Here is a 60,948-nt window from a genome sequence, read left to right on the forward strand (position 1 = left end):
GGCTGTGCAGACAGTGTGGGAGCGGAGGAGCGGCAGAATGAGCTGAGGGCGATGGTGGGCTGGGGGGCCAGGGCCGGGCCTGTGGCGAGGCAGAAAGTGAATCAGAACCAAATTTGTAAAGAAGTCAATGGCCTGTAATGATGTTTGATTTTCCTGTGGGTGCGGGCTGGCCGGGATTCGCTGGCCTGCTCTGCGTGGGGAGTCAGAGCCCCGCACAAGAGCCAGGGCTCGGCCGGGGACAAGGACCAGGGCCAGAACCAGGACCAGGGCTCAGCCCGGGACAAGGACCAGGGCCCGGCCTAGGAAAGGTCAAAAACCAGGGCCCGGCCCGGGATAAGGACCAGGGGAGCTCGGCTTGTTCCGGGACCAAGACCAGGATCAGGGCTCGGCCTAGGACCAGGACCCAGAAGAGACCCAAGCTCAGAGGGAGAAAACGGGGCAGGCGAAAATGGACCCGGTTGGCTCCGGGGCCCGGACCGGGCTGCCCGAGCAGTAGGCCGGAGGGACGCAGGACAGGCCTCCTCCGGCCCCACCGGGGTCCAGGGTCGCCTGGCCTGGTACCACCCTGTGCGGGAGCCTTCTGGGGAGGTGGGGCACAGGGGGCTACCTGCCAGAGCACTCGTGCCTGGGGGTTGGTGGGTGGGTGTGATGCATGTACCACCTGGGAGGGTCCCCGCACCCTTTTACCCCCGCCTTCTTTTTAAATGGTATTGGTTAAGCGTTTACTATGTGCTAGGCACTATAATAATAATGGTATTTGTTAATAATAACAATAATAATGGTAATTAAGTACTTACTATGTACTGTACTACTACTAATAATAACAATGGTATTTGTTAATAGTAGTAATCATAATTATGGTATTTCTTAAGCGCTTACCATGTGCCAAGCACCGTTCCAAGAGCCGGGATAGATACGAGGTAATCAGGTTGTCCCACGTGGGGCCCACAGTCTCAATCCCCATTTTACAGATGAGGGAATGAGGCCCAGAGAAGTGAAGTGATTTTGTCCAGGGTCACCCAGCAGACAAGTGGCAGAGTCAGGATTAGAACCCATGACATCTGACTCCCAAGCCTGGGCTCCTGCCACTAGGCCAGGCTGCTTCTCGTTACTAAGCGCGGGGCTGGGAGGGGACGGGGCAGCGGTCGCTTCTGGACCTGAGAACAGCGTCTTGGTGAGGTGGCTTTGGCACCCTTTACGGTATTGATTATTGGATATTGATGAAGCTGCTGGCACGGCCACAACCCTTGGGCAGGGCAGGGCAAGGCAGAAGCCAAGGAGCCCAGGCCTCACCCCCCACAGCCAATCCCAGGAACCTGGCCTCAACTCCCAACTCCAACTGCAGCCGGGGGATCTCGCCCGGAAGACAGGACGCCAGGGGCCAGGCCGCCGCTACCACCAATTGGCCAAGGAGGGGGCAGGGGCGCATAGTAAGTTCCCCCGGCCCTTCTCCACCAGTCTCAGACAGGAGTTCCCTTCCCCGGACCTGGGCAGCCCTTCCTGGGAACCAGATTCCCAGAGGGAGAAAGGCAGGGGCAGAGCTACCCCAGGAGGACCCCACGTCACGTAGAGACTGAGACTGACCTTACTAGCATGTAATAATGATAGCATTTATTAAGCGCTTACTATGTGCAAAGCACTGTTCTAAGCACTGGGGAGGTTACAAGGTGACCAGGTTGTCCCCCTGGGGGCTCAAAGTCTTAATCCCCATTTTACAGATGAGGTAACTGAGGCCCAGAGAAGTTAAGTTGACTTGCCCACAGTCACACAGCTGACAATAGGCAGGGCCAGGATTTGAACCCATGACCTATGACTCCAAAGCCCGTGCTCTTTCCACTGAGCCATGTGTCTACTCCAGCATTTAGCACAGTACTTGGCATATAGTAAGCATTTCCATAATAATCGCCCCCACTCAGTTCCCAGAGGCTAAATTTCCACACCTTGTAGGGTCTCTCTAAGCCCCCCTCATCCATTCATTCATTCAATCGTATTTATTGAGTGCTTACTGTGTGCAGAGCACTGTACTAAGCGCTTGGGAAGTACAAGTTGGCAACATATAGAGACGGTCCCCACCCAACAATGGGCTCACAGTCTAGCCCTCTCCCTCCATTTCATCTCCCTGCAGGGGTCATTCATTCAATCATATTTATTGAGCGCTTACAGTGTGCAGAGCACTGTAGTAAGTGCTTGGAAAGTACAATTCAGCAATAGAGACAATCCCTGCCCACCCCGGGTTTACGGTCTCAGCGGTAAGCCCTGAGACAGGGAAAGACCATCTACGTACTCTTCCAGGTGCTCACTCGCGGGGCCGTGAGCAAGGCAGAAGGAACAGCGAAGCAAAATCAAACTTCAGGCAGAACCTGGGACCCCAATGCATTCCAGGTGGGAGGGTCATCCACCTCTGCGCAAAGCACTGTCCCAGATCCCAGGCGGGGACTCTCTCCAGTAGACCACACTCCTTTCAAATTCATTTTGACCACTCTGTAAATATATTTGTGTCCCCTGCCCCCCATTAGAGGGGTAGCCCCATGTGATTAGGGAGCGTCCCTTAATTCTGTACTTTCCAAGCACTTAGTACAGTGCGTTGCACAAAGTAATAATAATAATAATTATGGTATTTGTTAAGCAGTTGCTACGTACCAGGCTCAGTACTCAGCGCTGGGGTGGATACAAGCAAATCGGGTTGAACACGGTCCCTTGTCCCACTTGGGGCTCATGGTCTCAATCTCCATTTTACAGATGAGGTAACTGAGGCCCAGAGAAGTAAAGTGACTTGCCAAGGTCACACAGCAGACAAGGGGCAGAGCCTGGATTAGGATCCATGACCTTCTGACTCCAAGGCCTGTGCTCTATCCACTTTGCCAGGCCGCTTCTCTAAGTGGGTGCTTATTTCTACTACTCCCGCTACTACTACTACTAGTGACAATCATTCATTCAATTGTATTTACTGAGCGCTTACTATGTGCAGAGCACTGTACTAAGCACTTGGGAAGTACAAGTTGGCAGCATATAGAGACGGTCCCTACCCAACAACGGAGTGGCCTGGGAGCTAGGGGCTGAACAAAATCAGATTCCTGGTAAGGAATCTAGCTCTCTTCCTCCCTTCAAGGCCCTACTGAGAGCTCACCTCCTCCAGGAGGCCTTCCCAGACTGAGCCCCTTCCTTCCTCTCCCCCTCGTCCCCCTCTCCATCCCCCCATCTTACCTCCTTCCCTTCCCCACAGCACCTGTATATATGTATATATGTTTGTACATATTTATTTCTCTATTTATTTATTTATTTATTTTACTTGTACATATCTATTCTATTTTCTTGGTATGTTTGGTTTTGTTCTCTGTCTCCCCCTTTTAGACTGTGAGCCCACTACTGGGTAGGGACTGTCTCTATATGTTGCCAACTTGTACTTCCCAAGTGGTTAGTACAGTGCTCTGCACACAGTAAGCGCTCAATAAATATGATTGATGATGATGATGCCAAGTAAAAACTTCCCTCCCTCTATTGTCTGTTGCCCAGGGCCGGTTGGTTCAGGGTTCCCAAGGCAGATGAGGAGGGAGAGGCTCGACTCCGAGGCCCAGGAGACACCCTCCTGGGTGTCCTGGGACCCCACCCTCCTATTTTCTTTATTCCCCCTTACCCCTTTCCTGGTCCCTCCAGGACCAGCTGGTCAAGAACACTTCCCAGAAATGAATATTTAACGAGTTTTAAGTCATTCGAGCTATAATCATCATCTTTTAGGATTTAGCAAAGCCCTCCCTTTCTCCCTGCGGCCGTCGTGGCCCATGACCCCAGCCTCCAGCTCCATCATCATCAATCATATTTATTGAGCACTCACTGTGTGCAGAGCACTGTACTAAGCGCTTGGGAAGTACAAGTTGGCAACATATAGAGACAGTCCCTACCCAACAGTGGGCTCACAGCCTAAAAGGGGGAGACAGAGAACAAAACCAAACATACTAACAAAATAAAATAAATGGAATAGATATGTACAAGTAAAATAGAGTAACAAATATGCACAAACATATATACATATACTTTTAGACTGTGAGCCCACTGTTGGGTAGGGACTGTCTCTATATGTTGCCAATTTGTACTTCCCAAGCGCTTAGTACAGTGCTCCGCACATAGTAAGTGCTCAATAAATACGATTGATGATGTTGATGATGATATACAGGTGCTGTGGGGAAGGGAAGGAGGTAAGATGGGGGGATGGAGAGGGGGACGAGGGGGAGAGGAAGGAAGGGGCTCAGTCTGGGAAGGCCTCCTGGAGGAGGTGAGCGCTCAGTAGGGCCTTACATTTATTAAGCGCTTACTATGTGCAAAGCACTGTTCTAAGCACTGGGGAGGTTACAAAGTGATCAGGTTGTCCCACAGAGGGCTCACAGTCTTAATCCCCATTTTACAGACGACATAACTGAGGCCCAGAGAAGTGAAGTGACTTGCCCAAAGTCACACAGCTGACAGTTGGCAGAGCCGGCATTTGAACCCATGACCTCTGACTCCAAAGCCCAGTGAGCCACGCTGCTCCATCCCTCCCCTACCCCAGCACAGGTTCTCCATGGGCGCAGCACAGCAGAAATGGGAAAGAAAAATCCACCATCTGAGTTCTCTGTCTCCACTGCCTAGCTGTCTGCAGCCCCTGCTCGCCATCCAGACACAAATCAGCTCTTCTCTTGCTCCCGCCCCAGGGCGCTCCTCCACTGGAGAGGTGTTTAGCTGTGTTATGTGTGTGTGGGGGGGGGGCACCTTCTGCCAGAAAGAGGCAGGGGAAGAATAAAAGAAGGAGAGAGTGCGTGTTGTAACACGTTGCAGCATATTTGTAAACATCGTTAATCAAGGATTAGCAGATGGTGATGTTAATTGCACCTGTGGAAGCAACAAGACCTCAAGGTTGATTACATTCCCCGCACCGGAGAATCTCTGAGACCTGGTGCTGGGGGTGGGTTGTTTGGGATGAGGGGAAGGAGTGGGAAGCAGCGTGGCTTAGTGGAAAGAGCACGCACTTGGGAGTCCGAGGTTGTGGGTTTTAATCCCTGCTCCGCCACTTAAACTGTGTGACTGTGGGCAAGTCACTTCACTTCTCTGTGCTTCAGTTCCCTTACCTGAAAAATGGGGATTAAGACTGTGAGCCCCACGTGGGACAACCTGATCACCTTGGATCTACCCCAGCGCTTAGAACACTGCTTGGCACATAGTAAGCGCTTAACAAATACCATTATTATTATCTTCTAGACTGTAAACTCGGTGTGGGCAGGGATTGCCTCTGTTGCCGATTTGTACTTTCCAAACGCTTAATACAGTGCTCTGCACACAGTAAGCACTCAATAAATACGACTGAATGAATGAAGGAGGCATTCCCTGCCCAGGTAGTTGGGGACAGGTTTTGGGGTTCAAGGCCAAATTCCCCTCAAACAAGGGACGGAGAGCTAGAGTACCACCCCCTCCCTCCTGGTTCAAGGCAAGCCAGCCAAAATGGAAACAGCGGGTGAGAAGTGGCTAGAGCCCGGGGCTGGGAGTCAGAAATTTTAATCCTGGCTCCACCACTTGTCTGCTCTGTGACCTTGGGCAAGCCATTTCACCTCTCTGAGCCTCAGTTCCCTCATCTGTAAAATGGAGATGACGAACAGCACATGACAGACATGCTTACCCTCCTCCCAATTTCTCTGGACTGCTAGTAGTAATTTACTGTGTATCTTAAATGCATGTGAACCAAAACCAGATTCCCTTAGCCATTAGGCAGGGGGGATGTGAGGTGCTTTGGTCTGACTCTTAGCATCAAGGGCTGAAGAGCAGCAGCCTGTGCCACACACTCTGCACCCCACTCCAGCCCCAGGCGCTGGACGGGGAGAGGCTCTTTGGCCTGGACCCCATCCCCTCAAAACAAAAACCCAACAGAAGGTCCGACATTCACTTTAATGTTTAGAGCACGCATAGGTCGAAGTGTCTACCCCATGACAGAGAGCTGTTGTGCCCTTAAAATCCCACAGTTCCAGTAAATCGGCAGACGCCACTCGAAGTCCAACCACGGTGAGGGAGAGGAGACGGGGGGCAGTTGACATAAGGGAGGATCTGCTGGGACTGTATTGTAATCAGCGGTGAAAACTTCCGTCTACAGCATGCTGCGAGGTAGACGGGCCCAGAACAAATTCTGAAAAATACGTGGCAAACGTGGCCCGCAAAGACCACAGTGGCTACCGAAGTGGCTTCCCCTGATCACCACCTGTTGGCCCATGGTGCTCTGGCACGAGAGCAGCACTAGGCTTCGGTCCCTTGGATCATCAAAGCGCTCTGCACCGAGACTGAAGGTTTGCCCTTTGCAGTACGCTGCACCGCTGCCCACCTACTCATTCACAGTGCCCGCTAATCCAGGGGGGAACACCACCGGCAGGGATGACGGAGTGCAAGCGCCCCCGCCCACACCACTGGCAAGTCCTTCGAGCGGCTTCTCAATCCAGCGACTTCCATCTTCGTGGCTGGACCGAAGCCCATCCGTCGTCTCCGTCACTGACCTTCACATTCCCCCACACGCCCGGACGAGGAACCCCCTGCTTCCCCTTGGAATCCGGGCTCCAAAGTTCTCGGTGGCTCCGTCGGCTCTTCCCCAGCCCCATGAAGCAGCCGTCACTGGCTTTTCCTTTGACTGCAGATGGAGTGGAGGATGACACCTGTGTAGACAGGAGCCTCGATGACGGAGGCAGAAGCAACAGGGAGGGGAAGAGGGGGAGGGGATGGGAGGAAAGACGAAGGGGGCCGAAGGGAGGGGGTGGAACAGGAGTATTACCAGCTGCCACTGAGACGTTCAAAGATTCAATCCCGGAGGTTATCTTCCACCCAGGAGAGATGTTCAGCAGAACCTGGCAGGCGTCCTTGACTTCTGCGGATAGCCCTGAGCCTTCGTTGCCTGCCGGACAAAGGCCGAGAGAGGGGTCAGCGGCTCCCAGACAGCGACTCTGGTCCTAGAGGGTTTCCACCTCCCGTCAAGGGGTGTTTTCCATTTTGGAGCCTCAAGCTGGTGGAAGGGGAGCAGTCGGGGGTGGGTCCTTGGGGGCGGGGGGGACCCCACCATCACCTACCTACCACCAGAACGGTGGGCCGGTCCCAGCGGAAGTCCAGGCAACTGAGCACGGGGCTCCTGGACTCCGAGCAATCCACTGTGCCGGCCACCATCCACCCCTGCGCCGCTTTTGCCTAAGGAGGAAGGAGAACAGGATTCCTGGTTTCCCGAAAGCGTATTCCACCTAGGAGGAGCTGGGGTGAGGGCAGGGGAGAGAGAAACGCCAAGGAAGACGTTGACCCAGCCGATCAATCAATCGTTTCTGAGCGCTTGCCGGGTGCAGAGAGCTGTATGAAGCGCTTGGGAGAGTTGTGTACTCACGTTCTCTGCCCACAACATTCATTCATTCATTCAATCGTATTTATTGAGCACTTACGGTGTGCAGAGCACTGTACTAAGCGCTTGGGAAGTACAAGCTGGCAACATATAGAGACGGTCCCTACCCAACAACGGGCTCACAGACAACAACAAACTGTGAGCACAAAGACTGAGCGACACGGCCCTCGCACCGTGAGGTTGATCCAGTCAATCCATCAATCGTTTTTGAGGGTTTACTGTGTGCAGAGCACTGTACTGTGTGCGATAACATTTATTCAATTGTATTTATGGAGTGCTTACTGGGTGCAGAGCACTGTTCTGAGTGCTTGGGAGAGTACAACATGACATTCATTCATTCGATCGTATTTATTGAGTGCGTACTGTGTGCAGAACACTGTACTAACGCTTGGGAGAGTACACTATAACATTCATCCGATCGTATTTATTGAGCGCTTACTCTGTGCAAAGCACTGTAGTAAGCACTTGGGAGAGTACCATATAACATTCATTCATTCGATCGTATTTATTGAGCGCTGTGTGCAAAGCACTGTAGTAAGCACTTGGGAGAGTACCATATAACATTCATTCATTCGATCGTATTTATTGAGCGCTTACTGAGTGCAGAAAACTGTACTAAGCACTGGGGAGAGTACAATGTAACATTCATTCAATCAATCGTATTTATTGAGTGCTCACTGTGTGCAAAGCACTGTACTAAGCACTTGGGAGAGTACCCTATAACATTCATTCATTCGATCGTCTTTATTGAGCACTTACTGTGTGCAGAACACTGTATTAGGAGCTTGGGAGAGTACAATATAACATTCATTCATTCAATCGTATCTATTGAGCGCTTACTGTGTGCAAAGCATTGTACTAAGCGCTTGGAAGAGTACATTATAACATTCATTCAATCGTATTTACTGAGCACTTACTGTGTGCAAACCATTGTACTAAGCGCTTGGAAGGGTACAAAACAACAAGAACCAGCTTTTAGACTGTGAGCCCACTGTTGGGTAGGGACCGTCTCTATATGTTGCCAACTTGTACTTCCCAAGCGCTCAGTACAGTGCTCTACAGTAAGCGCTTAATAAATACGATTGATTGATTGATTGATTGATAGACGGGTTCCATGGCTGAGACCGAGTGACGGCGGCTCTCCACGGAGGATTCCTGCTGCTCACAGCCTTGGAGGCCAAAGGGCTGGAAGGCTGGAGGTGTTTATTTGTGGTCGGGGAGATATTTGGTAGCCCCCTCCACGGCCCACCCCACGCCCAGCCCGTCCTCCTGGCTGGGCCCTGCCCCACAGCAGACCGAGACGGCCCCTTCATGCCCCGTGAGGGAAACGCGGCCAAATCTGGAAGAGGCGGACGGCCCTGGAGATTATGAAAAAGAAACTGAAAGAGGCTCCGCAGCATTTTCAATCGAAAATGTCAAGAGGCCAGAAACTTTGCCCAAAGGTAGACGTTCCATCTACTCCTTCACCCGGACAGTCTTTTGGATATCAAGTAAATGAAGATGGCACCATCTTAAGACAGTTCCCACCACCCAGCGATAAAACGCTGGGTCCTGCCTACTACAAACCCCTGTTGGATGGTCCGTACTCTACCAGGAAATACAGGGGCGTCTATTTCGGCCATCTGACGGGAAGGCGCAATGCGATTCATAGAGAAGGCCCGGGGCCGGGGGACTACGACCTAATGCAGGAAGGTACGGTACATTACGAGAACGTCAACGTCAAGAAGGAAGAGAAGACGAAAAGTGGCCCTTTCCTGCCCCGGTATTATGAAGTAATAGCCCTGCAAGAAGAAAAGAAGGAATGAAATAAGGAGGTATCTGCCAAGGACCCATCTGGACAGGCACAGTTAAATCCGTTGGAAAACTGAAAGGAATTTCTAAGCACATCTTGAAGGGGAACGCTACGGCCTGGTGGAGAGACCACTGGCTTCGGAGCCAGGACCTGTTGCTCTATTTATTTATTTTATTTGTACGTATTTATTCTATTTATTTTATTTTGTGAATATGTTTTGTTTTATTGTCTGTCTCCCCCTTCTAGACTGTGAGCCCGCTGCTGGGTAGGGACCGTCTCTCTTTGTTGCCAACTCGGACTTCCCAAGCGCTTAGCACAGTGCTCTGCACACAGTAAGCGCTCAATAAATACGATTGCATGGAATGAATGGGGTGCGTTGGCTCCGGACGTCTTGACCTTCAGGGATTGGGCGCTCCCCGCCTCCCGGCTCCCCTGCCAGCCGCAGCTCACCTTCAGCAATCCCGGGAGGTCGTCGGCCCCGTACACCTGCAGGACCTCCAGGGCTCCGGCGCTGGCCTTGCTCACCACGGGGGACAGTGGGCAGCTGCAGGGACCACAGCAGGGATGAGTTTGGCACACAACACAGTCACTCGTTCATTCAATTGCATTTATTGAGCGCTTACGGTGGGCAGAGAGCACTGTGCGAAGCGCTTGGGAAGTACAACTCGGCAGCAGGCAATCCCTACCCAACAACGGGCTCACAGTCTAGAAGCAGCGTGGCTCTATTTATTTATTTATTTTACTTGTCCATATCTATTCTATTTATTTTATTTTGTGAGTGTGTTTGGTTTTGTTCTCTGTCTCCCCCTTTTAGACTGGGAGCCCACTGTTGGGTAGGGACTGTCTCTAGATGTTGCCAACTGTACTCCTTCTAAAATGACTATCTTTTGAAATCCATCTAAAGAACATATACTCTTTGGTATAACTTGTCATTTTTCCCAAGAAGCAGGCAAGGAAGGGAGAAGGGGTAAAATGTAGAGGTCAGGTAGAAAAGAGCAGCAGCGTGGCTCAGTGGAAAGAGCCCGGGCTTTGGAGTCAGAGGTCGTGGGTTCAAATTCCGGCTCCGCCAACTGTCAGCTGTGTGACTTTGGGCAAGTCACCTCACTTCTCTCTGCCTCAGTTACCTCATCTGTAAAATGGGGATTAAGATTGTGAGCCCCATGTGGGGCAACCTATCACCTTGTATCCCCCCAGCGCTTAGAACAGTGCTTTGCACATAGTAAGAGCTTAACAAATACCATTATTATTATTACTATTATTATTCCCAAGCGCTTAGTACAGTGCTCTGCACACAGTAAGCGCTCAATAAATACGATTGATTGGCTGATTGATTGATTTGGAGTCAGTGGTCATGGGTTCAAATCCCACCTCCGCCAATGGTTAGCTGTGTGACTTTGGGCAAGTCACTTCACTGGGCCTCAGTTACCTCATCTGTCAAATGGGGATTGACTGTTAGCCCCCTGTGGGACAACCTGATCACCTTGTAACCTCCCCAGTGCTGAGAACAGTGCCTTGCACGTAGTAAGCGCTTAATGAATGGCATTATTATTATTATTATTAGAAGGGGGAGATAGACAACAAAGCAAGTAGGCAGGTATCAATACCATCAGAATAAATAGAATTACAGCCAACTTGTACATATGTTGCCGACCTGTACTTCCCAAGTGCTTAGTACAGTGCTCTGCGCACAGTAAGCGCTCAATAAATACGACTGAATGAATGAATACACCCCCCACACACACACATTTCTCCATTTGGCCCTTTGAATAAACTCGGGATCAAAGCAGGGCAGGCCCCGGGGGGCAGACACGATTCTCAACACTCCAAACCAGATGGTGATGGAGGACAGGCTGCGAGTCAGAAGGACCTGGGTTCTAATCCCGACTCTGCCACGTGTCTAATGCGTGACCCTGGGCAAGTCACTTCACTTCTTTGGGTCTCAGTTCCCTCATCTGTCAAATGGGGATGAAGACGGGGAGCCCCATGTGGCCCCTGGACCACGTCTAATCCGATTAGCTTGTACCTACCCCAGGGCTTAGGACAGTGCCTGGCACATGGCAAGCGCTTAAAGAATACCATCAATTTTTATTCTTTTAAAAAAGCAAAAACTCCAGATCTGACAGTGGACAGAGGACGGAAGCATGGCATAGTGGAAAGAGCCCGATTCTGGGAGTCAAGACCTGGGTTCTAATCTAGAGAGGCAGAGGCTCAACGGAAATTGGAGTCAGAGGTCATGGGTTCGAATCCCAGCTCCGCCAATTGTCAGCTGTGTGACTTTGGGCAAGTCACAACTTCTCTGGGCCTCAGTTCCCTCATCTGTAAAATGGGGATTAAGACTGTGAGCCCCGCATGGGACAACCTGATCACCATGTAACCTCCCCAGCGCTTAGAAAAGTGCTTTGCACATAGTAAGCCCTTAATAAATACCATTAAAAAAAAAAAATCCCGGCTCTGCCACGTGTCTACTGTGTGACCTTAGGTAAGTCACTTCTCTCCTCTGGGCCTCAGTTCCCTCATCTGTCAAATGGCCCATGTGGGCCAGGAACTGGGGAAGCAGCATGGCTCAGTGGAAAGAGCATGGGCTTTGAATAAATGTCATTATTAATTATTATTATTATTTGCCTGCATCCCCGCTTTGCTTGGGGAAACAGCGTGGCTTAGTGGAAAGAGCCCCAACTTGGGAGTCGGAGGTCGTGGGTTCTAATCCCGCTCCGCCCCTTGTCGGCTGTGTGACTTTGGGCAAGTCGCTTCGCTTCTCTGGGCCTCAGTTCCCTCATCTTCAAATGGGGATAGGGACTGTGCCCCACTCGATTGGCCTGCATCCACCCCAGCGCTTAGTATAGTGCCTGGCACCCAGTAAGGGCTTGACAAACCACGTTTATTAGTATTATTATTTCTTAAATAATAATGATGGTATTTGTTAAGCGCTTCCTATGTGCAAAGCACTGTTGTAAGCACTGGCGGGATACAAGGTGATCAGGTTGTCCCACGTGGGGCTCACAGTCTTCATCCTCATTTTACAGATGAGGGAACTGAGGCACAGAGAATAATAATAATAATAATGTTGGTTTTTGTTAAATGCTTACTATGTGCCAAGCACCGTTCTAAGCACTGCGGGGGACACAAGGTGATCAGGTTGTCCCACGTGGGGCTCACAGTCTTCATCCTCATTTTACAGATGAGGGAACTGAAGCCCAGAGAATAATAATAATAATAATAATAATAACAATGTTGGTATTTGTTAAACACTTACTATGTGCTAAGCACTGTTCTAAGCTGGGGGGGGGGGGGGGAGAAATACAAGGTAATCAAGGTTGTCGCATGAGGGGCTCCCAGTCTTCATCCCCATTTTCCAGATGAGGGAACTGAGGCCCAGAGAATTAATTAATGATGGCATTTATTAAGCGCTTAATATGTACAAAGCACCGTTCTAAGCGCTGGGAAGGTTACAAGGTAATCAGCTTGTCCCACGAGGGGCTCACAGTCTTAATTCCCATTTTACAGATGAGGGAACTGAGGCCCAGAGAAGTGAAGTGACTCACCCAAAGTCACCCAGCTGACAGTCGGCAGAGCCGGGATTTGAACCCATGCACTCTGACTCCAAAGCCCGGGCTCTTCCATTGAGCGACATGACTCGCCCCAAAGTCACCCAGCTGACAATTGGCGGGGGCTGGGATTTGAACCCATGACCTCAGAGTCCCAAACCCGGGCTCCTTCCCCCGAGCCAGGCCGCTTCTGCTTCTCTAGAGAAGCAGCATGGCTCAGTGCAAAGAGCCGAGGCTTTGGAGTCAGAGGTCATGGGTTCGAATCCCAGCTCCACCACATGTCTGCTGTATGACCTTGGGCGAGTCACTTAACTTCTCTGATCCTCAGTTCTCTCATCTGTAAACTGGGGATTAAGACTATGAGCCCCAAGTGGGACAACTTGATCACCTTGTATCCCTCCCCAGCGCTTAGAACAGTGCTCTGCACATAGTAAGCGCTTAACAAATGCCATTACTATTATTATTATCCGTATCCCTCATGGGTCTCACAGTCTTAATCCCCATTTTACAGATGAGGGAACTGAGGGAATTTTACATTTACATTTTACAGATGAGGGAACTAGTTACGCTAGTTAGATAGTTCCCCCTCCTTCCTCTCTCCATTCCCTCCGCCTTACCTTTCATTCATTCATTCAATCGTATTTATTGAATGAATTTATTGAATGAATTACCTCCTTCCCTTCCCCACAGCACCCGTATAGATGTGCATATGTTTGTACATATTTATTACTCTATTTATTTATTTTCCTTGTACCTATCTATTCCATGTATTTTATTTTGTTAATATGTTTGGTTGTCCGTCTCCCTCTTCTAGACTCCCTCTTCTAGACTCTGTTGGGTAGGGACCGTCTCTATCTGTTGCCAACTTGGGACTTCCCAATCAATCAATCAATCAATCAATCATACTTATTGAGCACTTTCTGTGTGCAGAGCACTGTACTAAGCGCTTGGGAAGCCCAAATTGGCAACATATAGAGACAGTCCCTACCCAACAGTGGGCTCACAGTCTAAAAGGGGGAGACAGAGAACAAAACCACACATACTAACAAAATAAAATAAATAGAATAGATATGTACAATTAAAATAAAGAGTAATAAATATGTACAAACATATATACATATATACATATATATTCCCAAGCGCTTTGGCAACATATAGAGACAGTCCCTACCCAACAGTGGGCTCACAGTCTCAAAGGGGGAGACAGAGAACAAAACCACACATACTAACAAAATAAAATAAATAGAATAGATATGTACAATTAAAATAAAGAAATAGAGTAAGAACTATGTACAAACATATATACATGTGTGTGTGTATATATATATATATATATATATATATATATATATATATATAAACATATATACATATATATTCCCAAGCACTTTGGCAACATATAGAGACAGTCCCTACCCAACAGCGGGCTCACAGTCTAAAAGGGGGAGACAGAGAACAAAACCAAGCATACTAACAAAATAAAATAAATAGAACAGATATGTACAATTAAAATAAATAAATAGAGTAATAAATATGTACAAACATATATAAACATATATACATATATACATATATATTCCCAAGCGCTTTGGCAACATCTAGAGACAGTCCGTCCCCAACAGTGGGCTCACAGTCTAAAAGGGGGAGACAGAGAACAAAACCACACATACTAACAAAATAAGATAAATAGAATAGATATGTACAATTAAAATAGAGTAATAAATATGTACAAACATATATACATATATATTCCCAAGTGCTTTGGCAACATCTAGAGACAGTCCCTCCCCAACAGTGGGCTCACAGTCTGAAAAGGGGGAGACAGAGAACAAAACCAAACATCCTAACAAAATAAGATAAATAGAATAGATATGTACAATTAAAATAAATAAATAAATAAATAGAGTAATATGTACAAATATATAAACATATATACATATATATTCCCAAGCGCTTTGGCAACATCTAGAGACAGTCCCTCCCCAACAGTGGGCTCACAGTCTAAAAGGGGGAGACAGAGAACAAAACCAAACGTACTAACAAAATAAAATAAATAGGATAGATATGTACAATTAAAATAAATAGAGTAATAAATACGTACAAACATATATACATATATATTCCCAAGCGCTTTGGCAACATCTAGAGACAGTCCCTCCCCAACCAAACATCCTAACAAAATAAAATAAATAGAATGGATATGTACAATTAAAATAAATAGAGTAATAAATATGTACAAACATATATAAACATATATACATATATATTCCCAAGGGATTTGGCAACATATAGAGACAGCCCTCGTCCCCCTCTCCATCCCCCCCATCTTACCGCCTTCCCTTCCCCACAGCACCTGTATATATGGATATATGTTTGTACAGATTTATTACTCTATTTATTTATCTTACTTGTCCATATCTATTCTATTTATTTTATTTTGTTAGCACGTTTGGTTTTTGTTTTCTGTCTCCCCCTTTCAGACTGTGAGCCCACTGTTGGGTAGGGACTGTCTCTATATGTTGCCAAAGCGCTTGGGAATATATATGTATATATGTATATATGTTTGCACATATTTATTACTCTATTTCTTTATTTTAATTGTACATATCTATTCTATTTATTTTATTTTGTTAGTATGTGTGGTTTTGTTCTCTGTCTCCCCCTTTTAGACTGTGAGCCCACTGTTGGGTAGGGACTGTCTCTATATGTTGCCAATTTGGGCTTCCCAAGCGCTTAGTACAGTGCTCTGCACACAGAAAGTGCTCAATAAGTACGATTGATTGATTGATTGATTGATTGATTGGGAAGTCCCAAGTTGGCAACAGATAGAGACGGTCCCTACCCAACAGAGTCTAGAAGAGGGAGTCTAGAAGAGGGAGACGGACAACCAAACATATTAACAAAATAAAATACATGGAATAGATAGGTACGATTAAAATAAAGAAATAGAGTAATAAATATGTACAAACATATATACATATGTTTATATATATACATATATAAGCATTTATACATATATATTCCCAAGTGCTTTGGCAACATATAGAGACAGTCCCTCCCCAACAGTGGGCTCACAGTCTAAAAGGGGGAGACAGAGAACAAAACCAAACATACTAACAAAATAAATAGAATAGATATGTACAATTAAAATAAAGAAACAGAGTAATAAATATGTACAAACACATATAAACATATATACATATATATTCCCAAGCGCTTTGGCAACATATAGAGACAGTCCCTACCCAACAGTGGGCTCACAGTCTAAAAGGGGGAGACAGAGAACAAAACCAAACGTACTAACAAAATAAAATAAATAGAACAGATATGTACAATTAAAATAAATAGAGTAATAAATATGTACAAACATATATAAACATATATACATATATATTCCCAAGGGCTTTGGCAACATATAGAGACAGCCCTCGTCCCCCTCTCCATCCCCCCCATCTTACCTCCTTCCCTTCCCCACAGCACCTGGATATATGGATATATGTTTGTACAGATTTATTACTCTATTAATTTATCTTACTTGTCCATATCTATTCTATTTATTTTATTTTGTTAGCACGTTTGGTTTTGTTCTCCGTCTCCCCCTTTTAGACTGTGAGCCCACTGTTGGGTAGGGACCGTCTCTAGATGTTGCCAACTTGTACTTCCCAAGCGCTTAGCACGGTGCTCTGCACCCAGTAAGCGCTCAATACATACGATTGATGATGATGATGCTATTCCCAAGCGCTCAGTCCAGCGCTCTGCACCCAGTAAGCGCTCAATAAATACGAATGATCGATTGATCGATTGTGATTGTGTCAGGGGGGGGCACCTTACCTGTTGGTCAGGCTGGTGATGACTTCATCCACGCCGAAGAAGTGGGCGGTGCGGAGGAGGGCCCCGAGGTTCCTGGGGTCCTGGATCCTGTCGAGGAGCAGGCAGAGGCGCTGCCCCCGTCTTCCCTTTTCGCCGTCGTCGCCCTCCCCTTGCCCGCCGTGTCGTGCCCAGCTGCCGGGCCTTAGGGGCGTCACCTCCAGGCAGACCCCCTGGTGCCCGCGGTGCCCGCACAGCCCGTCCAGGACCCTGCGCGGGACAGTCCGCAGCGGGACCCCCCGCGCCTCGGCCAGCCGGGCCAGCCCCGGCCGGGGGGCGTTGAGGAACAGGCGGGTGGCGGCCCTGCGGGCTGCCAGCAGTGCCAGGGAGCACGGTGCCACCCCGAACAGGGCCTCCGTGCCCGCCGCCAGCCGCTCCCGCTCCCGCCCCCGGGGCGCGTCGTCCTCCAGCAGCCGGCGCAGCTCGGCGCCCCCCGGCCGGACCTCCGGCTCCCGTGCCCGCTGCCAGGGCGGCACCCACCGCCGGCCACCGCCGGGCACGGAGGGGGCCTTGCCGGCGGACAGCCAGCGACGGGGGGCAACCCGGCCCCCGCCCCCGAGGGCCGCCAGCCCGGTGCTCTGCCACCCGACGGGCACCGGGAGGAGGCCCCAGGACCAACCCTGCCACGTGGAGGGCAGCGTCCCGCGCGCCAGGTTGGCAGCGCCCCCTGTTGGCAGTGCCCCCTGTTGGCAGTGCCCCTGCTTGGCAGCGTCGTCTGTTGCCAGCGCCCCCTGTTGGCAGTGCCCCCGGTTGGCAGCGCCCTCCCCTCTGTTGGCAGCGCCCCCTGTTGGCAGTGCCCCTTGTTGGCAGCGCCCCCTGTTGGCAGTGCCCCTTATTGGCAGCGCCCCCTATTGGCAGCGCCCTCTGTTGGCAGCGCGCCCTCTTGGCAGCGCCCCCTGTTGGCAGCACCGTCTCTTGGCAGCACCGTCTGTTGCCAGCGCCCCCGGTTGGCAGCGCCCTCTGTTGGCAGCGCCCCCTCTTGGCAGTGCCCCCTGTTAACAGCGCCCCCTGTTGGCAGCGCCCCCTCTTGGCAGTGCCCCCTGTTGGCAGCGAGCCCTCTTGGCAGTGCCCCCTGTTGTTGGCAGCGCCCCCTGTTGGCAGCGCCCCCTGTTGGCAGCGCCCTCTGTTAGCAGCGAGCCCTCTTGGCAGTGCCCCCTGTTATTGGCAGCGCCCCCTGTTGCCAGTGCCCCTTGTTGGCAGCGCCCCCTCTTGGCAGCGCCCCCTTGTTGGCAGCGCCCTCTGTTGGCAGCACCCCCCCTTGGCAGTGCCCCCGGTTGGCGGCGCCCCCTGTTGGCAGCACCCCCCGTTGGCGGTGCCCCCTGTTGCCAGCGCCCTTGGGACCCACGTGCGCCGCCCGGCGCCCCCGCCGCGCCGCCACCATAGAGGCGCCGGAAGTGCTCGGCACGAGCGCCGCGCCCAGCCCGCCCGGCGGCCCTGCAGCGACACCTGCCGGCAGGGAGGGAGCGGGCAGCTCCGGCACGGGGCACTGGAGGGACCCGGGCGAGGCACGAGGGTGGGCGCCTCCCTTTCATTCCTTCATTAAGAATAATAATAATGATAATAATCACGGCATTTGTTAATTGCTTACTATGTGCCAAGCACTGCTCTAAGCGCTGGGGGGACACAAGGTCATCAGGTTGTCCCACATAATAGTGATGATGGCATTTATTAAGCTTTTACTATGAATCAATCAATCGTATTTATTGAGCGCTTACTGTGTGCAGAGCACTGTACTAAGCGCTTGGGAAGCCCAAGTTGGCAACATCTAGAGACAGTCCCTACCCAACAGTGGGCTCACAGTCTAGAAGGGGGAGACAGAGAATTAAACCAAACATACTAATAAAATAAAATAAATAGAATAGATATGTACAAGTAAGATAAATAAATAAATAGAGTAATAGATTTGTACAAACATATATACATATATAAAGGTGCTGTGGGGAAGAGAAGGAGGTAAGATGGGGGGATGGAGAGGGGGATGACTACTAATAATACTGCTGGTATTTGTTAAGCGCTTACTATGTGCCAAGCACTGTTCTAAGCACTGGGGTAGATACAAGGTAATCAGGTTGTCCTACGTGGGGCTCTCAGTCTTCATCCCAGCTCTGCCGATTGTCAGCTGTGTGACTTTGGGCAAGTCACTTCACTTCTCTGGGCCTCAGTTACCTCCTCTGTAAAATGGGGATTAAGACTGTGAGCCCCTCGTGGGGCAACCTGATCGGCTTGTAACCTCCCCAGCGCTTAGAACAGTGCCTTGCACATAGTAAGCGCTTAATAAATGCCATAATTATTATTATTATTATCCCCATTTTACAGATGAGGGAACTGAGGCCCAGAGAAGTTAAGTGACTTGCCCAAGGTCACACAGCTGACAAGTGGCAGAGGCGGGACTAGAACCCACGACCTCTGACTCCCAAGCCCGTGCTCTTTCCACTAAGCCACGCTGCTTCACTGTGTGCAAAGCACTGTTCTAAGCGTTGGGGAGGTTACAAGGTGATCAGTTTGTCCCACGTGGGGCTCACAGTCTCTTCAGCCCCATTTTTCAGATGAGGTAACTGAGGCACAGAGAAGTTACTTGACTTGCCCAAAGTCACACAGCTGACAATTGGCGGAGCTGGGATTTGAACCCTCGACCTCTGACGCCCAAGCCCGTGCTCTTTCCACTGAGCCATGCTGCTTCATGGGTTCTAATCCCGGCTCCGCCACTTGTCTGCTGTGCGACCTTGGGCAAATCATTTCACTTCTCTGGACCTCAGTTACCTCATCTCTAAAATGGGGATTGAGACTCTGAGCCCCACGTGGGACAAGGGACTGTGTCCAACCCAATTTCCTTGTTTCCACCCCAGTGCTCAGTACAGTGTCTGGCCCATATTCTCTAAATTTAGAGAATATGGGCCAGATTCTCTCTTCATTAGAGAAGCAGCGTGGCTCTGTGGAAAGAGCCCGGGCTTGGGAGTCAGAGGTCATGGGTTTGAATCCCGGCTCTGCCACATGTCTGCTGTGTGACCTTGGGCAAGTCACTTAACGTCTCTGCGCCTCAGTTCCCTCATCTGTAAATCAATCAATCAATCAATCATATTTATTGAGCGCTCACTGTGTGAAGAGCACTGTACTAAGCGCTTGGGAAGTCCAAGTTGGCAACATATAGAGACAGTCCCTACCCAACAGTGGGCTCACAGTCTAAAAGGGGGAGACGGAGAACAAAACCAAACATACTAACAAAATAAAATAAATAGAATAGATATGTACAGGTAAAATAAAATGGGGATTAAGACTGTGAGCCCCACGTGGGACAACCTGATCACCTTGTATCCCCCCCAGTGCTTAGAACAGTGCTTTGCACATAGTAAGTGCTTAACAAATGTCATCATTACATATTGATTATTATTATTTTTATTAGAGGCCCCAAGGCCCGCATCAACAGGCCTCTCCCAGCCTCAGCCCTGGCAGACAAAAGCTGAGGAGTCTCAATTTGGATTTTTTGGGTTTTAAATTGTCAGGGGGGGGCGAGAGGAAACGAGCCACTGACCTGGACCCCCATAACTTAGCCTCCCCCCCCCCACCGGTCCTTCATTCCTTCATTAAGAATAATAATATATATACATATATATATATATATATGTTTGTACATATTTATTACTCTATTTATTTATTTATTTTACTTGAACATAGCTTTTCTATTTATTTTATTTTGTTAGTATGTTTGGTTTTGTTCTCTGTCTCCCCCTTTTAGACTATGAGCCCACTGTTGGGTAGGGGCTGTCTCTAGATGTTGCCAATTTGTACTTCCCAAGCGCTCAGTACAGTGCTCTGCACATAGTAAGCGCTCAATAAATACCATTGATGATGATGATGAATAATAATAATCACGGCATTTGTTAAGCGCTTACTATGTGCCAAGCACCGCTCTAAGCGCTGGGGGGGGGGGGGGTACAACGTCGTCAGGTTGTCCCACATAATAATAATAATGATGATGATGGCATTTATTAAGCTTTTACTATCAATCAATCGTATTTATTGAGCGCTTACTGTGTGCAGAGCACTGGACTAAGCGCCTCTGCCAGTCCAAGGGGTCCTGGCGATGGGCTGAAGAGTCCACCCCGGGGGCAGGGGGTCTGTCCCGAGGGGGGCCAGGGAGGGATCCGTCCCCCAAAGTCCAGCACCTGCTCTGTGGGCCGCGTCTGGACGTCGTCGCCGATCCGGGAGGAGAGCCATCGTCGTCCTGTTGGGGACAGGCAACTTCCAGGCCTCGGGCTGGGCGGTCAACTTGGGGACCATCAGCTCAGGGGGTCCGTGCTTGGGGTGGGGGACGGGCCAAGCGGCCAGTTGGTCGGCCCCCACCCCGACTCCAGAGCTTCACCCAGCCTGGGGCCTGCTAAGTCAGCCAGTCAATCATATTCATTCAATCAATCAATCAATCAATTGTATTTATTGAGCGCTTACTGTGTGCAGAGCGCTGGACTAAGCGCTTGGGAAGTACAAGTCGGCAACACATAGAGACGGTCCCGACCCAACAGCGGGCTCACGGTCTAGAAGGGGGAGACAACAAAACCAAACATGCTAACAAAATAAAATTTATTGAGCGCTTACTGTGTGCGGAGCACTGTACTAAGCACTTGGGAAGTACAAGTGGGAAATATGTAGATTTGACATCCAGATGAGAAGCAGGGTGGCTCAGCTGGAAAGAGCCCGGGCTTTGGAGTCAGAGGTCAGGGGTTCAAATCCCGGCTCTGCCGACTGTCCGCTGTGTGACTGTGGGCAAGTCACTTCTCTGGGCCTCAGTTCCCTCATCTGGAAAATGGGGATGAAAACTGCGAGCCCCCAGTGGGACAACCTGGTCACCTTGTAAGCTCCCCAGCGCTTAGAACAGTGCTTTGCACATAGTAAGTGCTTAACAAATACCATTATTATTATTATTATTATTATTATCATTATATAGAGACGGTCCCTACCCAACAACGAGCTCACGGTCTAGATAGCTTTATCTCCAAGTAGATAAAGCAACATTTACTGCATGCAGCGCTGTACTGAGCGCTTGGGAGAATACAATAGAACAATATAACAGACACTTTTCCTGCCCACAACGAGTTTACAGTCTAAGCATTCTCTCACTCAATCATATTTATTGAGTGCTTACTGCCTGCAGAGCACTGTATTAAGCACTTGGGAGAGTACAATGGAACAATATTATGGGCATCTTCCCTGCCCACAAGGAGCTTAGAGTCTTCCCTGCCCACAAGGAGCTTAGAGTCTAAGCGTCCTCACACTCAATCAATCAACTGTATTTACTGAGTGATTACTGTGTGCAGGGCACTGTACTAAGCATTTGGGAGAGTACAACAGCGTGGTTCAGTGGAAAGAGCCCGGGCTTGGGAGTCAGAGCTCATGGGTTCTAGTCCCGGCTCCGCCACTTGTCTGCTGTGTGACACTGGGCAAGTCACTTTACTTCTCTGAGCCTCAGTTCCCTCATCTGTAAAACGGGGATTAAGACTGTGAGCCCCACGTAGGACAACTTGATCACCTTGTATCACCCCCAGCGCTTAGAACAATGCTTTGCACATAGTAAGTGCTTAATAAATGCCATTATTATTATTATTATATACATATTACTATATATGTTGCCAACTTGTACTTTCCAAGAGCTTAGTCCAGTGCTCTGCACACAGTAAGCGCTCAATAAATACGATTGAATGAATGAATTAATATTATTATTACTGTGAGCCCCCCGTGGGACAATCTGATCACCTTGTAACCTCCCCAGCGCTTAGAACAGTGCTTTGCACATAGTAAGCGCTTAATAAATGCCATCATTATTATTATTATTATTACAACACAATAGTCTAACGGACAGATTCCCTGCCCACAACGAATGGAGCTCCGTTCCCCAGAACCATTTCCAGCTCCCTCTCAGCTCCTCCTAATAAGAGGGTTTTGGGGGAGGAGGAGAAAGTGGCAAGGGCTTGGGGTGAGGACAAGAATGTGTTTGTTTACTGTTACATTGTACTCTCCCAAGCGTTTAGTACAGTGCTTTGCACACAGTAGCCTATAGAAACTTTGCACACAGTAGCTTACAGCCCCTCTAGTCTATAAGCACATTTTGGGCAGTTAATGTGTCTGTTTATTGTATCATACTCTCCCAAGTGCTTAGTACAGTGCTCTGCACACAGTAAGCGCTCAATAAATAAGCTCGAGTGTATCGTACTCTTCCTAGTGCTTAGTACAGTGCTGTGCACACAGTAAGCACGCAATAAATTAGCTCGAGTGTACCGTACTCTCCCAAGTGCTTAGTACAGTGCTCTGCACACAGTAAGTCCTCAATAAATAAACTCGAGTGTACCGTACTCTTCCAAATGCTTAGTACAGTGCTCTGCACACAGTAAGCGCTCAATAAATTTGCTCGAGTGTAACGTACTCTCCAAAATGCTTAGTATAGTGCTCTGCAATCAATCAGTCGTATTTATTGAGCGCTTATTGTGTGCAGAACACTGTACTAAGTGCCTGGAAAGTACAAGTTGGCAACATATAGAGACAGTCCCTACCCAACAGCAGGCTCACAGTCTAAAAGGGGGAGACAGAGAACAAAACCAAACATTCTAACAAAATAAAATAAATAGAATAGATATGTACAAGTAAAATAGAGTAATAATAGAGTAATAATAAATAAATAGTAAGCGCTCAATAAATAAGCTCGTGTACCGTACTCTTCCAAATGCTTAGTACAGTGCTCTGCACACAGTAAGCGTGCAATAAATTAGCTCGAGTGTACCGTACTCTCCCAAATGCTTAGTACAGTGCTGTGCACACAGTAAGCACTCAATAAATAAGCTCGAGTGTATCATACTCTTCCAAATGCTTAATACAGTGCTCTGCACACAGTAAGCGTGCAATAAATTAGCTCGAGTGTACCGTACTCTCCCAAATGCTTAATACAATGCTCTGCACACAGTAAGCGCTCAATAAATTAGCTCAAGTGTACCGTACCCTCCCAAATGCTTAGTACAATGCTCTGCACACAGTAAGCACTCAATAAATTAGCTCGAGTGTACCGTACCCTCCCAAATGCTTAGTACAGTGCTCTGCATACAGTAAGCATGCAATAAATTAGCTTGAGTGTACCGTACTCTCCCAAATGCTTACTACAGTGCTCTGCACACAGTAAGCGCTCAATAAATTAGCTCAAGTGTACCGTACCCTTCCAAATGCTTACTACAGTGCTCTGCACACAGTAAGCGCTCAATAAATTAGCTCGAGTGTAACGTACTCTCCAAAATGCTTAGTACAGTGCTCTGCACACAGTAAGCGCCTTCCCAGACTGAGCCCCCTCCTTCCTCTCCCCCTCTTCCCCCTTTCCATCCCCCTCACCTGTGGGAAGTACAAATTGGCAACATATAGTGACGGTCCCTACCCAACAACAGGCTCATGGGCTCATTCGATCGTATTTATTGAGCGCTTACTGTGTGCAGAGCACTGTACTAAGCACTTGGGAACCCATAGCCTTCTGACTCTCAGGCCCGTGCTCTAGTCAGTAGGCCATGCTGCTTCTCTCCTGGGACTACCCCTGTGCTATATTCTCACAGTGACCAGGGTGATAGATGGAACCTGGTCCAATTTATTTATTTCACTTGTACATATCTGCTCTATTTATTTTATTTTGTTAATATGTTTGGTTTTGTTCTCTGTCTCCCCCTTCTAGACTGTGAGCCTACTGTTGGGTAGGGACCGTCTCTATATGTTGCCAGCTTGTACTTCCCAAGCGCTTAGTCCAGTGCTCTGCACACAGTAAGCGCTCAATAAATACGATTGATTGATTGATTGATCAGGCCCCACACCTCCATAGGGGCCACCCTCTGCAACCCTAGGGATGACTCTCCACATCCCCAGGGGTCACTCTCCACGACCCCAGGGGTCACTAAGCACTTTGCCCGTAGTAAGCGCTCAATGAATACGACTGAATAAATGTGACCGAATGAATCCCCCTCCATACTGGCAGGGATAACCCTCCAAACCCCCAGGGATGATGATGATGATGATGGCATTTGTTAAGCGCTTACTATGTGCAAAGCACTGTTCTAAGCGCTCGGGGGGATACAAGGTGATCAGGTTGTCCCACATGGGGCTCACAGTCTTCATCCCCATTTTACAGATGAGGTAACTGAGGCTGTGAGAAGTTAAGTGACTTACCCAAGGTCACACAGCAGGATCACTTTCATGGCACGGAAGGTGATCTCTGGGGTCGGCCACTATGCCTCCGGGGGTCACTCCCACCCCCAGAGATCACCTTCCATGCCCCAAGGAATCACCCTCCACACCATCAGGGGACACTCTCCACGCCCTCAGGGGTCACCCTCTACGCCCCCAGGGATCACCTCCCACACTGTCAGGGGTCACTCTCCATGTGTGCAGTGCCTGGCACAGAGAAAGTGTTTAACAAAAACCATAGTTATTATTACTATTATCACTCTCCACACCATCAGGGACCACCCTCTACACCCTCAGGAGGTCACCCTGCACTCCCCAGGGGTCACCCCCATACTGTCAGGGGGTCACCCTCCATGCCCCCAGGGATCATTTTCCATGCACCCAAGGCATCGCTCTCCACACTGTCAAGGATCATCCTCCACTCTCCACATTGTCAGGGGTCCCTCTCCATATCTCCAGGGTCCAGTGCTTAGTACAGTCCCTGGCACAAAATGCTTAACAAATACCATTATTATTATTATTATCACTCTCCACACCATCAGGGGGTCACCCTTCACTCTCTCAGGGATCACCCTCTACAGCCTCAGGAGGTCACCCTCCATGCCCCCAGGGATCACTTTCCACGCACCCAAGGGATCACTCGCCACACTGTCAGGGGTCCTTCTCCATACCTCCAGGCTCCAGCACTTAGTACAGTCCCTGGTACATAGTAAGTGCTTAACAAATACCATAATTATTATTATTATAATTATCACTCTCCACACCCTCAGGGATCCCCCTCTAAACCCTCAGGGGGTCACTTTCCATGCCCCCAGGGGTCACCCCCACACTGTCAGGGGGCCACCCTCCTCACCTTCCAGGGGTCACCGTCTACCCCCTCCGAGTCCTGTTTCCAGGCCCCCAAGGGTCTCCCCCGACACGGTCAGGGCTCCACTGTCCACCCGGAGGCTGCTGCCCGGGGCCGGAGGAGCCAGGGCTGCCCCCCACCCGGCTCTGCCCCCCACCCGGCTCTGCCCTGCGCCCCGGCCTTGGGCACAGCCCACCGCCTTCAGGCCCGGAGGGCCACGGCCGCTCCGATGCCCCCCATCCCCTGCCCGCTGCGGCTCGGCCCGGTTGGGGCCCGGTCGGGTCTGGGGGTGCCTGGGGGGTCGGTCTGGCCGTCGGTCCCCGCCACCGGCCGCCCCAATCCTGGCCACTACAACCTCTGCCCTGGGACTGCCGACAGGGGCCGGTTCCCGCCTCCTCCTCCTCCCTTCTCTCCCTCACTTCCCTCACCTTTCTTCCCTCCTTCTCTCCCTTGCTTCCCTCACCTTTCTTCCCTCCTTCTCTCCCTTGCTTCCCTCACCTTGCTTCCCTCCTTCTCTCCCTTGCTTCCCTCCCTCCCTCCATCCCTTCTTCTCTTTTTCCCTCCCTCCACCTTTCTTCCCTGCGTCCCTCCTCCTCTCCCTTTTTTCCCTCTGTCCCTCTTTCTCTGCCGCCTTCCTTGTCTTCCCTTCTCTCCTGCCTTCCTTCCTTCCCTCTTCTCCCTTTTTTCCGTCCCTCCTTCCTCCTCTCCCTTTCTTCCCTGCGTCCCTCCTCCTCTCCCTTTTTTCCTGTCCCTCCTTCTCCGCCGCCTTGTCTTCCCTTCTCTCCTGCCTCCCTTCCTTCCCTCCTCTCCCTTTCTTCCCTCTCTCCTTCCTCCTCTCCCTTTTTTCCCCTCTGTCGCTCCTTCTCTGCCGCCTTCCTTGTCTTCCCTTCTCTCCTGCCTTCCTTCCTTCTCTCCTCTCCCTTTCTTCCTTCCCTCCTTCTCTCCCTTTCTTCCCTCCTTCCCTCCCTCCTTCCTCCTCTTTCTTCCCTGCGTCCCTCCTCCTCTCCCGCCTTCCTTGTCTTCCCTTCTCTCCTGCCTTCCTTCCTTCCCTCCCTCCTCCTCTCCCTTTCTTCCCTGCGTCCCTCTTCCTCTCCCGCCTTCCTTGTCTTCCCTTCTCTCCTGCCTTCCTTCCCTCCCTCCCTCCTTCCTCCTCTCCCTTTCTTCCCTCCCTCCTCTCCCCTTCTTCCCTCCCTCCCTCTCACCCTTTCTTCTCTTCCCCTTCCCTTCCTCCTGTGCTCTATCCACTAGGCAACTTCTCTTCCCTGCTTCTCTTCCCTCTAACTTAAGACTGTGAGCCCCACGCGTCTGACCTGATTATCCTGTATCTCCCCTAGTACCTACTGGTGGTTAAATATAGTAAGTGCTCAGAGAAGCAGCACCTGCTAAGCACTTAAAAAATACCATTCAAAAAAAAAAAAAAAAGGAAGTATGGTTTTGGGAGAAGCAGCTTGGCCTAGTGGATAGAGCACAGACCTTGAAGTCAGGGTTCTAATCCTGGGGCAAGTCACTCAACTTCTCTATGACTCATCTGAAAAATGGAGATTAAGACTGTGAGCCCTTTGTGTGACAGAGATTACGTCCCACCTGATTATCTTGTATATACCCCACTGTGCCTGGCACATAGTAAGCATTTAATAAATACCATTTAAAAAAAAAAGGTGAGTTGAGTGATGGTCTGCCAGATATGAAGGTGGAACAATAATTTCTGGGGCTCTTGGTCCCTGGGCCAGAGAGAAATCAGGCTGGAGGTGAGGAGTTGTGCTTTTTTCTGTGGGATCACCATGTCACCTCGATTCCACTCCCTGCTCTTAATATGGTGACACTGGAAGAAGGAGGTAGGCTGGGCTCAGTCACTACTTAGGCCAGTGGAAGGCTATAGGCTGGCACTCAAAGAGTTACTTCAGCAGTTACCCTGCTCTTTGGGAAATCTTAAGATACAACCCTAAAGCTTCCAGTGTCCAGAAACCTGGTTGTGGGTAGGGAATGTGTCTGTTTATTGCTGTATCGTACATTTCCAAGCGCTTAGTACACTGCTCTGCATACAGTCAGCGCTCAATAAAAATGATTGAATGAAGGAATGATTTCTTTCTGTGGCCCTTGGACTTCCCTTGGCTGTTCTGGTTAATGTCCAATCAATCAATCAATCGTATTTGAGTGCTTACTGTGTGCAGAGCACTGTCCTAAGCCCTTGGGAAGTCCAAGTTGGCAACATATAGAGACGGTCCCTACCCAACAGTGGGCTCACAGTCTAAAAGGGGGAGACAGAGAACAAAACCAAACATAATAACAAAATAAAATAAATAGAATAGATATGTACAAGTAAAATAAATAAATAGCATAATAAATATGTTTTCATATATACATATATACAGGTCCAGTGATAAGGACGGGCACTAAGCGCCACCCAGTGGCCTGTAGGAAAAAGAATTGTGGGATTTGTTAAGCGCTTACTATGTGCCAGGCACTGTTCTAAGCGCTAGGGTAGATACAAGGTAATCAGGTTGGTCACTGTCCCTGTCCCTCATGGGGCTCGCAGTCTTCATCCCCATTTTCCAGATGAGGTAATGAGGCCCAGAGAAGTTAACTGACTTGCCCAAGGTCACACAGCAGACATGTGGCAGAGCTGGAATTAGAACCCATGACCTCTGATTTCCAGGCCCGTGCTCCTTGCACTAGGTCACGTTCCTTCTCTAGAGGCTAAGTCTTGCTATCCTCTGGCCAGATCTTGGCCGACCTAAGCCAATTCATCCCCTGCTGGGCCCAAGCAGAGAAAGAACCAATCAATCAATCAATTGTATTTATTTTTTTAATGGTATTCGTTAAGCGCTTACTATGTGCAAGGCACTGTTCTAAGCGCTGGGGAGATACAAGGTGATCAGGTTGTCCCACGGGGGGCTCACAGTCTTATTCCCCATTTTACAGATGAGGGAACTGAGGCACAGAGAAGTTAAGTGACCTGCCCAAAGTCACACAGCTGACAATTTGGGGAGTCAGGATTTGAACCCATGACCTCTGACTCCAAAGCTTGGGCTCTTTCCACTGAGCCACGTGAGCGCTTACTGTGTGCAGAGCACTGTACTAAGCACTTGGGAAGTCCAAGTTGGCAACATATAGAGACAGTCCCTACCCAACAGTGGGCTCACAGTCTAGAAGGGGGAGACAGAGAACAAAACCAAACATACTAACAAAATAAATAGGATATGTACAAGATAGAGTAATAAATATGTACAAACATATATCCATATATACAGGTGCTGTGGGGAAGGGAAGGAGGTAAGATGGGGGGATGGAGACGGGGACGAGGGGGAAACCAGGTACCTGGTTTCAGGTCAAACTCCCTGTGTCCGGTTCTCATCCGTCAAACTCACTCCCACTTCATAGTCAACAGACCACAGCTCTCCCCACCTTCAACCATCTTTTAAAATCACATCTCCTCAAGAAGGCCTTCCCTGATTCATCTCATGTCTTTTGAAGGGTTAACTCCTAGACTCTGGAAAATTCCCAGGCAATGGGTTTCCCACAAACCTCCAATTTAGATAAAGTTTCTCTTTTGAAAGCAACCGCTGAAACCCCAGAAGCTAGAGACCAAGTCTGTATCAAACTCCCTCATCCACCAATCAATCAATCAATCGTATTTATTGAGCGCTTACTGTGTGCAGAGCACTGTACTAAGCGCTTGGGAAGTACAAGTCGGCAACACATAGAGACAGTCCCTACCCAACAGTGGGCTCACAGGCTAAAAGGGGGAGACAGAACAAAACCAAACATACTAACAAAATAAAATAAATAGAATAGATATGTACAAGTAAAATAGGGTAATAAATATGTACAAACATATATACAGGTGCAGTGGGGAAGGGAAGGAGGTAAGATGGGGGGATGGAGAAGGGGACGAGGGGGAGAGGAAGGAAGGGGCTCAGTCTGGGAAGGCCTCCTGGGGGAGGTGAGGCCAACACTTCTGGCCTACAGCACACCAATCCCATAGTTCGAAAGGGTCAGTTTCCAAAGAGAAAAACTGAATTCTCCCAAGCCCCGGGTTCTGTGGAGAAATTGGACTTCCAGAGAGACTCCTAAATGAGAAAACTGGGTTCAGAGCACATGTCTACCCTGTCTTACCTCAGGCCCCACCCAGGCTCATTTACTTCTCTTGGCACACGTCAGACCAGCTTCCCCAGTGCACCCTGGCCCGGCTCAGGGTGGGGCCAACTTTGCCAGGATGCCCATGGCCAAAGGAGGTGTGGTTTCCCCCTTGGGTGGAAACTCAAGAACTCCTCGGAAGCAAGAGAAACCTACCGCGACAGCAAAGCGAAACCGCAGTGCGTGGGAGTGGTCGAGAAGAACTGAGGCGGAAATGGACTGGGGCGATGGGGTTCAGCAAAGGAGAGGGGAAGAGAGGTTCTCCCTCAGCACCTTGGAAGCTGTAGAATAAATTCAAATGAAAATAAGTCAAGAATGACATTCGTTTCACCTCCACCCAAACTGAGAACCAATATTTGAAAATGCCCAGCCGGGTGAGAGTGCTGCTACCAACCATAAGACCTTAATATTGTTGGCCTTTCAACCCACCTGACGATCTAAGTAGACAAAAATCTCTTCCCCTGGTATCACGTGGGTGGTGTGGCACCGGTCCCGTGTTGTCTGCTGAGTTGTGAGGACAATGTTCAAGCAAAAACCAAGTGTGACTGTTCACTCTGGTGGCCCCGCTTTAATTTTTAAACAGAAATCTCTGGCAGGAAAACACTATTCCAGACCTCACTGCTTCCTCCAGTACTAACCTGGCCAACCTGTCCACAGCATCACTGTAATGCCCTGCTGATTTAAGGGAACAGGGCCAATCACATGTTTATACAGCTCTCCTTGTGCTTTGCTGCCTCAAAGCATTTTTTTTTGTGGGGGACTTATTTGAACCACGAGGCAACCCGAAACTGGGAGTTTCCCAATTTTGTTTTCGTTCACGAGTTAACACGAGCGCTTGAATTCAAGAAGGCTTGTGTTGTGGCAGTCTCATAAGGAGAAAGGTGTTGAGTACTAGCCGTATAATAGCAATAGTGACTGAAGGCTGCAGCGATGTCATGTCACTGGCTAGATAAAGGGGTGCCGCTGAAGTCAACTGTGCTTTCACGCCATCCGGCCCCAGGGAAATCCAGATGGGAATATTTGATTTCTGCCACTTCTCTCCATTTTCACACATTTCTACCTGCAGGGAAGAGGTCTGGCCTTCAAAGTCTCACCTGCCAACGCCAGCGGCATTTTCCAAGATAGACGAGGGGAGATCCACTGCCTTTGGATAAAAGCAAAACCAGGTACACCGACTTGTACTATGCGTATTAATAAATATTCTTTATTCTTAAATTTTGCACATTGCGCTTTAACATATTACATCCAGACATTTTGCAGGTGGATGTCTACTTTGTAAAATCTTATATTCAGCTCGTCATTTCTGTACAGAATTATAAGTACAACATTACTTTCTGCCACTAAGTTGCTTTTTAAGTCTCACAGTAAGAGAAACATTTAATGAAAGGAGATGGCTTAAATTATAAGGCAGGCTTGCCCGGCTACTCAACTAAACATACAAGCCTGAAGAAAGAACAAATTAATGAAGTTACCGCCACCAACGTCCCCCAGAACAAAAAATGAAAAGAATCACATTGGTTTAAGATAAAATTCTGCCATGTTGCTAAATTAGGAGTTTTGGAAAGAGAAGGCGCAGTAGTCATCTTGAGTGTTTCAATGAAAGACGGAGCTAGTTTATTATTTTAGTTTGCTCCAGCTGTTGTCAGCCAGCTACTACAAAGGGGCCTCTTGTGATCGTTTAAGCGGCAGTATTTATTAAACTTCTCCTTCAGATGCTGTCGGTACTGTGCTCTATTGCTGTAGAAAGACTGATTGTTGGCCATAAATGACTGTATTTCATCTTGCGAGATAAAGATTTCCTCATCTGAAGTGCATTCAGACTCATCCTGCAAATAAAAGAAATTGTGAAAAACTTCAACCAACGAACTCTGCGCGACAATAACGGAGGGGGAGGCAGCAGACTGAGTTTTGGTTTCAATTTCATTCAGGAACTTAACAAGCCAAGTGAAAGCCATTAAACTTAAATGGTTAATAGAATGAGAGTATGGCTTCACCCTGCGTTGTTTTTTTTTTTAAGAGCGTAAAGTCCAACGCAAACTAGTCTGTTAACTCTGAACTGATTCTCTTGTCTCAGTCACCTTTGAGTCGTCTCCTTTTATCCCTCTGCATTCGGTCTGTCATCTAGAGCTGACAAGTCTTAAGTTTTCCAATTCACCCATTCCTCTATCTCCGGGCCCTAACTGCCCTGCTTCTGATGTGCTAAATAAAAGTTTACTTCTAGTCACACTAATGGGGGGAGAAGGGCCAAAGATACACTCAGTTCTGCAAGGACACATTTTCACTTCAGGACAGCGGGGGAGTTGAGGGCTGGGGGGGAGAGGGTGGTCTACAAAATGGACAGCGGAAGAAGAGGAAAGGTGGATCGCACCTCTGCTAGGCAAAGGGAGAGGAACTCCCAGAACATTTTGGGTGATGAGAGGAAGGAAGTGAACAGGAAGCCCTGGGTCAGCGGTCCCTAGCCAGAATCACTGTTGTGGGTTATAACTTTAAACAAGACAAACGCACTGCTGCTTTAATTTTTTTTTTAAAAAAAAGGTATAGTTCATTCTCAGAGAACCAGGTGCTGACTATGCAATCCTTTCTCATGCCGCCATATTGCACTAACCACTCCTCTTTATGCTCTCCTATGCCCTGCCCTCCTCTGGGATTTTTTTTTCTTTCTTTTTTAAAAATGGTATTTGTTAAGTGCTTCCTAAGTGCCAGACCCTTGACTAAGCGCTGGGGTAGATACAACTTATTCAGGTTGGACACTGTCCATGTCCCACATGGGGCTCACGGTCTTAATTTTAAAGATGAGGTAACTGAGGCACAGAGATGTATTTGCCCAAGATCATGCAGAAGACATGTGGCAAAGTCTGGATTGGAAACCAGGTGCTATGACTCCCAAGTCCGGGCTCTTTCCATTAGGCCACACTGCTTCCTTTTCAGTAACGGTTATTGACTAATGCCTATTGGTCAGTAGCACCACGTAATCAGTACTATCGATCGAGCACTTACTGTGTGCAAAACACTGCAGTACTAAGCACTTGGGAGAGTACAATACAGCAGAGTTAGAAGACATGTTTCCTGCATACCAGGAGCTTACAGGGTAGAGGGAGAGACATGTTCCAATGACAGATATGTGCATAAGTGCTTGAGGGGCTGAGGGTGGGGTGAATGTCAAGTGTATAGACAACACAGAAGGGAGAGGGAGTAGGGGAAGTGAGGCTTAGTCAGGGAGGACCTCTTGGAGGAGACCTAATCACCAATCACTGAGTAAGCAACTTGCCTGGGGGTGTAAAGAGGAAAATCCCCTCCCCGTCCCCCCCAGAGAGGAAAGGTTTTAATTCCCGCTCTAGACTTTGAGCTCACTGTGGGCAGGAATGTGTCTGCTGCTATATTGTACTCTCTTAAGTGATTAGTACAGTGTTTTGCACAGAGTAAGGACTGAATAAATACGACAGAATGAAGAATTATTTTCCCTTTCCAGAGAAATTCCATCAATCTTAGGAGGGCTGGTACTCTCAGTCTAGCATCTCTCAACCACATTGGACCTGTGGGAGGGTCACATAACGGTACTACAAACTAAACAGCAGCCACTTTCAAAAAAAAAACCCAACAAACTTGCCTCCATCAGCACTACACTGGAGACGCTGTCAGAATGAAATTGTACCAGATGTGGGATCGTTCGGGCCTTCGGGGGGGTAGATTCTCTTGGCCCACGCTCTGTTCTCAGTGGGAAGGAAGCCCTAGTTCCACGGTCAGGCTGCTACACAACTTTGATTGTCCCGATGAGGAGTTGACAACAGCAGGCTATCTGGGAAGTAGTTGGCCGGGGAAATCACTCAGGCCGCCTTTCTGACGGTTACTAAAGCCCAGAAGCGGATGCTAACCACACTGAGACGGGCCAGGGCGGAATACTTACAAGGAGTTCCACTAAGCTCTTGGCACCTTTTCCGGAGTCGGGAATGACGGATGTCTCTGCGGGTTCTGGAAACTGGGGTCCATTTTTCCTATGCTCAAACCAAGGCAACTGCTGCCCGTTCTTATCTGAGCCGCAGCAGCTTTCGGCATGCAGGTCTTTGGTCTTGTCACGGTGAAACACTGTGTGCACGTTACTTCCTGAGCTCTCTCGATTACTCGGAGTCGAAATACGGCTTCCAAGTTTCTGAATCTGAAACCATAGTTGAGGATTTCACGGGTTAGCAGGCTGCAATTCACTGTACCATTCGCTTGATGGGTGGGAGATGGGGTGGGGGTCGCTTGGAGTGGTATTTGACAATCCCAGGCTTCCTTGCCTGACCGTTACACTTTTGGAGCACGAAAATAGAAGAGTAGGAAGGACGAACTGCTTCAGGGACGAGCGTGAGATTTAACAGCCTTTTTGGATGCCCAAACAATGCCTGGAACTCGGTGGCCTAGTGGAAAGAGCACGGGCCCGGGGGTCAGAGGACCTGAGTTCTAATCCCGGCTCTACCACAAGTCTACTCTGAGACCCATGGGCAAGCCCCTTCACTTCACTGTGTCTCAGTTACCTCATCCGTAAAATGGGGATTAAGACTGTGAGCCTCCCGTGGGACAATGGACCGGATCTAACCTGATTAGCTTGTATTTATCCCAGCACTCAGTACAGTGCCTGGCACATAGTAGGGAGTAACAAAGACCACTAATAATAACAACAATAATGATAAATGATAATAATAATAATGACAACTGAATCAATCAATCAATCGTATTTATTGAGCACTTACTGTGTGCAGAGCACTGTACTAAGCGCTTGGGAAGTACAAATTGGCAACACAGAGACAGTCCCTACCCAACAGTGGGCTCACAGTCTAAAAGGGGGAGACAGAGAACAGAACCAAACATACCAACAAAATAAAATAAATAGGATAGAAATGTACAAGTAAAATAAATAAATAAGTAAATAAATAGAGTAATAAATATGTACAACCATATATACATATATACAGGTGCTGTGGGGAAGGGAAGGAGGTAAGATGGGGGGATGGAGAGGGGGACGAGGGGGAGAGGAAGGAAGGGGCTCAGTCTGGGAAGGCCTCCTGGAGGAGGTGAGCTCTCAGCAGGGCCTTGAAGGGAGGAAGAGAGCTAGCTTGGCGGATGGGCAGAGGGAGGGCATTCCAGGCCCGGGGGATGACGGAACTGAACACCAAGTCTGAGACAGGTAATGAAAGGGGTGAACGGGAACCAGAAACCTGGTGCTTTTCAAGCAAAATGGGACTTTCCTTACTCTCCAGCTCCAAATGGGGGAGCGGGTTTTAGAAATCCAACCCCAGTTTTGGTGCTTACGTGTTCGTCGCACTTCAAAATCTTGCTTTTCTTTTTCTTCTTTTTGTTCTTTCCTTTTGTGTTCTCTTCGGAATTAGCCCAGCACTCCACGCAGCTATCGCCATCTTCCTCCTTGTCGTCGCACCGATGAACGCAAGGGTCATCTCCTGCAGAAAACATCCATCTCTCTGAGTTAGGCTTTGTGGGACGGCAACTCTTCAAACAAATCACCAGGGAAGCCCCCTCATTCATTCGTTCATATTTATTGAGCGCTTACTGTGTGCAGAGCACTGTATTAAGCGCTTGGGAAGTACAAGTTGGCAACATATAGAGACGGTCCCTACCCAACAGCGGGCTCACAGTCTAGAAGGGGGAGACAGACAACAAAACATATTAACAAAATAAATAGAATAGTAAATATGTACAAATAAAATAGAGTAATAAATCTGTACAAACATATATATATGTTATGTGGGGAGGGGAAGGAGGTAGGGCCGGGGGGATGGGGAAGGGGAGAGGAAGGAGGGAGCTCAATCTGGGAAGGCCTCCTGGAGGAGGTGAGCTCTCAGTAGGGCTTTGAAGGGAGGAAGAGAGCTAGCTTGGTGGATGTGCGGAGGGAGGGCATTCCAGGCCGGGGGGGGGACGTGGGCCGGGGGTCGACAGCGGGACAGGCAAGAATGAGGCACAGTGAGGAGGTTAGCGGCAGAGGAGCGGAGGGTGCGGGCTGGGCTGCAGAAAGAAAGAAGGGAGGTGAGGTAGGAGGAGGCGAGGCGATGGACAGCCTTGAAGCCGAGTGAGGAGTTTTTGCCTGAACCTACCATGTTCGTCATGGTTACAGATGCCTTCGGTGCAGGCGACATCCGAGCCCTCCGGAGAGCCCGTTTCGCTCCCTTCCATGCTAGATGAATAGCCGCAGTCGCTACCATTACAGTGCGGAGATAAACCTGGGAATAAATCGGAGATGACGGCAATCTGCAAAGAACTCTAGGATGCTGCGTGCGGCCCGTGCAAGCATGAGATCGCCTCTCCATCCCCCTACAGTTTTCCTAAAGATGTATCCCGGCTCACTCACCTTTCTTGATTTTGGGAGAACTCAACAGATTGCCACTACTAGGACAGGTGCACGAAGAGCTTTCGTGGGTAACAATTACTTCTACGCAACCGTTACTCTCTTCTGTATTGCCGCAGGCTTTGCAGCTGCTCTCCACAAAGTTGGCTTCCTTTGAACAAAAAGGGAAACCCAAGCAATTGGAGATGCCTTCACAAAGGGCTGCCCAAATGTCTTTGGCATGCGATACCCTGCCAGGGAGGAAGGGAGCCTAGCCGGAACAGAGATACACGCGGCCCCGCTGCTCTGTGAACTTCCCTGTCCGGGAGTCAAAACACCAACCAATCAACCCTAGCTCGACCCGCTCGGGTGGCACGACAACTTTTCGGCCATGCTGGGAACCAGCAAGTAATCTGATCACCACCTAGAATCTTGACCGGGAAACATTGGCAGCTGACTCTTTATGGGATCTCCTCTACAAAAAGTCATTTTGGGGGCTGTGCGTTGGAAGTTGGTTGGTCTCAATTCCTGGGCCCACCAGGATCTCCTTGAAGGCAGCAGGCTCTCACACAAAAGTCAAGAGCAAACCCACATGGGCCTCAGCCAAAAAGACTGCACTCAAAACCTGGCTTGGGAGGCCCAGCTGAATGAGTTACAATCTGCAAAATGATTGATTGATAAACACACCGTCTCAAAGCTTAGACTGTAGCTCATTATGGGCAGGGAAACTGTTTATTGTTGTACTATACCTTCCCAAATTGCTTAGTATGGTGCTCTGCACAGAGGAAGTGCTCAATCAATACGGTTCAAAGAATGAATGACGCAAAGCAGGGCAAAAAGCTTCTCCTTCAGGCTGGCTTTGTTTTTACTACCCACTCCTGAGGGCTGATTCAGAAGTTACCTTCTCCTGGCTTGTATCTTTCTCATCTGCCGCTTGCAAAGGAGTAGGAATCTCACAGACACATTTATTTTTCCGTCTGTTCTTCCGCTTTTGGCGCTTCTTTTCCTGCTTGAGCTCTCGTACCCTTTCCTCTTCTGAGAACTCTTCGCAGAGCTGTTCCAATCGACTAATACCCTGTACTTTTTCCACAGCCATCTGTGGAGGAAAACAAATCGGGTGTGAGGAGTCGCTTCGGAGCTAATGGCCCCCAGGGGCTGTGCACCTCTCGCACAAGAGTGGCCTTTACTCAGAAGTTACACTTTTTTAAAAATTTTTACAGATAAAAAGCTAAATGATACAACAATGAGAAAGAAAAGTTAATTCAAGTACCCGGAATGTAAGGAAATTTTTTTACTTTTAAAAACAGCACTGAATTTGCCAAGACCTCTGCAACCTGTTATTTCCTGTATAAGTCAACATTAATTCCCACTTGATAAAATGAGAAATGGTATCAGAGGCTAAAGAGTTCTCTTGAATACAGTTATCAACAGCAAAACTAGGACTAGATCTTAGTTCTCCCAAATCTTCATTCTGATCTGACCAGCCTGCAACACTACCAAGGCTGATGGTAACAGGGAAGGCTCAAGAAACACTGGCAGCCCAGGCAAAATTCAGCCCAACGAATGACTTGGCTTGGCGATCTCAGAGAGTAAAGGAGCTCCCCATTCTTACCTCAAAACTTTTACGTAAAGCATCAACCCCGAGATAGAAAAGCATCTGCCACGTCTGCTCTTCAGCTCGGAGTTTTTGCCAGATTCGATGCAGTCTTTCGTAAAGATGGATACCCAGGCAGGTTAACACCTCTTCTTGGGCTATATCTATTGTCTTAGCATGCCTTTCCCTCCGCCTACGAAAGCATTGAGTGGAGTTGGTCATTTCCAATCTTTTTCAACTAGAAAAGTAAATACTTCTCACATAAACAAATTTATACTGGGGAAATCTGAAAACCGAGGCAACAAAATCTATATACATATGTGCAAATATGTATATTCATGTACGATAATCTCACACTAACAAAAAGACCCAGTAAATATGGAACTGACATTTGAAACCCCTGTCCTGTTTTCCCAGCACCATAATGCTAAATAGCAAGAACCACCATGAAAGAAGTGAATCTCATGCAGGTCACCACATTCTTCAACATCCGCTAATGACCACATGCCTGACACCCCAGAAGAGGTTTGCACTTGAGAAAGTTTTTTAAAAAATAAGGAAATAACTAAAATGGAGATGTGACCAAAGTGATTCAATTAATTACGGGTGAGATTCCATTACCTCGATTTCTGGCAAGGAGACACCCAAAATGTTTGCTGCTTTGGAGACTAGGCAGGCATAAGCACCCAAAAGAGGATGTATGAATGAAAAATGGCTCAAATTAAACTGATCAACTTTTTACCATTTTAATGTCAGAATTAAGAGGCCTTATTTTAAAAGTATGAAAAAAAGCAGGCTGTCCAGTTCATGAATTATTTAATGTTCAAAACATTTACAAACCACCTGCCCAACCTTCAATCTTAAGGCATATCAGCAATAATACTTTCCTCGCTAAATTACCAGAGGCGCGCCCAGAGCTAACATTTGAACTGAAGCTTTAGAGCAGTGAACGATGGACAAAAAAAAACAAAAAACAAAAAACCAAACTCAACCCCCCTCGCCCTTCCGATGCATCATTTTCGCACTGAGATGTAACACTGAAATTTACTTCTCCTCCATGCAACTTGAAGCAGGGGCCCCAAACCCATTAGCCGGAGAGCATTTTCTTCCTATTGTAAACGTACGGCTGAGAAATATGCATTTCTCAATCAAAATCAAAAGCAGCAAAAAAAAAAAAACAAACCAAAACCAAGCTGCCAAAAAAAAAGGAGCATGTATTTTGAAGGCATATCTTTAGAGCAGTTTACAACCAAGTATATGTAATGAGGCAAAAGTGCAGAAAAAGGTTTATTTACGAGCTTTCGAAATAAAACTTTCGGTGATAAAAATAAAGAAGCAAAGCGCTAGATAGCCCACTCTAGCCAATTACATACTCATACCCTCCTGCGAACTCTGGTTCGGCCCGGCCCAAGAGGTGAGCGATGAAGTCTGTTTCGCAGCACACGTGGATGTGGTGCTCGTGTGGACAGCACCGTAGGCCTTCATACAGTGCGGCACAGTAGCCCTTCTCTTTGCTGCAGTCAAGCTCACCGATGAGAATGTTGTATGCGCGAAGGACTTTATTTTTGCAGTCTGTGCAGAACCTAATAAACCGGAGGGCAGACCGAGAGCTTGGGCAAATGAGAACGTGCTTCACAATTCAGTTAAGCAGCAGCAGACGTCCCCATTAACAGCTAAGTCGTCGATCTGCGCTTTGACTCTCCCAGAGAGAACTCTCCTCACGAAGGTTAAAATACTCTGAAGGAAACTCTTGATCGTGTCAGACGGAGCATGAATTCAAGATCGGTTACTATTTTTCCCTAGGTCTCTCCCTTCTTTACTGGTTTTTATATGTGGTTCGAAATCTAGCCCTTAAAAGAGACTGTAGAAAGGTTGGCTGAGTGAGAGATGAGTCAACTGCCTCATAAGCCAGATGGGAAAATCTCATTTGTCAGTGACTGAAGGACTGTTAGCCATTAAAGTCCAACCCCTTCCTTTTTTCCCTGGACTTGTTGTCCTCAGCCAAAGTAACTGGCATTTAAAGAATCACCACTCTCACTTTTTCCACAGGCATGAGTAAAATGCTGAAGCTATTTTTTAAATTTCAGTCAAGTGATTCTAAATATAGATTTTTATTTTTTTTTTTTACATTTTACACTTGGATTCCTTTTATTACTCAATGTTTTTAATCTTAATATCAGACCAAAACGAGATTAGGTGAGGTCTTTTGCTGTAATGAAGACGGTCTTGCCAAAATAGCCCACAGTTCAGGTATTCCTGGGGCTGCACTACACTAGCACGTTTTTGGAATCTTTGTGGTTTGCCTTGGGAATTCTGGGGCTTGGCCATATTTTCATTTTCTGTGTGTGGTGAGATTCAAGAGGTGGCATCCTCCACTGAGGATTTCAGTGCCATGCAGACTACAGAGTCTGTGAGTGTGCCCTAGCCAACCCCAACGACTTCTGTTGGAAAGGCACTGGCAGAATTCACGATGTGAACTGCTGCCTCAAGGCTGGAAAGATGGTTAAGAAAACTGGGTTGGGGCTAAGGAAAATAACTAAGAGGGCAGGTGACTTTTCTAAGCTATTTGCTCTATCCAAGGTAAAGATATAAAGCACTGACAATATTAAGTCTCCCCTACTGTCTGCGGCTGCCTAAGGAACTGATAAAGAATACCTGCCGATAGTAAGACTATTTTCAAAGGCTTATATAAACAGCTGTTACAGAATACTTGTCATAAAACTTGTATGTGGTTTCCTAAAACTTGCCATTTTAAATCCCTCACTTCAGTTATTTTTAAAATGGGTGTTAAATGGAGTTACTGTAGGCGGAAAAGCAAACAGCAATTCCAAAAAATAATGGGATGACTGTTCTTGAAAGGGTAAAGTGATTCTTAGAGTGTAAATTTTCCTACCCAGCTATTAGAGGAAAGATTATTATTGTTTTTTTTTAAATGGAAGGCTTCAGTTTCACACCATTTCTAGTAATGCACTACACCACAACCTTTACTCCAACAAACAACTTTGGTCAAATATTAGTTTTGAGCCTAAGTGATCAAAATATTTCCTTGTAATACGGAACACAAGATGCTAAAAGGGTGAGCTCTTTGGACATTCAAAGAAAGGAGACTAAACTATCAAATGGGATTTGCAACAAGCCCAAAAAACGAGATCTAATTTGCTTAACAAGGATTTATTTCTAATTTAGACTAGGATAGACAGTTTAAGCGTTCCCTATTGGATTTGTTAAGGAAAAGTCATCTCAAGCAGGGGTGAAATATGGGGTCTTTAGGACCAGGAACCTATACACAGCTAAGGCAAAATGCTGATAGTTTTTCTACCCTTTTTTTCAGCTGTGGAGATGTGATTTTATTGATGCCCTTTTCTCCCTCCAGCTAAATTTCACCAACCCAGGGCACTGGGAGTTTTGGGGGCTAGATGAGCAAGTTTTAAGCTGAAATTCATATACTTGAAAGTGGGTGGCAAATTGACATAGGCCTTGAAGTTAAGCATCATAGAAGCTCATTACTAACCTGTAGGGTGTATCAGAAGTAGCCGTCAGTTTAAAACTGACCCTGGGGTCTCTTCAATCCAATATTTTCTAAATTTAGTTGACCACAAAAATTCCCAAGTTCAAACTTTCCAGTCAGTAATAATAATAATGGAACTTGCTAAGCACTTACCATGTGCCAAGCACTATTCTAAATGCTAGAGTAGATAATCAGGTAGTTAATCAGGTTGGACACAATCCCTGCCCCACATGGGGCTCACACTCTTAATCCCTGTTTTCCAGATGAGGTAAATGAGGCCCAGAGAAGTGAAGTGACTTGCCCAAGGTCACACAGTAGACAAGTGGCAGATCTGGGATTAGAACCCAGGACCTTCTGACGCCCGAGCCCTGCTCTCTATCCACTAAGCCATGCTGCTTTTCAAAACATTCACTGTAATAATACTATGGTATCTCAAGGACTTCAAAAGAGAGGTGTTCTGACAGCTAACTGATGAGAGACTTAGACATGATTACATTATTTGGAACTAGCCTCCTTGCCTAAACACTGTAGAATAAAGACCTGGAGACAAACTATAGTAAAGGCATCACTATCACGAGCTTGAAAACTTTGCTTTTAGGTGTCACTAAAAGAAAAACAGAACCTAGTCACCGATCTCCAGCCATTCTGAAAAATGAGGAAAACTAAAATGTAAAATACTCCCATCTCCTTTATTTTCCAACTTACCTGTGCTTTCGTAGATATGTTTCTAATGTTTCTAAAAGGCAGCTAGAATCAATTAAAACTACTTCATCTCTGCATTCCTGGGACATGAGTTCCCAAACATCCATCCAACAACCTCTGGAGAAGGAAAGAAATGCACAGCAGTGAAACTCAGGACTACACGACAGTGGAAAAAGCAAACAAAAAAAAGAAACAGTAAAAAACAGACTGAAGGATTGCTTTGTTTTACCTGGCTGCTCCCTGGAAAGGTCCATAATGGAAAATGATCCTACACCTGCTGTCCCTCCTGTTGTCTTCACTACTTTTCTTATCTGCACTTAACTTCTCTGAACTGACACTGCTACTGCTCCCTTCACTGTAGCATAGTATAGAATTCAAAATTTTAATAGCTATAAGACTTTAAAAACGAACGCATTTTAAAGCTGAAGTAGTATATTTCAAAACACTATTACATCGTACTCTCCCAAGCGTTTAGCACAGAGTAAGCGCTCAATAAATACCATTGATGATGATGATCTATCCTTTGCTGTACAATCAATATACTAAGTGGCAATGCCTTCAAAAAAGATACGGAAAACCAGGAGAGAATGTCGCAATTATAGAGCTAGAGAGGGACTGGAGAAATCACCTGGACCGGCTTTTCTGCTTCAAGGTAGGTGAGTAATCAGGCAATCCAACAACTTAAGTTTATATTGTAGATAGAGAGGAAAGGGGCCCCTGGGAGTTAAAAAAAAAAAAATGGGGGGAAGGGAAGGGGAAGAAACTCTTCAATTTATCCAGACCTGACTTTGGCACTGGTAGGACCTGGCTAAGTGAGACTCCCAGCTTTGATCCTTCACCCCAGACCCCTTCCCCAGCTGCCGGACTCCATTCAATTTTAAAACGGTGTCAGAAACGGGGGCTCACACCTCCATCCCTCTGAAAGAGGAAGGGGCAGGACAAAGAGGTGTAGAGAGTACCCAGTTTCTGACACCATTTTTTTAAACTAGTTGAGGGGTAAGGGGGATGTGTCTGTAGCAGCTGGAGCTTCAGAGAACGTGGATTCCCCTAATACCATGAAGATTTGCTTGGTCCCAAGTGCTCCCAATGCTAAGACGGCCTTGAAATGTCACAGTCACAAAGATATGCTGGGCTTTCAGGTAAAAGTTTTTAATTATGCAAATATTCACAGACATGTAATCCCATCGCTAGTCGTAAAAGAGTTTGCTCGACACTGAAAACTTGAACAGGATTTCAATGATTACTCGGTCACTGAAACAGCAGTTGGTTATTCTAATGCAGGACCATTCTGGGCTCAACCAAATTTGCTCAAATCATCAAGCTTGCAGTCACACATTTTACAACATAAGGTTCTGATGTTAGGCACAACCAGCCATCCACAGGTACTTAAAATAACCTTAGAGTGATATTAAAATATTTTATGAGAGGAAATCAAATGCTACTAATACAAAATGAAGTGTACTGTGGTAGCAGCGTGACCTAGTAGAAAGGAAATGGGCCTGAGGGTTGGATGACCTGGGTTTTCATCGCAATTCTGCCACTTGTCTGCTGAGAGCTGAGCAGGGTGTGAATTCATTCAATCATATTTACTGAGCACTGTGTGGAGAGCACTATATTAACAGCTTGGGAGACTACAACAATAAACACACATATTCCCTGCCCACAACAGCCTTACAGTCTACAGGTGAGGAGACAGACATGAATACAAACAAATAAAATTACAGCTATGTACGTGACCTTGGTCAAGACACTTAACTGCTCTCAGTCTGTTCCCTCGCCCGCAAAATTGGGATTGGATACCTGCTTAGGACAATAAGGATTGTGCTGACCTTATTAACTTGCAATTACCCCAGTCCTAAAGACAGTACTTGACACATAGTAAGTGCTTAAATACCATAAAAAACCTCAAGTGTGCTAGGAGAGATTTATGAGTAGCCATGACTTACTTGGTGGTTTCATTAAGAATCACTACTTTAAGAAATGAAAGCTGATAAACTTTACCTATGCTTCAAATTGGACCAATCACCCATGGCCTGAATAGCAAGTCTATCGAGTAGAGTTCTTCATAGGACCTCACCCATTTCAAAAATCCATCAATGAACCCAAAGCGTTATTTTGGGTGAAAAGGAGATGCTAAAAAGCAGTGAGCAGCTGGGAGGGGAAAGGGTAAAGTGAGCAACAACAACAACAAAAGTAATAATAATAGTATTTGTTAAGTGCTTACTATGTGCCAAACACTGTTCTAACCACTAGGGTAGAAATAAGCTAATCAGGTTGGATGGACACTGTCCCTGTCCCACATGGGGCTTACACTCTTAATCCCCATTTTCCAGATGAGGGAACTGAGGCCCAGAGAAGTGACTTGTTCAAGGTCACACAGCAGACAACTGGCAGAGCTGGGATTAGAACCCAGGTCCTTCTGACTCCCAAGCCCGTGCTCTATCCATTCCACCACTTAGGCCACGTTGCTTCACAGCGTGAAGTACGGTAGTAATAAACGATGGGGAGCCTCGCCCAACCTCAGGCCCAAGTCATCCAAGGCCCTAACCGGGGTGGGGGCAGGGAGCTGTGCTAGTTGTTGGGAGCTGGTTAGAAGACACTCAAATACTACTGCCTGTTTGAGAGCCATTGACTTCTGGCTAGCCATTCCCACTTGCCTTGGACCACAAAGCAGAGGGAAACCAGAACAAGCCCACACATTTGCCTGGGGGGACAGTTATTCCAACGTATTACAAGAGAAAAAGGACATTACACAAGTTTGGGAAAACAGTTCCATTAACCAAGTACTGATAACTCAGGTCTACTTAGTCCAAGGAAAGTGGAAGTGAAACTACCGGCTTAATTTGCTCCGCGTAAACATTTCGGAGAGATTATTCAGGATCCAAAGTGGATTTTCTTTCCTGTTTTTGGTTGTACAAACGTGACCATCTTTTTCAATATCCGCTGACCTTCAGGCTGTGTGTCTGCATATAAATGACCTGGCTACTGCAGGCCAAAATGTATTTTTGTCTTTAAAATTCTACAAATAATTTGCAAGTGCACATCCATATTCTTTGGGCCAACCAACTGACCAAGGAAGAAATTTTAAGCGACACTCAAGGGGGGGCCGGAGAGGAGACGTTCAAGACAGGGTTGCAGGAGAGGGGTATAAAATGACATCATGCCGCACCCTGAAGCCACAGCCGCGTTGCAGGAGCAGCTATTGGTGCCCGTATCATGCTGCTCCTCCCAGATGAACCCACAGGTCGCTTTCTTCCTTCCTTTTCTAGAGGTCCCCTGAGCCACTCGGAAGCCCTGGAGGATACCACAGAATGTGACTGGTGAATACGGGCCGAGGGCGGCAACTCCTTCCCCATGAGCGGCTGGAAAGTGGCTGGAGAGTGGCCGGGGACAGCGAATCTCCGCAGCCAAGAGGGGTGGAGAGGGCGTTGCGGCCTTCTGGCCTGGAGACGCTCTGCCCTTCAAACCGTTGGCAAAACGGTCCCTGAGAGGCTGCAGACCTCGGGCAGATGGTCCGCCCGCTAGATGCCCCTTGTAGCCCCGAAGCGGGGCTGAAACTCACCAAGGATGAGGAGAGACAAGATATCGCTCGAGAGCCCCAGGTCGCTGACCCCTTGTGAAAGACGGAAAGGGGAAAAGTGGGGTTGGGAATCTCTTCGCCTTGAGCAAATAAGGCTCACCAGCCTCAAGTTTTCCCAGGTACAGAGCTGCTCTTCTAGGAAAAAGGAGCATTCACCCAAGTGAAGCAGCGTGGCTCAGTGGAAAGAGCCCGGGCTTTGGAGTCAGAGGTCATGGATTTAAATCCCGGCTCTGCCAATTGTCAGCTGTGTGACTTTGGGCAAATCACTTCACTTCTCTGGGCCTGAGTTACCTCACCTGTAAAATGGGGATGAAGACCGTGAGTCCCCTTGGGGACAACCTGATCACCTTGTAAACTTCCCAGAGCTTAGAACAGTGCTCTGCACATAGTAAGCGCTTAATAAATGCCATCATTATTAAGTTGAGCAGTTCTGTTATCCTCAGATCTACGCTGGGTCCTTGCAACCTCTGGATTGGATTAGAGTACATCAGGCCACGCGCATGTTTGCTTTTCCTGTACATTCTTCGGCCAGGACGCGGTTCAAGAGTTGGGAAAACTCTGGTTCGACAACACACTGCGGGGTCGGAAGACATGGCTCGGACACCGAGTTCCACACTGTGAGTTTTCCAAGAACTCCGGCAGGCAGGGCGACCGGACCTTCTTCGGGGTCCTTAACTGGGATCTGTGCCAGCGACTGCTTCCTAATCTGTGACCAGGGAAGATGGGATGTTCGCTCTTGAGCAGGTGGACTGCGACACCCTACTTGAGTTTAAAAACTTCTAGCTGGCTCAAGGAGAGCCCCACGCACAACACTGACTTGCAGACAGATTTCTACCAGCTGCATTCACTTCTCCACATTCAAGCAATAAGACACAAGAAACTAGTCCATTACTGGTTTCTGTTATTTTGTACTCTCCCAAGCGCTTAGTAAAAGTGCTCTGCACACAGTAAGCGCTCAATAAATATGACTGAATGAATGAGTAAGCTGAAGCACTCTAAAAGGGTTACAGATCAGCTACCGGACCAATTTGGTAGAGGTCACTGATCCAAGGAGTTTCTCGGAGTGTCCAAATAAAATCTACAGCTTATGACCCATATATGTTGCCAATTTGTACTTCCCAAGCACTTAGTACAGTGCTCTGCACATAGTAAGCGCTCAATAAATACAATTGACTGATTGATTGACCCATGATTCTTTGTGTTAGTCTTATACTCTGAAACCAAGGAAACCTACTCGGATGGGGTCAGGGGGAGGAGAAAGGCAGCTGTGGGAGAGAACAAGGAGGGGAAAAAAGTCTTGAGGAAAACAGAGCATCAGTAGAGTTAAGGTACCAGTTTTAAAAAAATAGAAGCATTTCAAAACTGCAGGAAGGTACATTCTTATGAAGTAATTATCATTGTTAACCAGATAAGCCAGCAAATGCTGGCAAAAGTTTATGTCCTACGGTAGCGGAAGAAGCAGGTAAATAGCTGGACAACTCTATCATCAATTGGTTTACTCTTGAGAACAGAACAAAAGAAGTGTCTTTGCTTTCTATATTAATATGCCACCGCTTGAAAGCTCTTACTGGTCTGGAAAAGGTCTTCTAGTTAATCATACAAACTTTACTATTAGAGGGCAATTTTCTACACCCACCGCCTTTTTGTAACGCAAGAGCACTCGGGGCAGAGTGATTTTCAAATATCAGACTCTTCACCCGTTTAGAAGACTGGGATGAAGCCATTCTGTTTTCAACGTACACCATGGTCTTGAAATAAATAGTTATTTTTTTTTTTTTTAAATTGCCACCCAGAAGTCTGATCTCCCTGTTCCAGTTTCTGCAGCAATTTTGTTAACCCTACTCCTTCCGTGACAAGACTCTTTGGAACTCGGCTCTGTTCTTCCCTTCCCTAGCTGGAGCCATGGTCCAGGCACTCACACCTCAGCTTCATCTCCTCAGTTCCCCCTTTTCACTATTGCTCTTGCCCCTTTCCCTTCTCCCCACCAAGAGTTGCCGAAGACCCGCTGCCCAGCTAATCAGTATGTTTCGGCAGGGACAACCCATTTTTCTACCCATTTTCCGCTCCAAACTTACCCCAAAGGTTTGGGTTTGTGCGTATCTAGGGAATGCAGCTGACATCTCTTGTTCTTCTTACTTTTTGGAATCGCATCTATCATGTCACTTAGTTTGGACCTGTTTAAAAGCAAGCGCGATTCAAAAGTCAGTGTGGCCTTGAATACATAAAACCATACATCACATAGTATAGATATAAATTATTGGGGGTTTAAATGCCAATTTCTAAGGCACAGCGTTAAAAATATTTACACCCTTTCCTTCACTGAAGAGAGGACGTAAGGCATAGTATTAGGGGCTTTTTTGGGTATATTTGCAATTCTTTTTCCACTAATCTTCTTTAAAAACCTTCCTCCCACCAGTAAGGGCTTAAAAGAGAAACCTGAAAATTTCAATACACCATTATGTGAAGAGTTTGAGTATATCTTCCAAATCACTCAACTCAAGCCAAAAACTTTGTCAAAATTTTGAAAGAAAGGGTTCTAAGTGGCCTTCTCCCCACAAACACCTAAAATTCATGACACCTGAATGAATCTGACATCTGAATATGTTGCCAACTTGTACTTCCCAAGCACTTAGTACAATGCTCTGCACACTGTAAGCGCTCAATAAATACGACTGAATGAATCTGAATCAATACACTTAATGGAGAACCAAAGACAACCACCCCTAAACAAAACCGGACTATTTCTTCAAAGTAAAAAAGGAGGGATAAATGTTCTTTACTACTGGACACCTAAGTAAAAGTTGGCTATCTTGAGAGATTTTTTCAAACCTAAAACCAATTTAACTTACCCGTGTACATAAAACAACGTGTAAAGCTTCTTCGCGTCAGTCATACAGCTTCGAGTAACTGAGAGGACTCCCTTGGGCCCTACCGTAAGGGGTTCTAAGGCCGGATTTCCAGACTCTACAAGTTGGGAGAAGAGACGTTCCACACTGCGACGACAACCAACACATGGGACAAGCTGAGAAAGAGCACTCAAGACTTCACGTGATGTCACCATCATGGCTATATTGAGATCTTGCTGTTTGAGCATACTATGTCTCTGAGAGAAAAGGAGAAAAGACAAAATGAAAGCAGGCCCTCCCAAAATGACACCGTAGATTTTTCCACGCTGCTGCATTCAACGCTCTGCTTTTTGGTTTAGTGCTCAGGGCTGTGTGTGTGTTTTTCCGTCACTGACGGCCGCAAAGATGATATGCCACCTCTCCGATTCATTTGTGCGAGGTTTTTTTTTTGTTTTATTTTTATTTTTTTAAAGCGGAACCCGACAGATTCTTTGATGGCCAGGCTAGCTGATACCATATCACAGGTTGTTCCCTTTCATTTATTGTCCTTTCCACTCACAGTTCCACAGTAGAGCCCTGCATTCATTCATTCAATAGATTTAGTGAGCACCAACTTTGGGCAGCTGAGAGGTGGCTTTGGTGGCTCACGAGTCCCTCACGAGTTGGCCCTCCTCGGATCATTGCTGGGACTTCCACGCTTCTCGCAGGCCCAGTGGCGTCCAATGAGCAAACTAATTCCCAGCAGTCACCACAGGCAGAGAGAAGTGGCTTCTGGGCGAGGTATGACACCCATCCTCAAACCCTGAAATTCCCCCCATTCCCACTGGAAGTTGGGCTGGTTCCAGCCGAAGGAAAAACTGAGTGTTAGCCAGGGTCAGTTTGGGCCAGATTCCGAAATTTCAGCCCAGTGAAGGCTCTAATTACCAGGCACCAGCAATTAAAGGAGAATTTTAATCCTAGAGAGAAATCCAGGGAACTGCACTATCCATTTCTTTGGTGAAGTGCTTTCGCAAGAAATGATACCTGCACTCCTACTAATGGACTCAGCCTAAACGAAGACAAAGGGAGAAAAACAGACAAGTTACTATATTTCCTCAAGCAGTCACTCCTTCCCACTTGCCTTCAGATTTTCATTTACAATCTGCTTTCAGAGTTTAATACAGGGGCGTAGTCATTTTGTTCTCAACTACATTAGCCCCTAGGAATAAACCACTGCCCCAATTGATAAAAAGGTCATTTTAGAACTGTCCACCCTAAAGGAATCAACCCCTCGCCACCCACGCACCAATTTTCCCCCAGACCCACACAAAACAACAACAACAACAACAACAAAAAAAAAAACCAAGTAGAGAAAGAGAAAAATGGAAAGTTAAAGCCAATTTAGGAATCTAGGCACAACTTTTTCCAAAAAACCTTTCCTGTGGGAGAATTTTACAAGGGCCATTCCTACCCAGAAAGTCAGATGTCAAGAAGGTTAAACACCGCAATGAGAGAGAAATTTATTAACAATTTTTACCAAGAGAGAATTAAAAAACACAAGTAGCAACTAAAGAGCAATGGGAGCTTACCTGAATAAACTGCTTTAGTTGTGCACCACTGTTCTGATGTCCATCAAGGTTTAAAACGTTGTCAGGAAATTCCATCACCATCTTAAAACACAAAACCAAAAATACACATCAAAAAGCGTCTCTCAGACCAAATTAAACAGCCTACTGTGCCAAATTTAGCACTGAAGTTCAGGCTTAAAATCAGGTTTGCTGTGATTGCATAAGCTTCCTTTTGGCTGAAAACAGAATATGGTTAGTAATTCTTTGTTAACACAGGCTAAACAAGTTACAAAATATAAAAGGGATTTTTTTTCCTCCAAAGACATTGAAAAGACTCTTCCTTGGCTTGTATCCATAATTATTTCTCTCCATAAAACAACTCTTCAAGGTACCAACGCAAATACCTACATAACCCCTGCTACTCTGGATCTTTTTAGACAGTCCCACTGTTTTTCAACCAGTACCAGTCAGTCACGGGTTATATAACACTCATCAGGGCACATACCAATCAATCAGTTCATTCTCGCTCCTTAGCCCTCCCAATTGTGTGCTGTGAAAGCCCTTGCATAACAGGGGTAGCCCTGAAGTGCTTTATAACTCTGATAGCGATATTTTGGGGGTTCAGGATGGGCCTTTGGGGGCCCCTGCTCCAACTGGCACTTCTTTCAGAGGGCTGCTGGGAGGAATTGCACTGAGACTAAAAATCATTTTTTTTTTTAAAACGGAAAAGCACTCTCCATAGTCCCTGGCCTTTTGGCCACGTCACTGATTGTTGGCTCTTTCACCAGGGCGTATGTAGGACAGTCCATCTAGTAAAACAACTAGAAGGGGGAAAAGGGAGAGGTGTGTCTAATGACTTTGGAATAGGTGTCAATTACAAGCGATTACATTATCTCTGCTCCTGATCTCTGGAAAAAAAAAATGAAGAGTTGACTTCAAGAAAAACTGATAGCTGAAGCTAACACCAATGTTAATAATACCATTAGTTAATATTAGGGAACTTCACTCTCCCTCCCTCGTGAGTGGGAAAAGTGAACGCAGAGTTTCCCAAAAGGATTATTTCCACCTGCCAGGCCATGCTGAGATTAGGCCCTCTCGTTACACCTATATTACAGATGAGGAAAAAAAAAAATGGTACTCTGGACTCTGACTCCTTCGCTCTTTACGATGTAGATTCTATATTGTAATTAGAGTTTATTATCTTTTACATTAGACACCAAGATCATGGAAACTTTCAAATAAAATTTCCATATTCACACATATTTAACTTTGTCCTATATCAGATGATGATTAAGAAAGTTCTGGATTTTTATTTTGGACAGGCAGACCTTTAACCTTTCCGGTTTAGGTCTGCAGTGCATCATGCTCCTTTTGGTATTGTGTCCTGGTGAGGTTTCACAAACCCCTTTGAGGAATCGTCTCAACGTCAAGCATTTTTCCTTGCCTTGCCTGTACGGCCCCTGACATTCACTTATTAAGTCACTATTTCTTCCTTTGGGGTGTCCTCATTTTCATTTAGGGACTCAGTTCCTTCTTGGCTAAACTGGACATATTTACCACGTTTACTCCATAATTGCCACTATCTAATAATCTGCCCCCCCCACACACAATTTCTTAAGAGGAAACAAAATATAATCTTTGTCAGCAGCGATAGCAGCACAGTCAGGGGGTAGAGAGAAGAGTAGGATCAGAACATTTAAAGCTGTGGACGCAGAGAATTTCTTCACTGACAAGTGCAAACTGGGGGGTGGGGGGGGCTTACATTCATTGGGTGCCTACCTATTCGTAGCACTTGGGAGAGTGAAATAGGAGAGATAGCCTATTACTTTTCTTTTCCTTCTCCCCTCCTTTCTGCCTTATCCCCCTACTTTTTCTCCTGTTTCCCTTACTGTTAGGCTTAATTCCACACCCCTGTTGGAAAAATTATGCAAAGAGGGGCAATTTTGCAGCTAATTATGGTGACCCTAAAGGAATAAATTAAATTGGTCTGCTAGTATCCCCAATTTGCTTTTCATTTTTGAAACCTCTTCAAATGATTTTCACCTTCCAGGGTCAAAAATCAAGCACTTCAGTTGTGGATTCACTAGATCCTGGGAGGGAGTGCTGCTGTTCTCCTCCCTCCTCCTTCTTCCTAGGTGAATGTGTCTCAATCAATAGTGTTTACTGAGCGCTTACTGTGTGCGGAACACTGTATTAAGTGCTTGGGAGAGTACAATATAATCAAGGTGGTAAACTCGTTCGCTGCCCATACGAGCTTACCATCTAGAGGGGTAGCAGACACTAATATAAATAAATTAATTATGGATATGTACATAAGTGCCTGTCCTTGGGAATCGAAATGGAATTACATTTTGTTACTTATACAGTTTGCTGAGTCAGTAATATTCTGTCACCACTCTGGTCTCATCTATCTGGGAGAATTCTGATCGGCTGTTATATTATTTTCCCTTTAATCAAATGCATTTGATCTCATCTTCATTTCGTGCCCATTAAAAATTATAATAATAATGATGGCATTTATTAATTCTTCAACATCATTTCCCCTCTTTCTAAATCTACAATACCTTCCCAGATCATATTAAGAAATGCCACGCAATCCTCGGCTACTAAAACTAAAGTCGTCAGACCTAAATTCAAACTCCTGACACCACGCTAGACATTTTCTCTACCAGATATCCAATACCACTGCTCACCCTGGTCTAACAATATTTTCTGCCAATTCAAACTGTGAAAGTATCATAGCAAAGCCTTTGCCAAATGCATAAGTATAGTGAGCTTAAATCTTCCATAGAGCCAGCTATTTTATGAGGATATTGCAAATGGGACATTACATATTGTTCTAGACCCACATCTCGACCAAAGCCCCCTCCACACACACACACAAAGATACACAAAGCCATTTCATCCAACACTACGATATGCAACATCTAAAACGATGCTTGTTGTTTCCCCAATAGACACCTGCTACAGACTGACTGTTCTTTGTTAAATGAACTCAGCTCTGTGGTATTGTACGGAGGGAGCAAAGCTATCACAGACCATGCAGCTATCACATTATAGCTTATTTTCCTTTTGCCCCACCATGTTTTAGGTGCATACATTTACCCGCACTTCTAAAAACAAACCGACACTGGTTTCAGCATTTCATCTTTTAAAATACTACCAAAAAAGACCAACTATAAGTGGCCAGCACACAGATGGAGCCCTCTTCCAGGGACTGGCAAATAGGTGGATGGCTGCCTTCATCATTAACTGAGTGCTTACTGTGCGCACAGCACTGTAGTAAGAGCTTGGGAGAGCACAATACAACAGAGTTGGTAGACGCGTTCCCTGTCTGCGATGAGTTTCCAGTCTAGAGGGCGAGAGAGACACTAATATAAATAATTTATAATATGTAATTCATAGCTATGCATGTAAATTCTGTGCGCAGAACAAAACACCACTGAATGGATTGCCGTAGTACAGCTACAGAGAAGCAGAGTCCTCTTCAAAGGGGTGCAGGATATTCATATTCATTCTTTCTCTCCTCTCTCTCTCTACCCCTCTGCCACCCCAAGGAAGCTTCCCTCCCCAGAGCTGTTCCAATCAAGTTGGTATTTCCATTTCTCCCTGGCTCAGCCCCTAAACGGATCCATTAGAGCCACTAGCAAGAATCCCTCTCTTCAAAGGGCTAACGGTGTTGACAACCAATTGTGGCTGGAGAGAAGCTAGTAGATTGGCCACATTTCTCTTCCTCATTTCAATTTTGTTCACTCCGCCTGGTTCCACAGATACAAGACAAGAGCAAATTCCACAGACTATAGATGGTTGCTCAAGGCTCCTAGACAATTAATAGTGGTCACTGATCCCTTGTCTACAAGTGGCAAGCCTCCTCTTTATTATTTGGGCCAAAACTTTTTTCTTCCATCACTTGTCCATTCAAAGCTTAAAAAAGAACAGTAGACATTCTAGAGGTAGTTTGGTATTTTCTTTAATATCCTGATTCAGAGGCAAGGTGTTTATCTTCTGTATACCAAGTTTACTTGTCATTTATAGTTCACCAACACTAGGTCCAAAGGCAAGATATCTCCTTTCCTTCGACAGAATTCATCCATTCAAGTTACCCTTAAGAACTGGTTTATTTCACCCCAAAACATTTGTGTGCCTTCCCTTGGGCACAGGAGAGGTTTTTAGAAGAAAGAGCCAAGTGTTCCCCACTGCACTAATTTCTCAAGACGACACCTCCCAATCCAGGAAACAAAGACCAAATCTCATCTTCATTTCGTGCCCATTAAAAATAATAATAATAATAATGATGATGGCATTTATTAAGTGCTTACTATGTGCAAAGCACTGTTCTAAGCGCTGGGGAGGTTACAAGGTGATCAGGTTGTCCCACATGGGGCTCACAGTCTTAATCCCCATTTTACAGATGAGGGAACTGAGGCCCAAAGAAGTTAAGAGCCTTGCCCAAAGTCACACAGCTGACAATTGGTGGAGCTGGGATTTGAACCCATGATCTCTGACTCCAAAGCCCGTGCTCTTTCCACTGAGCCACGCTGCTTCTTATTAGGACTTCAAACACTGTATGTCCTCACTGCACCACAGACCACAGGTATTCCCCATCATCCCCCAATCCCCAAAGTCAAGGATTTCACTACTAGCTACACGGGAAGTGTTAGATTGCCAGCTCCAGGAGCCTGGGAGGAGGGATAAGAATCTGGTTTTCCAGTGACACAGTAACCAAGAGAGGAAAGGGAGAGAGACAACCACCTTGCCGGTTCAGTAAGTCAGGTAGCCTAAACACTAGCTCCAGATGAGCACAAAGATGCCCTACAGAAGTAGTGCTCCACTTACTCTTCAGTAATATCCAAAGTTCCTGTTTCTAACGAAAAGCTATGTGGGGAGAGGAGGAGAGGAAAAGGGAGGGAAGAAAGGAAGAGAGCGGCAGTTTTAAGTAAGCTTGGGTTGGTCAGTTTGGACCAACTTGCAGTTCCCCCTCTCCAGATCCAATCTCAAAGAGCTAACTCAGGAGAAGATGAGTTAAAGGAATCAGAGAAACAACGTGGCTCAGTGGATAGACCACGGGCCCGGGAGTCAGAAGGAGATGGTTTCTAATCCCAGCACCACCACTTGTCTGCTGTGTGACCTTGGGCAAGTCACTTCACTTCTCTGGGTTTCGTTTACCTCAACTGTAAAATGGGGATGAAGACCGTGAGCCCCATGTGGGACAGGGACTGTGTCCAACCTGACTTATCTTGTATCCACCCCACTGCTTAGAACAGTGCTTGGCACATAGGAAGAGCTTAACAAGGACCATGATTATCATTGTTACTCTTGGTGGAAAGTTGCAGGCCACCGACAGAGAAGCCTTTTCAACAGGGCTTTCCCTTCAAAGCCCTACTGAGAGCTCACCTCCTCCAGGAGGCCTTCCCAGACTGAGCCCCCTCCTTCCTCTCCCCCTCATCCCCCCCGCCTTCCTCCTTCCCCTCCCCACAGCATCTGTATATATGCATATATGTTTGTACGCATTTATTACTCTATTTTATTTGTACATATTTATTCTATTTATTTTATTTTGTTAATATGTTTTGTTCTCTGTCTCCCCCTTCTAGACTGTGAGCCCACTGTTGGGTAGGGACCGTTTCTATATGTTGCCAACTTGTACTTCCCAAGCGCTTAGTACAGTGCTCTGCACACAGTAAGCGCTCAATAAATACGACAATGAATGAACAGTGTTGCTTTGAATTTTGACTTAATATAGTCAGCATGCCACAAGTTTAAGCACGACTTTCTTAACAGACATTTGAAACTCTGCACTCCAAGATGGTAGGCATCGAGCCACCCTTTCGTTTGAAAGGGGGTGTACTGAAGCTCTGCTCCTTTTAGGGGTGACACTGGTCAGAAGGTTGCTTATGGAGGCTCGATACGAGGCTCTGAGTCTTGTTTTTTCAGACACCAATTATTTTCCCTCATAAACTCCACTTGCAACCTCAAATCACTGATACTAGAGCTTTAGTTCAATGTAAGAACACTGATTAAAAAAAGGGCTGACACTAAGTGTTTGTCACTCAATCGTATTTCAATCCACCATCATATTTATTGAGTGCTTACTGCAGGCAGAGCACCGTACTCGGCACTTGCAAGAGTACATTATAACAAAATAACATTCCATTCCATAATATTCCAGTCTAGAGGGGATTGGAATTGGAAATACGGGGTTAAAACACCTGAACTAGAGCTCAGAGGAGTTAGAGCCCTAGGCAGATGTTTACACATTTCATAAAACTACAGTTAGTTCCTGAGGCTGAAAAGAAAAACACCCCAAACTGTGTGTGAGGTATCTAACTGATACGTTAATAGAACCTTCTTCCTTTAAGGCTCGAACAGCAGAATGCACTCTACTTCTAAGGGAGAGAATGTATTAGACTAATTATAGATGCTTTCAGCCTCTGACAAATTTAGTAGCTCATTCAACAGCTCTTCCTGGAGTTCAATCAAAAGAGAAATTTTCAATTGCCCCTCAACAATTCTCAACTGGAGCTGCCCACCGAGAACCACGAAGTGGCATTTCTACGATGACTTGCATTTTAACAATGTTTTCAAGCGCTTTCTCCGAGCATGAATTATTACTGTCGCGTGAACTGTTTTTACATTTATGACTAAAGGTGAAAACCAGGGAAACCCTTGGCTCTATTAAACCTAAGGATGGGTCGCGACCTACCCTTTGCGAGGTTACTCAAATCCATCAGGTCAAAGCTACACACTTCTGTAAAATTAACCTGTTGAGGACCCTCCCTCCCCCCAAACACATAAAATTTAATTTCTGAAATAATCAGTTGACTTGGTTCCTGCTCGGACTTAAAGTGTCTACCCCTCCTACCGAAAGTCCACTAAAACACTGTCTAGTAAGGCCAACTTGTGCTACGCTTTCCACACCTGGACTCTGCAAATAAAGGAGCTTTCTACTGCTTTTAAATATTAAAAAAACCAACAAAAACCAAAACCGGTGCCAACTTTCCTGCTCTTCCCCTACCTCCCAAAAAGTCACAGACGTTGCCCAGAGAGGCCTTCCGTAAGGGCCAAGAAAAGGCTTTATTAGAAAGTGATGGCCTACTAAAACGGCTATTTCAGACCTACGGTGATTCATCGGACCCTAAGGGAACCTTTCATACAAGCCGTTTTAATAGACTCTCTACTGTTACACCTCCAACTGTCTGAAAAACACGCACTGACGTGAATGAGATTACCACTGGACCGCAAAGCAACGACATCTGGGTGGCTCTGACACCCCCAACCTCCTAAAATGAGAAGCAGCGTGGCTCAGTGGGAAGAGCCCGGGCTTGGGAGTCTGAGGTCACGGGTTCTAAACCCGACCCCACCACTTGTCGGCTGTGTGACTTTGGGCAAGTCACTTCGTTCATTCAATCGTATTTACTGAGCGCTTACTGTGTGCCGGGCACTGTACTAAGCGCTTGGGAAGCCCAAGTCGGCAACGTATAGAGACGGTCCCTACCCAACGACGGGCTCACAGTCTAGAAGACTAGCCTAGAACTTCTCTGGGCCTCAAGGACCGCATCTGCAAAATGGGGATGAAGACGGAGCCCCATGTGGGGACAACCTGATTACCTTGTACCCCCCACCCCCCGCACTTAGAACAGTGCTCGGAACCTAGTAAGCGCTTAACAAATGCCATTATCATTATTATTAAAATGGAAAAGCTTGGACCCTGTTGTGGGGGGGGCTGCTAACCCAGGGCGTCATTTGCGGATTCATTCATTCAACCGTATTTATTGAGCGCTTACTGTGTGCGGAGCACTGTACTGAGCGCTTGGGAAATCCAAGTCGGCAACATATAGAGACGGTCCCTACCCAACAACGGGCTCACAGTCTAGAAATGTAGCTTTAATTAAAGCATATGGCTTTAATTCTACTTGTTCTGACGATTCCGACACCCGTCTACATGTTTTGTTGTCTGTCTTCCCCCTTCTATACTGTGAGCCCGTTGTTGGGTAGAGACCATCTCTCTCTGCTCCTGACTTGTACTTCCCAAGCGCTCAGTTCATTCATTCATTCAATCATATTTATTGAGCGCTTACTGTGTGCAGAACACTGTACTAAGTGCTTGGGAAGTACAAATTGGCAACATACAGAGACGGTCCCTACCCAACAGCAAGCTCAGTCTAGAAGGGGGAGACACACAACAAAACAAAACATATTAATAAATTAAAATAAATAGAATATGTACAAGTAAAATAGAGTAATAAATATGTACAAATGTATACACATATATACAGGTGCTGTGGGGAGGGGAAGGAGGTAAGGCGGGGGGGATGGGGAGAGGAAGGAGGGGGCTCAGTCTGGGAAGGCCTCCTGGAGGAGGTGAGCTCTCAGTAGGGCTCTGAAGGGAGGAAGAGAGCTAGCTTGGCGGATGTGCGGAGGGAGGGCACTCCAGGCCAGGAGGACGTGGGCCAGGGGTCAGTCCAGTGCTCGGCACCCAGTAAGCGCTCAATAAATATGACTACATGAATGAATGAATGACTGCAGGCCCGGGATCTCAGAGCTCCCCGAGGAAGCTTTTAGGATGGCTCAGTGGAAACAGCCTGGGCTTTGGAGTCAGAGGTCAGGAGTTCAAATCCCAGCTCCGCCAGTTGTCAGCTGTGTGACTTTGGGCAAGTCACTTCACTTCTCTGTGCTTCAGTTCCCTCATCTGTAAAATGGGGATGAAGACTGTGAGCCCCCCTGTGGGGCAACCTGATCACCTTGTAACCTCCCCAGTGCTTAGAACAGTGCTCTGCACATAGTGCTTAATAACCTCTCTGTGCCTCAGTTCCCTCACCTGTAAAATGGGGGTGAAGACTGTGAGCCCCCCGTGGGACAACCTGATCACCCTGTAACCTCCCCAGCGCTTAGAACGGTGCTTTGCAGATAGTAAGTGCTTAATAACCTCTCTGTGCCTCAGTTCCCTCATCTATAAAATGGGGACGAAGACTGTGAGCCCCCTGTGGGTCAACCCAATCACCTTGTAGCCTCCCCAGTGCTTAGAACGGCGCTTTGCACATAGTAAGTGCTTAATAACCTCTCTGTGCCTCAGTTCCCTCATCTGTAAAACGGGGATGAAGACTGTGAGCCCCCCGTGGGACCACCTGATCACCCTGTAACCTCCCTGGCGCTTAGAACGGCACTTTGCACATAGTAAGTGCCTAATAACCTCTCTGTGCCTCAGTTCCCTCATCTGTAAAATGGGGATGAAGACTGTGAGCCCCCCGTGGGACAACCTGATCACCCTGTAACCTCCCCGGCGCTTAGAATGGTGCTTTGCACATTGTAAGTGCTTAATAACTTCTATGTGCCTCAGTTCCCTCATCTGTAAAATGGGGATGAAGACTGTAAGCCCCCCGTGGGACAACCTGATCACCCTGTAACCTCCCCAGAGCTTAGAACAGCGCTTTGCACATAATAAGTGCTTAATAACCTCTCTGTGCCTCAGTTCCCTCATCTGTAAAACGGGGATGAACACTGTGAGCCCCCTGTGGGACAACCTGATCACCCTGTAACCTCCCCGGCGCTTAGAGCGGTGCTTTGCACATAGTCAGTGCTTAGTAACCTCTCTGTGCCTCAGTTCCCTCATCTATAAAATGGAGATGAAGGCTGTGAGCCCCCCGTGGGACAACCTGATCACCCTGTACTAGATCGGTGCTTTGCACATAGTAAGTACTTAATAACTTCTCTGTGCCTCAGTTCCCTCATCGGTAAAACGGGGATGAAGGCTGTGAGCCCCCCGTGGGACCACCCGATCACCTTGTAACCTCCCCGGCGCTTAGGGCGGTGCTTTGCACATAATAAGTGCTTAATAACCTCTCTGTGCCTCAGTTCCCTCATCTGTAAAATGGGGATGAAGACCGTGAGCCCCCCGCGGGACAACCCGATCACCTTGTAGCCTCCCCGGCGCTTTGCCCATAGTAAGCGCTTAATAATTTTTCTGTGCCTCAGTTCCCCCATCTGTAAAACGGGGATGAAGACTGTGAGCCCCCCGTGGGACCACCCGATCACCCTGTAACCTCCCCGGCGCTTAGAACGGCGCTTTGCACATAATAGAGGCTTCACTGCTATTATTATTTTGCAAGGCCTGGGCTGGGGCGGTTGCAACCCTCTCTGCTGGGAGTGAGCCCACTGTTGGGTAGGGACCGTCTCTCTGTGTTGCCAGCTTGGACTTCCCAAGCGCTTAGCACAGCGCTCCGCACACAATAAGCGCTCAGTAAATACGATTGATGATGATGATGATGATGGGGGGGCCGGACTCGCTTACCGTGAGCGTGTCGTCGATGTAGAGGGGGATCTGCCGCTTCTCGAAGGGGAATTCCTCCTCCCCGTCCCTGCAAACCGCAACCAGCCTCGCCATCGCCGCCGCTCTGCAGACGCCGCCGCCGCCGTCGCCTCCTCCTCCTCCTCCTGGCTGAGGCGGCTGCTGCCTGCGGGAGTAAACGAAGCCGCGCCCGTCGCGCCGCACATTCGCCGCGGGGCGCGGAGCGCGGCTTCCCATCGCCCGATTCGCCACGCGCTCCACCAATCAGCGCGCCCCTCCCGCTCCGTCAGGGGCCGGGCGGAAGCCGGGGTGGGGTGACGGGGGGAGGGGGGGGGATGGTCGCCCTCCCCCTCACAGGCCCGTCTCCCGAGCAACGCACTAACCCTTCGGCCCCGGCGGCGGCGGCGGCGGCCGCCTCGCCTCTCCTCTGCCGCTTTGCCCCCTGGGCCCTTCCCCTCTCCATCACCGGCCGGCGGGGCGGGAGCCTGACCGCCGTTGCGTCTCCGGGCCCGCCCGTCAGCGGGAGGTGGGGGGGGGGGGGCGCCTCCTCTCGCGAGATCGCCGCCGCCTCCTCTCGCGAGACCGCCGCCGCCAACCGCCGAGGGTGCGGAAGCGCGGCGCGGCCGGCAGGGGGCGGGGCTGCGGCCCAACCGGAAGTGCTCCCCACGCCATTGGGGCAGGCCTCGAACCTGAGGCGATCAATAAGTAGCCTAATTGGGGCCCTGCCTGAGCGCCTCTCAGGTACCAGGCACTGTACTAACCCCCACCGATCCCAACTCCGCCAGCTGTCACCTGT

At 47.5% G+C, this 60,948-nt stretch overlaps 2 protein-coding genes across 5 annotated transcripts; both read right to left on the reverse strand.

Annotated features, from left to right (window-relative positions):
• Positions 1-5,899: 5,899 nt before the first annotated feature.
• On the reverse strand, positions 5,900-25,205 carry MRM1 (mitochondrial rRNA methyltransferase 1). The gene is made up of 8 exons (XM_038758825.1): positions 25,125-25,205; positions 20,755-20,887; positions 17,937-18,037; positions 16,556-17,169; positions 9,630-9,723; positions 7,071-7,185; positions 6,779-6,898; positions 5,900-6,662 (listed from the first exon to the last, which is right to left on the reverse strand). Exons 1-8 carry the CDS (start codon positions 25,203-25,205, stop codon positions 6,619-6,621), a joined length of 1,302 nt encoding a protein of 433 aa, XP_038614753.1. The 3' UTR covers positions 5,900-6,618.
• Positions 25,206-30,953: 5,748 nt separating this feature from the next.
• GGNBP2 (gametogenetin binding protein 2) lies at positions 30,954-60,284 on the reverse strand. Of its 4 annotated transcripts, none has more exons than XM_038758937.1 (14): positions 60,156-60,284; positions 49,889-49,969; positions 48,324-48,577; positions 47,550-47,648; positions 42,124-42,249; positions 41,898-42,011; positions 39,058-39,267; positions 37,703-37,877; positions 36,992-37,186; positions 36,115-36,262; positions 35,861-35,986; positions 35,064-35,209; positions 33,679-33,927; positions 30,954-31,600 (listed from the first exon to the last, which is right to left on the reverse strand). In XM_038758937.1, exons 1-14 carry the CDS (start codon positions 60,246-60,248, stop codon positions 31,397-31,399), a joined length of 2,220 nt encoding a protein of 739 aa, XP_038614865.1. In that variant the 5' UTR covers positions 60,249-60,284; the 3' UTR covers positions 30,954-31,396. The 4 variants fall into 4 exon arrangements, with proteins under 4 accessions (XP_038614865.1, XP_038614862.1, XP_038614864.1 ...); XM_038758934.1 differs by having other exon boundaries at positions 39,064-39,267; positions 60,156-60,282; XM_038758936.1 differs by lacking the exon at positions 42,124-42,249 and having other exon boundaries at positions 39,064-39,267; positions 60,156-60,281.
• Between the last annotated feature and the right edge of the window lie 664 nt (positions 60,285-60,948).

Source organism: Tachyglossus aculeatus, chromosome 17 (assembly GCF_015852505.1).
Source record: "Tachyglossus aculeatus isolate mTacAcu1 chromosome 17, mTacAcu1.pri, whole genome shotgun sequence".
NCBI lineage: Eukaryota > Metazoa > Chordata > Mammalia > Monotremata > Tachyglossidae > Tachyglossus > Tachyglossus aculeatus.

What these genes read in the sequence shown, in the direction of transcription:
- MRM1 (XM_038758825.1), bottom strand. Translation starts at nt 25,205, where the DNA reads ATGATCCTTGACAGTGTGGAGAGCGATGCCTTGGGTGCATGGAAAATG. An exon ending in GCCCACCGTTCTGGTGGTAG is followed by an intron (nt 6,899 to 7,070) that starts GTAGGTGATGGT and finishes TTTGTCCGGCAG; the next exon opens with GCAACGAAGGCTCAGGGCTA. An exon ending in GAACGTCTCAGTGGCAGCTG is followed by an intron (nt 6,663 to 6,778) that starts GTAATACTCCTG and finishes CTGTCTACACAG; the next exon opens with GTGTCATCCTCCACTCCATC.
- GGNBP2 (XM_038758937.1), bottom strand. Translation starts at nt 60,248, where the DNA reads ATGGCGAGGCTGGTTGCGGTTTGCAGGGACGGGGAGGAGGAATTCCCC. An exon ending in CCTTTCCAGGGAGCAGCCAG is followed by an intron (nt 42,012 to 42,123) that starts GTAAAACAAAGC and finishes TTCCTTCTCCAG; the next exon opens with AGGTTGTTGGATGGATGTTT. An exon ending in ACATATCTACGAAAGCACAG is followed by an intron (nt 39,268 to 41,897) that starts GTAAGTTGGAAA and finishes CCGGTTTATTAG; the next exon opens with GTTCTGCACAGACTGCAAAA.